Here is a 72,089-nt window from a genome sequence, read left to right on the forward strand (position 1 = left end):
TTTATGTAATGTTTAAACTATTTCTTTTTAACAGCTTTAAGTTGGTATGATGGTGCATGCCTTTAATCCCAGCACTGGGAGAGGCAAAGTTAGACAGATTTCTGTGAGACTGAGCATAGCTTGGTCTACAGAGGAAACCCTGTCTCAAACAAAACACAAAAACATAGAGGAAAAAAAGGCAATACAAACAATTATTGTCTGTGCACCATGGAGAATTATATGTGTCTTCTGGAGGTGAGAACTTAGCTTCAGAAAATGGGGCTGCAGCCATTTGAGAGCTGCCATGTGGATGCTGGGAAATGGACCTGGCTCCTCTGTAAGAACTGTCAGTGCTCTGGACCACTTAATCATTGCTCCAGGCCTTTTTCACTGCTCTTCATTTATTGGAAATAGATAATTTTTTTGTACAGGACATTCTGGTTATGGCTTTTTGTCCACCAGCTCTTCTGTGACTCTCCCTACAGTCTCTTTCATTCCAATCAACACTCTCCTTTTCCCTAAGAAGATGAAGGATCTAGGGGGTTGGAGAGATGGCTTAGTGGTTAAGAGCACTGTTTGTTTTTCCAGAGGTCCTGGGTTCAATTCCCAGCAACCACATGTATAAGGTGATCTGATGTCCTCTTCTCTCATGGAGATGTACATGCAGAGGAGCACTCACATACATAAAATAATTCAATCTTCAAAAAGGGAGGGAGAGAGACCAGGTTTGAGGGTACACACCTTTAATCCCAGCACTCAGGAGGCAGATTCAGGAGATCTCTGTAAGTTGAGGGGAGCATGGTCTACAAAGTGAGTTCCAGGACAGCTAGAGTTACACAGAGAAACCATGTCTTGAAACACCAACACACAAACACACTAACAGGAATAGAAATATAAGAAAATAAAACAAAAACAAATCAGAATAGGAGAATACGAAGAAACCAACAAACACATAATCCAAGGATAAAGCATGAGGAGGTGGTACTCTTCTGTAATCCCAACACTCAGGGGTGCAGAGCCAGGCAGTTCTCTGTGAGTTTGAGGCCAGCCTGAGTCCAGGACAGAAAAAGGTATACAAAAGCAGCCCTGTCATGAAAAACAAAGAAAACAAAAAAGCATGAGTCATATACATGTAGGTGCAGGACACTTACACGCACACACACCATGAATCCCCAAATAACACAAAATTGGCTTTCTCTGCTTCAGTTTTTTTCCCCTTCCTTCATCTCTGATATTTCTTTATAAGGAGGCCACCTGCCATGCTCCTATTTCTTCTTTCTACTCACTCTTCTTCCCCTTTCCACTCCTTACTCAAAAACAAATCTAAATAAAGAAATAAAAAAATAAAACAACAACATCAACAAACCCCCCCCCACAGACTTGGTAAACAAAATAACAAGCAAATGTCCAATAATATAAAAAGTAAAGAAAAATTCTGAGAAAACATTATGAGACCAACAACCTCCAACGATGCCACTGTGTTCATTTTGTGTAGGCATCAATATTTGGTCACTGGGCCTGTTGATCAGAGTGGGGTTTGTATCCTCAGGGAGACTCCATTTGAGGGAACTCAATTCCCATTTGCAATAGCTTATCTCTAGCTTCTGGGTTAGGGATGGGAGCTTCTGTCCACTCCGCTCCACATTGACACCTCATGCAGGTGTCAATGGGTATAGACCCATGCAGGCCCTGTGCATGCTGCCTCAGTCTCTCTGGATTCATATGTGCATTCTTCTTCTGGGTTTAAGAAGGCCTGGTTTCCTTGGTGTCTTCCATTCCATCTGGTTCTCACCGTCTTTCTTCCTCCTCTTCCACAGGGTTCCCTGATCCCTGAAGAGAGGGTTTGACACAGATGTCCAATAATTACAGAGTATGTCAAGATTTCCTCTTTCTATCCTCATCTTTCTCTCTCCATTTGTGTTGTATGTGTGTGTGTGTGTGTGTTTGTGTGCCTGTTCACATGAATGTAATTGTGCTCATTAAATCCAGGAAAAGTCAGCATTCAAGTTGTTGTTGAAATTTCAACTTACCACCATATGTGCTGGACACTGATCTTGGGCATTCTGCAATACCAGGGTGTTCCCCTAACCACTGAACATCTCTCCCTGTCCAGTGATCCTTCCTTTTTGAAATCAAACCCAACTTCCTGAAAAGGTCCTGTGGCATTTCCCTCCCTGATACACCTGTGAAATGTTGTGAGAAAGTGTAGTCCAATCCAGGCTGCTTCAAACTTCGTATTGTAGCCGAAGGTGACACTGAACTTCTGAACCCTTTTCTACTCAAACTCTCATATTCTGGGAATACAGGCATGTTCCAACAAGTATAGATTGTGTCTCGATGTCACCTATGGTTTTGTGAATGCCAAGCAAGGATTGCACTACCTGAGTTCCAGCTATAGAAAGCTCTGTCAAATATTGTTATGACCTGCTTGAACTCTATAACCCCTCAATAGAAAACTACCCTCGTTGATAGCATGACTGTGTCTCCTCTGTTAACACTTGCTGTCACCTTTAGCATATCAGAAGCCATGTTGTCTTTAAATCTCCATTTTGATTGTAAGGTGAAATTAAGACCAAGTTCTCAGGCCCTCCATGCCTGACACCAGAGTACAATTCAGCAGTTCCTACTTGCTGTTTAGAATCAAACAATAGATAACAAATGCATATTCTGCTTGTGTTAAAGATCACAACAGCCTGGTATGTTTCTTACTCTCTGAAAGCTGAAAAACCCTCAAGAGCTATACTAAATCCCAGCCAGTTAGCTAAAAGTGCTTTGTCTACCCTCCTAGATATACTTGGAACAAAACAGATTAGTTTTTGCTGCTCAAAATGATGTAATGCTGTGCACCAATTGCTTCGTTCACCTGATTACCTGGTTCCTTTTCTTTTCTTTCTTTTTTTTTCTCTAATGAAATGGCTGCCTAAGAGAGAGAGAGTGACATCTTGTTCATTATTCAACAAACTTTTATTAATCTGAGTCTAGTGTTGTAATGGCTACTCTGTGTTATTCCTGAATTAATAACATTATTAATGAAAGTAAACTATCCTCCTGCCTCAACGGTGAGTATCTGCCATACAAGAAGATTGGAAAAGTATGAAGCTCAGCTCTTGATTCCCGAATAGACAAATAAGTGTATATTTTCAGGAACAGGTTAATCCTACACCCTAAAGCATCCTACTCTGAACCATGCTGGTTACAAATGTGTAAACACAGCTAGGAGAGTTGGCTCACATAGTAATTCTCCCTGCAGGAAGGCTGAGGCAGGAGGGTCCATATGAATTGGAATTCTAAATTAACCTTACCTACAGAACAATGTTGTCAGAACACAATCTAAATACAAGAACAACAAGAGTAAATGAATAAGCAATCAAACCATAAAATTCAAGGTGAGTGAAATAGTCAGTAAATGGACTCATGATTTTCATCCTGTTCTGTTTTTATTGTGTTTGCATTGACACAGAATGCTTGATTCAATCTAGAGAATGGGAAAACCCAAGGTGGGATTAAGTGTCTGGACTCCAACATGCAAGCAGGTGGCAGCTTGTGGTTTACAGGTGTGGCTGCAATAGGGAGGGGCTGAGCAGGGTGGTATATAAAGGCTTCAGGGGAGGCAGAGGAGACATTCCCTCAGGGACTTGAACACTGTGGTGACAGCCTGGCTCTATTGGGATCCAGAGACCCTGTGTTTATCAGTGCTCAGAAGAGGTAAGTCACTTTGATCCAAAGGGCCCAGGACCCCTGAAATCGAGAGGGTAGGCACAAGATGGGAAAGTCATTTATTTATTGATATGTTTATTTTTTATTTACTTAAGTTTCTAAAGGCTTTTTTCTGGATGTATAGTATTTAAAACTACTTTTTAAATTTGCAATATTTTTATTGGTTATTGGGCAATTTCACATCATTGAACCCTGAGCACACTCACTTCCCAGTTCACACAGGTCAACCTCCCCAAGGCCCACCACCACCAACGAAAAAAAAAATTCAGTTTCTGTGGCCAATACTCTCACTGGAACATGATCAAACTTAAAGTGGCCAACCTCTTAAAGAAACAGGAGTCCTTTCTCACTTGCCCCCCTTCCCCCAACCTTCTGAGGACTACCCTTCTACCCTTCTGCATCCTTATCATAATGTTATCAGTTCCATTTGATGGCTTTCTGTGACAGGATTGTTCATTCCTGTGTCTTCAGATGAACCTACTGAAGACACAGATTGGATTTCAATTCAGGTTTTTGACATAACTTTAAGTAATACAGGGTGGAGTACTAAAGCATAATTTCCAAGATCATCTCAGTTTTTCCCAGACAGGTTCCATGTTTTAGAAAACTTATGGGTAGGTTGTGTGTGTAAATTTCCCATGCTTTGTGTTTGGGGACTTGTGACACAATCTATGTGTGATTGGCACACAAAGATGGTACTCATCTTTCAGAATGCTGGGGACCCCTGCCCACTGGTGATGGGATTGACTGGGGCTTTGTTTAGGGTTGGAAGGAACGCTGGGGAATGTGTAACCCTGGGTGTGCTTGTAGGAGGCTCCTGGTGATATCAGTGAGGGAGTTGGTTGTGAGACCTCCACAGAGGACAATGGATTAAACTGATGTCTCCACCACTGCCAGAGCAGTAACTCTGACCTTGAGTGTTTCTTGTGATGGTGAGGGGATTTTCTAAACTTGATGTTGAGAATGTATTCTCCCCTACATTCCTTCCCAGGATCCTTCTGACTGAAGACCTTCCAGGATGAGTGCTCAGACACCACCCACACTCCTGAAGCTGGCAAGGCAGGCTCTGCTGAGAGATGAGACCTTGGACATGCCAGCTCTGGACAAACTGCCCATGGAGCTCTTGCCAGCACTGTTCAAGGAGGCCTTGACTGGCAGACACACTACAACTGTGAAGGCAATGGTGGCAGCCTGGCCTTTCCCCTGTCTCCCTGTGGGGGCATTGATGAAGACTGCTGACTTGGAAACCTTGCAGGCAGTTCTAGCAGGAGTAGACACGTGGCTGCAAAGAAAGTTTCACTCCAGGTAAGCAATAAGCAAGTACTGTAGAATGGAGCCCATAGATAAGAGGGAAGAGATTGTGGGTTTATGGATATGGCTTCGACATGAGGCTTCTGATAGACCACTAGATAGAGATGCAGGGCCCTTGCAAGCTGTTCTTCGCTTGTCCTAAGGAAGGTTGACTATGATCAGAGTTTGGAGATGCATTCAGACAGTGAAATGATGCTTCCCTGGTCTTCCCACAATCATTAGTACTGGGACTAAGGAGAAATCGAGTCATTTAGAGGAAAGAAAGTTATCAGGACTACCTGTGCAGCTCAGGGAAAGTTAATGCAGGCTGGACACTGGCTGCTGATAATCACAATAAATGTGGAAGATTTAGAGCTGAGTTTAGAGGAGGAAATGCTGAGTCAATGTTCAATCTTGACATGTAGCCTACAGTTCTCATGTCTTCTTACAGGAGGGGAAAACTTCGGGTTCTTGACATGCAGAAGAAGCACCATGAATTCTGGAGCATATGGGCTGATGCAGAGGATGGTGACTGCTCAGCAGAGACCCTGGTTGAGCAGCAAGTAGTGAAGGTCCTTCCCAGATATGCACTGAGGCAGCGCCTGAAGGTGGTAGCTGACCTTTGGCTTATGTATTGTTTGAATGAAAAGCAAGCATGCTTCTTTCAGTGGGCCCACCAGAGAAAGGGCTCCATACAGTTCTGCTGTGTGGAGATGAAGATCTGGGCTCTGCCTGTCTATGTTATCCGAGAGGTCTTGAATGTCTTCCATCCGGAGTACATTGAGGAATTGGAATTGAACATGCTCAGTTGGGATTTGTTAAAGCTGTTACAACTTACTCCCTACCTGGGCCAAATGAGAAATCTTTGCAAACTCTTGCTGGCCTCCATCTTCAAGATTTTGTTCCTGATTGGCAACAGAACAACATACAGAGAAGAGAAATGTGTCAGGAATATCATTTCTCAGTTTTCCCAACTCAACTGTCTCCAGTACCTCTCCATGAATGGCATGTACTTTCTTAGAGACCACCTGAAACAGGTTCTTGGGTAAGTAAGTATGAGGGCTGGGTCAGCTGCCAGAGCAGACATTTCTTCATAATTTTAAGGATTAGTGGTACATGATGCCTGCCTGTCACTGGGTAGAATATTTAGGCCGCTTTAGAATATGAAGGTCATGTATTATTTCCATGTATAATGAATCATGGTGTCAAATGCCCAGTCATGAATCAAAGGCCTGAAGGTCAGATCTAGTATGGATGGGTTGTAATTCTTCTTGGAATCATGCCCACCAATCCAATGGAAAGGAAACAGGAAGGGGAGAATGTAGTCAGGATTCAGTGGACTCACCAACACAGTGTGGAAGTGAGCTCTGTGCTCAGATCTGTGAGAGCAGCCTCAGTCCGTCCCGAATTTCACATGGTTTAAATGCTTTGAGCCCAAGTAGAGCTGAGTGCATGGAACAATGTGGCTAGTGTGGGTTTTAAATGTTATTAAGAGTGACTGTGTAGAGGCATTGATGGAATGTAGAGTGAGCTCACAAAAAGTATCCCTAGAGCCTGCCAGGATTTTCATGGGTTGGAAATTCCTCTCTTTATCTTCTATTATTATTATTATTATCATTATCATTTACAGTTTATTCATTCAGTTTGTATCCTGTTTGCAGTATCCTCTCTCATCTCTCCTGAATCTCACCCTCCATCTTTCTTTCTTACCATCCCCTTCTTCTAGTACCTTGAAAAAGGGACTCCTCCCCTCCTATAAGACCCTAGCCTATCAAGTCTCCTCAGGAATGCGTGGATCCTCTTCCTTTGTGGCCTGGTAAAGCCACCCTGCCAGGGAAAAATGATCAAACCACAGGCAACCAAGTTCATGTCAGTGGCAGCTCCTGCTCTTCTTATTAGTGGACTCACTTGGGACTGATCTGTCTGTGGGCTACATCTGAGCAGGGGGTCTAGGTCTTCTCCATGAATGGTCCTTGGCTAGTGCATCAATCTCTGTAGGCTCCCCTGGGCCAAGAGTTTTGGGTTCTGTTGTTTTCCTCTCGGGGCTCCTGTGCAATCTGAGTCTATCCCACCATCTTGCAAAAGACTCCCTGTTGTCTGCCCAAATAGTGGCTGTGTGTTTCTATATCTGCTTTGATCCCATGGTGAGTGGAGTCTTTCAGAGGACATCTATGGTAGCCTCCCTTCCTCTTTCCTTTCTTCAACTGCTTCCAGTCTCTGTATTTTTGCCCTTCTGGGTGAGATTTAAGCATCCTCACTAGGTTCCTCCTTGTTTAGCTTCTTCAGGTCTATAGATTTTAGTATGTTTATTTGTATTACATAAATAATATCTGTTTATAAGTGAGTATATACCACTTATCTTCTTCTGGGTTACCCCAGTCAGGATGACCTTTTCCAGTCCATCCACTTGCTTGCAAATATTGTAATTTCTCTATCCATTCTTTGGTTGGGGGATATCTAGGTTGTTTGCAAATTGTGTTTATTACAAATAAAGCTGTTATAAACATAAACATAGTTGATCAAAGGCCTTTGTGTGGTGGAGTATCTTTCAGGTGTATGCCCAGGAGTGGTATCACTGGTTCTTGAGGAAGGGCTATTTTCACTTTTCTAAGACAGTGCCAGATTGATTTCCAAAGTGGTTGTACAGGTTTGTGCTCCCACGAGCAATCGAGATGAGGGGAGTTCTCCATTCTCCACATCTCTCCAGCATGTGCTGTTACTTGAGTTTTTGATCTTAGCCATATCTGACAAGTATGAGATGGAATCTCAGAGTCATTTTGATTTGCATTTTCCTGATTACTGAAGATGTGAAGCATTTCCTTAAGTGTTTCTCTGCCATTCAGTATTTCTCTGTTGAGAATTCTCTGTTTAGCTCTGTACCCCATTTTACATTCTTATTTGATTTCTTGGTATTCTTCTTCTTAAGTTCTTTATATATTCTACATATTAGGCCTCTGTCAGATGTACGGTTGGTGAAGATTATTTCCCAGTCTGTTGTCTGCTGTTTGTTCTATTGACAGTGTCCTTTGCCTTACAGAACTTTTCAGTTTCATTAGGTCCTGTTTATTGATTGTTGATCTTATAGCCTGAGCTGTTGGTATTCTGTTCAGGAAATTATCTTTTGTGTCAATTAGTTCAAAGCTCTTCCCCAATTTTTCTTCTAGTAGATTTAGTTTGGTCTGGTATTATGTTGAGATCTTTGATCCACCTGGACTTTACGGATCTATTTGCATTTTTCTATATTTAGTCATCCAGTTGGATCAGTACCATCTGTGGAAGATGCTGTCTTTTTTCCATTGTAGGTTTTTTTTTCTTTGTCAAAAATCAAGCATCTATTGGTGTGTGGTTTTATTTCTGAGTCTTCCATTCAATTCCATTGATCCACCAGTCTGTTTCTATGCCTGTCCTGTGCAGGTTTTATTAATGTTGCTCTATAGTACAGCATGAGATCAGGGATAGAGTTACCTCCAGATGATCTTTTATTGTACAGGATTATTTTAGCTATTCTGGGTTTTTGTTTTGGTGAGACTTATTCTTTCAAGGTCTGAAGAATTGTGTTGGTATTTTGATAGGAATTGCATTGAATCTACTCACAGATGCTATGATAGTATACATGAGTGACCCCAAAAATCTTCCATAATCCTGTAGCTGATAACACCATCAGCAAAGTGGCTGGATACAAAATTAACTAAAAAAGAAAATCAGTAGCCTTGCCATATACAAAAGACAAACAGAAAGAGACAGAAATTAGTGAAGCAACACCCTTCACAACAGCCACAAAAAAAAAGAATATAAAGCGTCTTGGTGTAACTCTAACCAAGCAATTTGAAGACTTATATGAAAAACTTTAAGTCTCTGAAGAAAGAAATTTGAGAAGATATCAAAAAAAAAAAAAAAAAAGGAAAGATCTCTCATACTCATGGTTTGGAATTTCTTGTGAGTGCTTTCTTGGCTAATGGGCTGAACTGGTTTTCTGCTTGAGAGAGAGGCCAGGAGATGAAGTGTTAGCTTGTCTTGAGTGAGCATATTCCAACAGGAAGCATCTTAGAGAATAACCTTGGTATTTGTTCAAACTGACCTTGGGACACTGGGTTCCTTCTACCTCTGTGTAAATGCTACCCCAAAATCCACAACACCATTTTCCAGAATTATCCTCCCCGTCTATATCCCTAGGTGCCTTATAACTCCATTGGAGGCCCTGTCCATCACCTACTGCAGCATTTCACAGTCAGACCTGAATGACTTCTCTGGGTGTCCGAAGCTTTTTCAGCTGAAACTTCTGGACATGAAAGGTGTGCACTTAAAGGCTTTGGATCTTATGCCTCTCCAAGTCCTCCTAGAGAATGTAGCAGACACTTTGCAATCCCTGGACTTGAAGGTTTGTAGGATGAAGGACTCTCATCTTGCTGTGCTCATACCTGCCCTCAGCAAGTGCTCCCAGCTGGCCAAGGTCAGTTTCTATGACAATGACTTCTCCATGCACAACCTGAGGAACCTTTTGCAGCACACAGCCAACATGAGCAAGATGAATGTGGAACAGTACCCTGCCCCGCTGGAGTGCTATGCTGAGTTGGGTTATATCTCCACAGAGAGATTTACCCAACTCTGTGCTGAGCAAGTAGATAGACTCAGGGCCATAAGACAGCCCACGTACATCTCCTTTGCTACAAATATGTGCCCTAGATGTGAAGAGCATTGTGTCTATGGCCAAGGATTCAGACTCTGTCATTGCCAACAGAGGTGACAGTAAATAGGTAAACAGGATTTCTGGATCAGGAGAAATGAAAGGCTTCGGGCCCTTCCCTCATGCTGGTGACTTAGACTTCAGACACTCTTTATATTTTTGGAAACAATAAATGTTTAGTGAGTTGGATTTAGAAGGCTGAATTGACATGGAGAAGAATGCAATTGTGGGAGCAGAGGATCTTGTGGAGTGAGAAAGACCACTTTATATTTATAAGTCGCTTCTGTCAGGACAGGATAACCAGTGGCTTTGTCCTGCAGCTGTAAACCTGGATGCTCTCCATCTGGGGTCTTTTTCAGTTATCATCCTCACTGCCAGGTTCATGGTCAGGGTGGATGAGTGACTCCACAAGCTCAGTGGAAAAACACCACTATTTAATGAGTGAGGCAAAGGTTCAGGTCATCCATAAAACTAAAGTTTTGGTGATAACTTCTTTCATTCCTGTCTTTTGCCTGTGTGTTAGTTACAACCTTTTTGTGTAGCTGTTCATTTACGTGTACAAAAATTTTAATGTAAAGTGAGCAACATAGCACACATCTTATGAATAAAGTTTTAATGAATCACAGACAATTGATATCCAGTACACTCAGGCCACTAGACACTATGGGCCCATGAGAGATGACTGAAGGTCAGGAGAAGACAACACAAGGGAAAATGAACAGGATGTACAATTTTTTTCTTTTAAAAATTGTGTTTCCTGGCATGCAATGTTGTGCACACTTGCCATCCCAGCACTCGGGGAGACAGAGACAGGCAGATATGAGTTTGAAGAAATTCTTGTCTATAAAGTAAGTCCAGGACAGTCACGGCTACCCAGAAAAACTCTGTCTCAGAAAAAAAAATGTTTTTATTTGTATTTACTAGAATAAATACAAATATATGTAGCCTGGCATTGAACTCTTGATCTTTTTGTCTGGGTGAGACTACCACCATAAACCACTCTATCCAGCCTGCATACCACATGTCGTTAGGGCCGTTTTACTTGTGAGTCAAAAACTCACTAAAATAGCCATAGTATATAAAGTTTTCCAATAATATGTAATTCTCTCTGCTGCAGAAAACATCTATTTTCCAAAATAACTGTATTTTACATCTTCAGTTGTCTGTACAAATATATTTAAGGAAAAAATTCCCTGGGCCTAGCAGTTATATGCCGCCTTTTTTGTATAGTAAGATAGCAAAATGATGTATTATTGTTTCATTCTTTATTGGAATATTCATAGAACACATAGAACTTGGGGTTTTTTTGTTTGTTTAACTGTCATTGCTGTTATCTAAATTTATAAAGTATGTAAATTTGAGGACTCCTCACAGATGCTCTCTAGACAGAATAAAAATGCACAAATTGATGATAGTATTGCCAACTTTCCAAACAGTGCTGTAGGTGGATAAATTTCTCCAACCAGGTGTGCCACATAGAGACATCTAGCCCAGTCAAGAGTACAGAGAAAGTCAATGTCTTAAAAAAAGAAACAAAAACAAACAAACAAACAAACAAACACAACCCATCCCATAGACTGAGAGCGATGGTTCACTGCTCAGGAGCACAGGCTGATTTTTCAGAGGACAAAACTTTGCTTTCAGTACTCATATCAGGTGGTTCTTAACTGGGACACAGGCTTCATGTCATAGGCCCCCGTATCCTGGCCTCCTGGCATGTATGTGTCTCTCCCTTCACATGTACAAATCCATACAACACACATACATAGACACTGAATTTGACATAAATATGGGATAAACCTACTAAAATCTGTACACCTAAAGAAACTAATCAAGAGGGAGGACTCTTGCTAAAATGCTCAATGGCAAAGAGAAAGGCAAAGAGAATGGACATCACAAGAAGGAGAAAAGAGGGAACAAGTAAGGAGTTTGATTCAGAGGACCTCTGAAAGGCTCTACCCAGCAAGGTATTAAAGCAGATGCTAAGATTCATAGCCAGAATTTGGGCAGAGTGCAGGGAATCTTATGAAAGAAGGGAGAGATAGAAAGACCTGGAAGGGATAGGAGCTCCACAAAGAAAGCAACAGAACCAAACAATCTGGGCCCAGGAATCTTTTCTGAGACTGATACTCCAACCAAGGACCATGCATGGAGATAACCTAAGACCCCTGCACAGATGTAGCCCATCAGAGTTCAGTATCCAATTGGGTTCCATTGTAATAGGAACAGGGACTGTCTCTGACATGAACTGATTGGCCTGCTCTTTAATTACCTCCCCATGAGGGGGAAGCAGCATTACCAGGCCACAGAAGAAGACAGTGCAGCTACTCCTATGAGACCTAATTGACTAGGATCAGAACAAAGGAAAAGAAGACCTCCCCTAACAGTGGACTTGGGGAGGGGCATGCATGCAGAGAGTGGAGGAAGGGAGGGAACCACAGGGGGGATACAAAGTGAATAAAGTGTAATTAATAAAGAATTTTTAAAAAATGAAAAAAACAGTTTCACAAGGAAATAAAAAAGGAACTAATTAATAAAAGCAGAGATGTTGTTCAGGAGCAGGTTGCTTGCCTCATTCCTATGCTTCCATGACATTAATTCTGGCCCTGTGCAGTGAAGAGAGTATGTGGACTTTTCAGGTGTGTGGGTTGAGCAATAGCCTACTTTGCCTTTGGCTCCAGGGTCTGACTCCTGCACCATGGATGAAGTGAAAGGATATCATTGGCATGTCAATGTAGACAATTTAATTTTTTATGTATTTTATGTATGTGAGTGCTCTATTTGCATGCATGCCTGCTTGACAGAAGAGGGCATCAGACCCCATTACGATGGCTCTGAGCCAGGATGCTCTGGATGTGTATCCACTGCTCTTAAGGCCTGAGTCATTTCTCCAGCCACAAGATCCTCAATGTAGAAATCACATGTGGATAGAGAATCACAAGTATTTAGGTGTCTACCTAACATAAAACCTTACACATGTGGTATCATTTTTAAAGCTTTAGGTTTCAAGTGTCTTGTGTGTATTCTGTTTTCTTTTTATCCTTTCAGATAGTCACTGCATAGATTTGGCAAAGTAATAATCATATCCTGAGTCCCACCCAAACAGGTCTGGATTTATTTCACCTGACAGATTGCTTACCTATCCATTACTTGAGTCTGTGAACCCTATTAAACAGGGTACAAGAATACATGGATGTTATGCACCCCCCCAGTCTGCCTGTAGAGATGACAGAGCAGAAATTAAGTTTTCATCCTAGCTACTTAGTCTGAAAACCTACTTGGAAAATTCAAGAAATTTCCTCTTGATGTGGAGCCAGAGTCCCTCAACACTTTCAGTCTGGTCTTTCTTGACTTCATCTTATTCCTGCTTAGTGATGGAGTAAAAGCTGTAAAACAAGAAAGAAATGAATGAAAATTGAAAAAAAAATGAACATTTACATTTTTAGAATTGTAAAGACTGGAAGGTTTAAAAGCTGCAATGCTTTATATTGTGATGCTCTTTTTTAAAAAAATATTAATATTAGGTCTAAGGGATAAACAAGACAGAAAAGTTATGGTTTAACAGTAAATGTGTTTTTGGACCTGACAGGAGTCAATTTTCTAGGTAGTTTTATTTCAATTTGACACAGCCTACAATCATTTTTTTTTGGGGGGGACTCAATTAAGAATATGCCCTAACTCACTATCCTGTGTGCAAGCCTGTGGTGCATTTTCTTAATTGGTGGTTGATATGGGAGGGCCCAGGCCATTGTGGGTGAGGTGCCCGTGAGCTGGTGGTCCTGGATGTTATCAGAAAGCAGGCAGAGACTGTCTTGAGGAGCAAGCCAGCAATCAACATTCCTTTAAGGCTTTTCTATCAGTATCTGCCTCTAGGTCCCTATCCTTAGCTCCTACCTTGACTTTCTTCAGTGGACTCAAAACTGTGAGGGAAAACAAACCAGCTCCTCTCCAGTTACTCTTGGTCAGGGCCTTTGTCACTTCAGTTGAAATTTGAGTGACATGAAGTTATTATGCTGAGTTGAGGCTTTCTACCAACTGGACTATCTGCAAGCTTAAGCCCAATACACCCAGGGATTTAGCAAGCCTGATTGTTAATTCAAGGTTGGAATCATAGCTGTAGTGTTGTGTTGGCACTCTGTGGGGTGGTAGGAATTTTATTCATGTCTCCCAAGATAAAGTTTACTTAATAAGATTGAACAAAAATCTTGCAGCCAGAGAGGCACAATCCCAGCCTAATATTTGGATCTGAAATAATTTTTCTTCATATTTATTATATCTATCATCTATCTATCTGTCTATGTATCTATCCATGTACCTATCTACCTTTGAATCATATATGTATCTATGTATTGATTACTCTACCTATCTATTCAATCTATCTTTCCATCATTTTTGTATGCATGTATGTATGTATATACGTATGTATGTATGTATATATGCATCTATCTGTCTGTCTGTCTATCTAACTAACTATCTCTACTGGCTTGTTTTATTTGTTAAGTTGACAGAAACTAGAATCCTGAGAGAAGAAGGAGCTCCATTTGAGGAAATTCCTCCATGGGATCCTTCTATAATGTCTTTGAAGAGTTTAAGTTAGCCCGGGTGACGCCATTTTGAAATGGGGAGACATCTTGACCAGGAGCTGAACTCAGGTACCAGGAAATATCACAGCATGTGCACTTGGCAGAAAACAAATTTAACTCTCCTAGCAACAGCCTCCAGGAAATATCACAGTATAAATACTTGATAGAAAATAGAGATAATCTCCCTGGCAATAAACAAGAGAAGCAGCTGGGAAAATTCTCCCCAAAATTCCAGGTGTAGTTTAGAAGAATGGCAATTGTGATTATGGAGAAGGTCACCTCAGCCCTATGGTTTTTACCCAATCCTGTAAGGTCAAGGCATGAACTCCCTCCCTGCCCGATGTTGTCATGCAAACCCCCTGCTGTGGTTTTTCCCTTTAAAAACTCTGCTCTCCCAGGGTTCGGGGTCCCACTTCTCTACTGCTGTATCAGTGAGACTTGGGTCCTGAGTTTGATTGCTCTTGTAATATAGCTCTCTTGCTCTTACATGCCGTCATCTCCTGGTAGTCTCTGAGGGTCTCATGATCCTGGCATAACATTTGGTTCCCTGACGGGAAACTCTCAGGCCTTCTAGGACTCCCGACCTGGAGAGCTTACTCCTGTGGGTGACTGTTTGGTGTTGTCTGTCTGTTGAAATGTTTGCACTGATAAAATTTGGTTTTGACACTTAGAATTATGGTTATGCTTTATAATTTCATTCCTAAAAAGTGTACTTCATTTTGACATTGCAAAACCAGATTTCTTCTGAAAAATGTGTTTATTTCAAAATTCCAAAAACAGGCTTTAAAAAAATATGTTTTACACTATGAAATGTTTTAAAGTTCACCCGGCATTTTAAACAATGACCTTGGGCAGTTTAACAGGGAATTTGGAATAGTTTCTCAATATTTTGGGGAAGGAATAAAGACTTTGGTTTTTATTTTGTGAATTTTACCAAACAAAATCAAGCCATACTGGTTGATCCAATGAAAAAAAATGAAGTTTTTACAGTGTAACATGTCAGGATAATAAAATCCATGGAATAATATAATAATAATAAATATATATAATAAAATTTTTAGGTTGTCCGAAAAGCAAGAGAAAAACCTAGTTAAACCAGAAGAATGGAGCTGGAAAAGCTTAACCTGAAGACATACAGAATGATATAAAAGGTCAAAATATGTATGGGAAACCAGAGGGTGCATGAGCTGTATTTGCTTTGATTTTTTTATATCTTCAAATATGATTTAAAAAAGAGTTGTAAAATATGTTGCTTTACATTTAAAAGGCTGCTGTTTCTTTAATGCAATATGTCTTCTTATGCTCTTTAAAGGGAAATTCAGGGTTACATTCAAATCATTGTTAACTATTATATAAAATATATGCCTGGTTGCCAGTTCCTATATATATAATTTAATGCTGTTTCTTTCTGGCTGAGAAGCTTGATATGCCCAAATTGTCCATTCCTGCTAAGGTTGCCAGCTGTGTTTAGTTCTCCATTTAGTGCTAAACAAAACTTTCGTCTTTTAAGCTTTTTCTGCTTAGTCTCAATGCAATGTGATAGGATGAGCAAGATCTGCTAGACCGTCTATGTATTGTAGGTGATTGAAAGTTTTGCTTTGATTTTAGTTCAGAAAGATATTTAAAGATATGCTAATGACTTCAGTAGGTTATAAGAGTGAGCTTTAGTTAGTCTTTTGTTTTGTTTTTAAGGTTAAACCTGGGATGGACAACTATGAAGTTTGCCTATGTAAATCTACTTGGGATAGACATGGTTTTAAACCATTTATCTAAGGAATATGAAAGAATTAGAGATTATGGCATTCTGTTTTATAGGATGCAATTTAAAATAAATAACTAAACACTTTGAGATTCTAATGAAACTGATTAATCCTCTCTTGGAAAAATTCAAGCACATGGTGCAACCAACTCCTCATTTAATTTCTCATGCTGTGAGGTACTTGACAAACTCCAGTAAAACGATAATTCTTCATAGGACATGCCTTACTTTTCATTGTTTCTAGCACCCAAGTGCTCTTACTTTGACAACTGCAAGAGATCCATACAGCCAAAAATCTGGGTAATTCCATATTCAATAGATCCCACAGGTAAAATTGTGTCCTAAGGAAAGCATTTAGCGACACAAAGCAACACTCAGCCTATGGCAAACTCCTAGGGGCAATGTTGCTCCAGAAATGAACATGAAAATGCTTAAGAATTTTGATATGTATATTTAATTGCCCTTTAGGTACAACTAATCCATGCCATATCCCATAACTATATCTGAAGGTCTTTCCAGGTACCAGATACTTTTCAACAAGAAAATGACAAAAATGGCATCATCATTGCCGCTTTCACTAGCTTCACAAATAAAATCTATTATTCTGTTATTGTTTTAGTTAACAATAAGATGGTGTGTTTAGGGGGGATGACTTTTTGGTAACCCATATTGCTTCCTTTGTAAATGACCCATTCAAATTCTCAGCTCTTTTGTTTCCACAGACTGTGTATACGTTCTTTCCAATGTTTGTATTTCATTTTGTTTTACATCTCCCTTGATTGCTTGCAATGTCCAGAACGATGATAAATAAAACTGATTTTTAATGGCAAAAAAATAACTAAAGATAGATAAAAAATAATTCAGATATGCTGGCGCTCAAGCTTGTCAGAGATCTGATGAATATGGCATTTTAACATATGTAAGCTTACTATGATAGAGTCCCTAAATCCTGGCAGTAGCTCCCACAAAGTTTCTGCGAAGATTTGAGCATAATGACAGATGACTTCGACTCTGGATTATGGTATACTAACCACCAGGCCTGATTGCCTCAACTGCCTACTGCTAGCACCCAGCCTAAACTGTAGACAAAACTGTGGACACCTGGAGAGTCAATGTTTCATGTTGCTAAGGTTGAGGTAAGATCATTCTCTTGTCTCTTTTTCCACAAAAACAGACTCTCATTTTCTGAGGCCGGATGCTGAACCACCTATGTTCATGATGCCATGAAACCACAGGAGCCAGGGACAGCTACCTAGAGTAATGGACTGACTAGTTGTCACTCTCATTTTGATTGGTCCATATTTATCCTTCTCAGGTCTCTTATCACATCAATGGCTAAGCTAAACTAATGGTAGCTTTACAGCTAAAAAGCAGATAATAAAATCCATTGTTAGTTCTATGGTTAGTGTATTAGCTAGTTAGAACTAACAGGTAATAGGTCTTTCATTTGCCTTTCGACAGGCCTCATGTTAATTGTCTATGTTTTATGATAAATAGCTGGATAAAAAGATATAGAATTTATACAAAATTTAAGGATATAAAAATTTAAGTTATGAAATTTTAAAAAATATTATTTAAAGATCTGGAAAAATGGTTCAGAGTTAATAAAAATTAAAGGGTCAAAATAAATACTTTAAGATAATATTTCAAATTTCTCCCAATTCTCTGTTATTGATATGCTTATATTGTTGTAAAATCTCAGAAGTTCATCAATACAATATTGATTAATAAAATTGGGATAGGCTGATGGTACACTGACTGCTTATTATCCAGTAACAAGCTTGAGATTTTTATTTTCTCTTGGGTGTCTTTTGGAAATAGATCTAGAGATGCTTGTCATCATGCTAAGAACATCTGTTCAATGTTCAATGTGTATTTGAATATCTGCCATTTTTTGAGGTAGACTTTGATATAGGATTTAAGAATATTTTAAACCTATTCCTTCTAGTTGCTTTCTTTTTTTCTTTTATTATTATTATTATTAATTACACTTTATTCATTTTATATCCCCCCATAAGACCCTCCCTCCTCTCCTCCCGATTCCACCCTTCCTCCCCTTTCTGCATGCATGCTCCTCCCCAAGTCCGCTGATAGGGGAGGTCTTCCTCTCCTTCCTTCTGATATTAGTCTATCAGATCACATTGGGAATGGTTGCATTGTCTTCTTCTGTGGCCTGGTAAGGTTGCTCCCCCATCAGGGGGAGGTGATCAAAGAGCAGGCCAATCAGTTTATGTCAGAGGCAGCCCCTCTTCCCATCACTATGTAACCCACTTGGACACTAAACTGCCATGGGCTACATGTGTGCAGGGGTTCTAGGTTATCTCCATGAATAGTCCTTGGTTGGAGTGTGAGTCTCTGGGAAGTTCCCTGTGTTCAAATTTTCTTGGTCTGTTGCTCTCCTTGTGGAGTTCCTGTCCTCTCCAGCTCTTGCTATTTCGCACTTCTTACATAAAATTCCATTCACTCTGCCTGCCAGTTGACCTTCAGACTCAGCATCTGCTTTGATAGTCTGCAGGGCAGAGGCTTGCAGAGGCCCTCTGTAGCAGGTCCCTATGTTGTTTCCTGTTTTTCTTCTTCTTCTGATGTCCATCCTCTTTGCCTTTCAGGATGGGGATTGAGCGTTTATTTAGGGTCCTCTCTTTTGCTTAGTTTGTTTAGATGTACGGATTTTAGTGGGTTTATCCTATGTTGTATGTTTATATGAGTGAGTATATACCGTGTGTGTCTTTTTACTTCTAGGACAACTCACTCAGGATGATCCTTTCCAGGTCCCACCATTTACCTGCAAATTTCATGATTTCCTTATTTTTCATTGCTGAGTAATTCTCCATTATATAGATGTACCACATTTCTGCATCCATTCTTCAGTTGAGGGGCATCTGGGCTGTTTCCAGCTTCGGGCTATTACAAATAAAGCTGCTATAAACATGGTTGAGCAAATGTCTTTTTCTGTACTTGAGCCTCTTTTGGATATATGCCTAAGAGGTTTAGGCTGGATCTTGAGGAAGCACTAGTCCTAGTTGTCTGAGAAAGTGCCAGATTGATTTCCAGAGTGGTTGTACAAGTGTACATTCCCACCAGCAGTGGAGAAGGGTTCCCCTTTCTCCACAACCTCTTCAGCATGTGTTGTCACTTGAGGTTTGATCTTGGTCATTCTGATATGTGTAAGGTGAAATCTCAGGGTTGTTTTGATTTGCATTTCCCTAATGGCTAATGAGGTTGAGCATTTCTTTAAATACTTCTCTGCCATTTGATATTCCTCTACAGAGAATTCTCTGTTTAGCTCTGTTCCCCATTTTTTAAGTGGATTACTTGGATTGCTGCTTTTCAGCTTCTTTAGTTCTTTTTATATACTGGATATGAGTCCTCTATCAGATAAAGGGTTGGTGAAGATTCTTTCCCAATCTGTAGGTGGTCCCTTTGTTTTGATGACAGTGTCTTTTGCTTTACAGCAGCTTTTTTAGTTTCATGAGGTCCCATTTATTGATTGTGGATCTCAGAGCCTGTGCTGTTGGTGTTCTGTTTAGGAAGTTCTCTCCTGTACTAATTAGTTCTAGGGTATTCTCCATTTTTTTTTTTCTAGCTGATTTAATGTGTCTGGTTTTATGGTGAGGTCTTTGATCCACTTGGACTTCAGTTTTGTGCAGGGTGATACGTATGGATCTATTTTCATTTTTCTACATGTAGACATCCAGTTAGACCCACACCATTTGTTGAAGATGCTATCTTTTTTCCATTGTATGGTTTTGGCATCTTTGTCAAAAATCAGGTGTCCATAGTTGTGTGGGTTTGTTTCTGGGTCTTCTGTTTGGTTCCCTTGATCCACCATTTTGTTTCTATGCCAGTACCATGCAGATTTTGTAACTTTTGCTCTATAGTACAGCTTGAGATCAGGGATGGAGATACCTCCAGAAGATCTTTTATTGTAGAGGATCGTTTTAGCAATTCTGGGTTTCTTGTTATTCCATAAGAAGTTGAGAATTTTTCTTTCCAGGTCTGTAAAGAATTTTGTTGGCAATTTGATGGGAATTGCATTAAATCTGTAGATTGCTTTTGGTAGGATAGCCATTTTTACTATGTTAATCCTGTGAAGCCATGAGCATGGGAGATCTTTCTATCTTCTCATACCTTCTTCTAATTCTTTCTTCAAAGACTTGAAATTTTTTTCATACAAGTCTTTGACTTGCTTCGTTAGGGTTACACCAAGGTACTTTATGTCATTTGTGGCTATTGTGAAGGGTGTTGTTTTCCTAATTTCTTTCTCAGCCCTTTTGTCTTTTGTATACTGGAGTGCTACTGATTTTTTTTTTTGAGTTAATTTTGTATCCAGGCACATTACTGAAAGTGTTTATCAGCTATAGGAGTTCCCTGGTAGAGTTTTTGGGGTCACTCATGTATACTATCATATCATCTGCGAATAGTGATAATTTGGCTTCTTCTTTTCCAATCTGTATCCTCTTGATCTCCTTCAACTGTCTTATTGCTCTAACAAGAACTTCCAGCCCTATGTAGAACAGATATGGAGAGAGTTGGCAGCCTTGTCTTGTTCCTGATTTTAGTGGAATTGCTTTAAGTTTCTCTCCGTTTAGTTTGATGTTGGCTATAGGCTTGCTGTATATCACATTTACTATGTTTAGATATGTGCCTTGTATCCCTGATCTCTCCAATACTTTAAACATGAATGGATGTTGAAATTTGTCAAATGGTTTTTCAGCATCTAGGGAGATTATCATGTGTTTTTTTTCTTTCAGTTTGTTAATATGGTGGATCACATTGATGGATTTTTGTACATTGAACCACCCCTGCATACCTGGAATTAAGCCTACTTGGTCATAATGGATAATATCTTTGATGTGTTCTTGGATTCGGTTTGCGAGTATTTTGTTAAGTATTTTTGCATCAATATTCATAAGGGAGATTGGCCTGAAATTCTCTTTCTTTGTTGAGTCTTTGTGAGGTTTAGGTACCAAGGTGACTGTGGCTTCATAGAATGAGTTTGGTAATGTTCCTTCTGTTTCTATTTTGTGGAATATTTTGAAGAGAATTGGTGTTAGCTCTTCTTTGAAGGTCTGGTAGAATTCTGTGCTGAAGCCATCTGGTCCTGGGCTTTTTTTGGATGGGAGACTTTTGATGACTGCTTCTATTTCTTTGGGGGATATAAGACTATTTAGTTGATTTAGCTGGTCCTGATTCAGCTTTGGTAAGTCAAATCGATCAAGAAAATTGTACATTTCATTTAGATTTTCAAATTGTGTGGCATATAGACTGGCTCCGGGCTGGCTCCTGGGGCACGTGTGGAACCTGAGGCTTTTCCAGGGGATGTCTGGGTGACCTAAGGTCAGTCCCAATCGTTTCCTGCACCGTGGGGTTATATCTAGACTGAAAATTCCAGTCTCTGATAGTGTGGTGCTCATGGTTCAGTCTGGGACCGTGACCAGAGACACTGGCTTGTGGCTCTGGGCTGGGGCTGGGGCTGGCTGACAGTAGTCAAGCAACTTGCAGAACTGAGTTTTCTTCTGAAGTTTAGCAGGGTGAGTTAAAAGCTGATTGAATCCCCCACTCTGGGGTATCTTCTCACCTGGGAAACACAATCATTGTGTTTTATGGACGTGAGTTCTGATTGTTGGTCACTCTGCTGATCCTGCTGTGCTGCTGGTCAGAATGAGAGTCCTTCCAGCACCGCCATCTAGCACCGCCCACCTCTAGTTGCTTTCTTAAGGGAAGTCCAAGCATCTAGAGTTTAATATAAAAGCCTTTAATGAACTTCTGCATAACTTTCCAGTGTAGAAGAAATGGCATGATGGCTGATTCCCAACAACTATACCCACAGTTAAAGTGTTAAACTTTCAGACCATGGACACATTTAAATTGTTTATAAAGGTTATAAAACAAGCCTCTAAGAAGAATTCTGTTGGATGCAGTTTAAGCTGTTATTCACAAAATGTTGATATATTATTTTTTTAGTCTTTTTATAGATTTCCTTTTGCAAACTAAAAATTCATATGACTTTTAGGAAATCAAAAAGTTGTAATACGTGGTATTACAACAGATATGGTATAGCTCAGATGAGTTATTTTCTTGATTTTGGGATTGCTCACTTTTCCCCTTAGGAAACTTCTGTTTCTAGTCTGAATTTGCCTCAGCAGATTTTCACTTGTTTGAAACTGCAAGGTGAGATCTGAACTTGCTGGAAGCTGACATGATTGCTCACTGACTCCTCAGGTGGATCAACTAACTTAACTCTTCTGAGGACTGCTGCATTGCCCAGCCTTTGGCTGGCATTTCAGCTCTTCTAGCTCATGATTCCAAGAGTCCTTTTGTCACCTTTGACTAAGATTCAGAAGAAGAGACCTTCAGTCCAAAATTCCACCTTTTAGGCTGAAATTCTAAGTTAAAAGGGGTTCTCTGACATTAGCTATTTTCTTCAAGACCTGCTTAGCTGGAGTAGGAACTACTATTGCAAGACTGGATTTATAAAGCCAGACTTATAACAGCTCAAAGGCAATATCTTTTGCTTTTGATCATTTTTTGGACCATGCTTGCTTAAGAAGCTTTTAGGATACATTCGGCAAAGACTAGGGACTATACAGTTGATGTTAATGAGAACCAAGTCCTGGCATTTTAAAGCAGACCATGGGCTGCAAGTGCCCAAGATTGGTTTCTTTATTAACAAGGAAAGGGGGGAATGAAGAGTTTAAGTTAGCCTGGGTGACTCCATGTTGAAATGAGGAGCAATCTTGAGTGGGAGCGGAACTTGAGCACTAGGAAATATCACAGAACGTGCTCTTGGCAACAAACAAAGTTAATTTTCCTAGCAACAGCCTCCAGGAAATATCACAGAATAAATACTTGATAAAAAATAGAGACTCACCCTGGCATCCATCAGTGAAAATCGTTTGGAAAAATTCTCCCCAATGTTCCAGATGTAGTTTAGAGGAATAATTATTGTAAGTTAGATTCCAGCTAGATGGTCATCTCATCCCTCTTACTCTTATGCAATCTGGTAACTCTAAGTCATGAACCGCCCTGCTTACTGTCAATGGAAACCCCTGCTTACAGTTTTTCACATTAAAACCCTGCTCACCCAGTGCTCAGAACCCACCTCTCTACTGCTGGGTCAGTGAGAATTGGGTCCCAAGTTAAATCGCTCTCATAATAAAGTCCTGTTGCTTTTGCATTGAGTCATCTCCTGGTGGTCTTTGAGAGTCTCATGATCCTGGCATAACACTCTCTGTTACTGAACCTCAGTGCTGAGTGTTTATTCTTGGCTAGGTGAAATAATTTCAGTCTATAACCCAGGCTAGACTCAAACTACAGATGATCCAGTTTCTGCCTCTTTTTTATTTAAAGAAAATCATTTGTTTTTATTTTGTATACATTGGTGTTTTGACTGCATGTATGTCTGTGTGAAAGTGTCAGATATCCTGGAACAGGAGTTACAGACAGTTGTGAGCTGCCATGTGGGCACAGTGAATAGAACTCGTGGTCTCTGCAAAAGCATTCAGTGTTCTTAACTGCTGAGCCATCTCTCCAGTCCTTTACCTCCTCTTGTAGTAGGAAGGTTTTCCCTCTCTAGCTTCCATTCTTGGTGGCATCATCCCTAGACAATTTTTACATAGGAGACAATATTTACATACTAGAGGTTGGAGAGGTGGCACAGCACTTAAGAGCACTAGCTGTTCTTCTAGAGGGCCCAGGTTAAGTTTCCAGCACAAACATGACAGCCTAAAAATGTTTGTGATCCAGTTCCAGGGGATCCAACAGTTTCACACAAACATACACATAGGCAAAACACCAATGCATATAAAATACAAAGTAATAAATAACATAAAAATTAAAAAAAAAAACATTTATGTAATGTTTATACTGTTTCTTTTTAACAACTTTAAGCTGGGCATGATGGCATATGCATTTAATCCCAGCAGTGGAGGAGGCAAAGGTGGACAGATCTCTGTGAGTTTGAGCCTAGCCTGGTCTGCAGAGGCTACAAAGAAACCCTGTCTCAAAAAAAAAAGTAAGGAATAATTAAAGTGTAATGCCTGGTTCACAGGACTCCAGAGACCACCAGGAGGTTATTTGATGCAACTGAAAGAGAGCTTTATTATGAGAGTGATTGAACTCTGGACCCAAGTCTCTCTGACCCAGCAGTAGAGAAGTGGGACCTGGAGAGGACAGGAGACCCACAAGGAGAGCAACAGAACCAGAAAATTTGAACACAGGGGTCTTCACAGCGACCCATACTCCAATCAAGTACCAGGCATGGAGATAACCTAGAATCCCTGTGCAGATGTAATCCATGGGAGTTTACTGTCTAAGTGGGTTACATAGTAATGGGAAGAGGGACTGTCTCCAAAACAATCAGATTGGCCTGCTCTTTGATCACCTCCCTCTGAGGGGAGAGCAGTCTTACCAGGCCACAGAATATGACAATGTAGCCACTCCTGATGTGATCTGATAGACTAAGTTCAGAAGGAAGGAAAGGAGGACTTCCCCTATCAGTGGACTTGTTGAGGGGCATGCCTGAAGAAGTGGAGGGAGGATGGGATTTGGAGTGGAGGAGGGAGGGGCTTATGGGGGATGTAAAGTGAATAAAGTGTAACAAGAAGAAAATAATTAATAAAAAAGATAAATAATAAATAAATAAATAAATAAATAAATGACGATCCAATGGAAAAAAAAAATTTTTTTTCCAATGCAGTTTATTCAGGAACATTGAACAATCCTCAGACCCCGGGGAAAGCCAGCCCACAGCTTAAATAGCCTCTGGGTAGCCAACCCAGGCGTGCCACGGGGGCAATGCAGATAGGTCCACATACATGGAAGCAAGCCAGATCCTCAGCCTTAGCCAAATGTGGAATTGTTCGTGACAGAGAGCACTCACCATCGGGAAGGTGGAAGGCAGAAACCAGCTCCATCTTTAAGGCATAGCATTCCGCAGCTCTCTACAGTTCCCGCTTTTTGTTTTAGACGCATCAGGCAAGAGTAGAGGTCTGATCTCTGATATTAGAAATAAATTGGGACTTTGTACAGATGTTCATTTAGGTGTCATCCACCCAAAGAGCATCAGACCCTTCTGATACCTTTTTCTCAGAGGCGGGACCTGGGGCATCAACCCACATGCAATCAGACATGCTCTTCTCTGGGTCCAAAGCGGCTGACCCTGAGTGCAGTGCTTAGCCTCGCATCCTGAGCGTATCATTTTAGCTTTTTATGGTATCCAACCATGCTTGGGGAGAATGTCCTGCATCAATGGCTGTAAAGGTCTGAATGATCATGGCTGCATCACACTGTTGTGAGACTCTAATCTTGCATATATACCACAGGCAAACCAGGGAGACCAACACCAGAAGGCCTGCTAACACTCCCATGCCCGCCCATTCCTTCAGATGATTCATGGCTGCAGCAATCCATGTTGATAATCCTGTGGCTAGTCCTGCGTCCACTCTCGTAGAATTTACTGTGACAATGGCCACTCTCAGCTGCTCCATCGTAGTATCGAATTCTCCAGTCCAATTACCTAAAATATAGCTCGACAATTGTTTAGACAGATTTGCAGCACAGGAAAAATTCTCATGTTGTATGCTAGTGACACAAAATCCAGCATACTTTCATTGACAGCCAGGTTGAGCGATTTGCCATAGGGTATCAATTTGCTCTTGCACGAGGTCAATCCTCTGATTAAACACCATCAAGCTTCATTTTAGTTGAGCATTAATTCCTTTATGTACAACTAAGGCATGAGCTACATTGGCTGGGCATTCTAAAAGCGAACTTGGAACAGTTTCTCAATCCTTTGGGGAGGAAAAAAGACTTTGGTATTTATTTTCTTAATTTTACAAAATGAAACCAAGCCATATTATTTGAGCCAATGATGAAAATTGCAGTTTTTCAATATATTATGTCAAAATGATAAAATAATAAAAAGGGTTCTGATGAAAACTTTTATATGGTCTAAAAATCAAGAAAATATCTGGTTAAATAAAAAAAAAATGGAGCTGGGAAAAGCCTCTACTAAAGGTAAATACACTGTTATAAAGGGTATAAGATATGTTGCTCTTCATTTAAAGGCTGATGTTTCTTCACTATGAAATGTTTTTTCATGCTCTTTAGCCCAGGTTTACATAGGGTTATATTTATGTTATTGTTAATTATTATAAAAATATATACCTGGTTGCCAGTTCCTATATAAATGATTTAATGCTGTTTATTTCTGGCCGATGGGTTTGAAATGGTCATAATTGTCCATCTCTAAGGTTGCCACTTGTGTTTAGTTCTCCGTTTAGTGCCAAATGAAACTTTTGTCCTTAATGCTTTTTTGCTGTTCAGTTTCAATGCAATATGATAGGATGAACAAAATTTTCTGGCCCTCCTATGCATTGTGTTTCATTGAAAGTTTTGCTTTGATTTTAGTTCAGAAAGATATTTGAAGTTATGCTAGCGAATGTTAGTTATAAGAATGGATTTTATCTGGTCTTTTGTTTATATTTTTAAAGTTAAGCCTAGGATGGGTAATTAAAAAGTTGTCCTATGTAGATCTACTTCACATAAATACAGGTTTAAAATATTTATTTAAGGAATATGCCAGAATTAGATTATGACATTCTATTTCATAGGATGTAATTTCAAATAAAAAAAAAATTTAAAAAGAGATGAAAAATAATTCAGATATGCTGGCCCTCAAGCTTGTCAGACATCTGATGGATATGGCATTTTAACATGTGTAAGCTTATTATGACAGACAGTCCCAAAATCCTGGCAGTAGCTCCCCAAGGTCTCCAAGAAGATTTGGGCACAATGCAACTCTGGATTATGGTATGCTAACCACTGGGCAAGACTGCCCCAACTAGTCCACTACTAGGGTGCAGCCTAAACTACTACGGTGCAGCCTAAACTGTGGACAAAACTGGTCACCTGGAGAGTCATGTTTCACGTTGTTAAGGGTGAGGTGAGGTCATTCTCTCGTTTCTTTCTCCAGTCTCTCATCTTTTGTGCCTGGTCACTGGACCATCCTGCTCATGATGCCATGAGACCACAGGAGACAGGGACAGCTGCCTAGAGTGATGGACTGACTAGTTGTCACTGTCATTTGGATTGGTTCATGGATTGGTACATACTTATCCTTCTCAGGTCTCTGATTACATTGATGGCTAAGCTAAGCTAATGATAGGCTTGCAGCTAAAGAGCAGATAGTTAGATCCATTGTTAGTTTATTGGTTAATTCATTAATTAGTTACAATTATTAAGTACTAAGTCTTTTATTTGAAAAAGGCAGGCAAGTTTGCCTTGCCTAAAGGCTTCAAGTTAATTATCTATGTCTTAGGAAGAATGGCTGGATAGAAAGATAATGGAGTTTCTATAGGGTCTGAGGATTTAGGAATTTAGCTTCTGAGAATCTAGAGAATGTTTTTTGGTCTGGAAGAATATTTCAGAGTTTATAAACGTAAGAAAGATTTGAGAGTATAAGTAGATATTTTAAGGTATATGAATATGAATTGTAATGATATAGAAAAGTGATTTGAGGCATATTAAAACTGGGAGATATTTCAGATTTCTCTCCTCTCTCTACTATTGTTGTGCTTATGTTGTTGTAAAATTTCAGAAGTCCAGAGTTTTGACATTGACCAATAGAGTTCTGATAAGTTGATGAAACACTGATTGCTTATTACCCAGTCACAAGCTTGAAATTTTCATTGCCTTTTCTTTGTCTTCTAGAGATAGATTTAGAAATGCATTTCATTATAATAAACACATCTATACAAGGTGTATATCTGACCCAAAAGCCAGAGCTTTTACTATGATATTTTTAATATCTGCCATACCTCAGATAGACTTTGATACAGGATTTTAAAGTATTTTAAATCTATTTCTCTAGTTGCTTTATTAAGGAAAGTCTAAGCATTCAGAGTTTAATACTAAAGCCACTAATGTATTTCTGCCTAACTTTCCAATGTGACATGAAGATGGAAACTAAAAGTAAATGCTGAATGTACAAGAAATGGCATGATGGCTGATTACCAACTGCTGTACCCACAGTTAAAATGTTAGAGTTCCATATCATGGGCACACTTAAATTGTTGCTCACTCCATTGGACGCAGTTTTACCTGTTATTAACAAAATGTTATTAATATATTATTTTTTCTGAGTCTTTTTATGTATTTCCTTTTGCGAACTCAAAATTTATATGAGTTTTATGAAGCCAAAAATTCACGAGACCTGAATCTGACATAGCTCAAACAGACCCCAGATGAGTTTTTCTCTGGTCTTAGGATTCCTCATTTTTCCCACTTACTAGACAAAATTTAATTTTTGTTTCTAGTTTAAATTTGTCTCAGCAGATTTTCACCTGTTTGAAACTGCAAGCTGAGATCTGAACTTGCTGGAAGCTGACATGATTGCTCCCTGCCTCTTCAGGTGAATCAACTAACCAGATGCTTCTGAGGACTTCCCCATTGCCCAGCCTTAGGCTGGCATTTCAGGCTTCCTAGCCCCTGATGCCAACGTTGTATTGTTAACACTGAAGCAGTTTCTGAAGACGAGATCCACATGAATCCCAGCTGGCTTTCTGCTTGAGAATGAGGCCAGGAGAAGAAGTGTCAGTTTGTGCTGACTGAGCAGATTCTGACAGAAGGCACTTTAGAGAATGTCCTTGATATTCGGTCAAACTGACCTTGGGTACTGGGATTCTTCTACCTCTGTGTAAAGTCTCCAACACCATTTTCCAGAACTAACCTCCTGGTCTATCCCTAGGTGCTTGATGACCCCATTGGAGACCCTGTCCATCACTTACTGCTACAATTCACAGTCAGACCTGAATTACTTCTCTGGGTGTCCTAAGCTCATTCAGCTGAAATATCTGGACATGAAAGGTGTGGGCTTAAAGGCTTTGGATCTTATGCATCTCAGAGTCCTCCTAGAGTATGTGGCAGACACCTTAAAGTCCCTGGACTTGAAGTGTGTAAGATGAAAGACTCTCATCTCACTGTGCTCATACCTGCCCTCAGCAAGTGCTCCCTGCTGAACCAAAGTCAGTTTCTATCGCAATGAATTCCCCAAGCCCATTTTGAGGGACCTTTTGCAGCACACAGCCAACTTGAGCTAGATGAATGTGGAAAAGTACCCTGCCCCTCTTGAGTGCTATGATGAGTTTGGTTATGTCTCCACAGAGAGATTTGGCCAACTCTGTCCTGAGGAAATAGAGAGACTTGGGGCCATAAGGCAGCCCAAGTGCATCTCCTTTGCTACACATATGTGCCCTAAATGTGGAGAGCACTGTGTCTATGGCCGAAGATTCAGACTGTGTCATTGCCAGAGGAGGCAGTGGCAATTAGAGAAACATGATTTCTGATTTGAAGAAATGGATGGCTTAGGACAAAATTCTCCTTTTGTGTGCTCAGAGCTTGTGGACTCAGACTCTGCTCAAATTTTTAGAATCCAAATGATTGGACAGCTGGATCTAGGATTCTGAAGGTGACATGAAGAACAATGGGATTGTGGGTCTTGTGGAGTCAGATAGACAGTTTTGCCTTTTAGTGTCCTTCTGTCAGAACAGGACAGCCAGTGGCTTTGTCTTCTAGCTGTTAACCTGGATGTTCTCCCTATGGGGTATTTTTTTGTTATAACTCTCATTGCTAGGGTCTGGAGGGTTTCATGACAAAATGAATGGAAAAATACCTGTGTCTTATGAGTAAGGCAAAAGTCCAGTCCAAATTGGCATCCATAAAATGATGATTTTAGTGACACTTATTCCATTCTTATCCTTTTCCTACCTGTGCAATAGTTACAACTGTCTTGGTGGCTGTTCTGTTAGAGGTACAAAATGTTGAAACTAAAGTGAGCAACATAGACACCGATCCTGTGAATATGAATGAGGTTTTAATGGATCACAGATAGTTAACATCCAGTACTCTTAAGCCTTCCAGTTTTAAAACTTTGCTTTCTTTTTAGATGAAAGCCTCATGTACTCTGAGCTAGCCTTGTAATTTTGATCTTTTTGTCTTAGTGAGACTACCACACGAATTGTGTAAATGTACTACAATTTTACTACAATTTCTGTATCCATTCCTCAATTGAGGGACATCGGGGTTGTTTCCAGATTTTGGCTTTTACAAAGAAGCCTCCTACAAACATGGCTGAGCAACTGACCTTATTGTATAGTTGAGCATATTTTGGATATATGCCTAGGAATGGCATAGCTGGATCTTGAGGAAGCATTATTCCCAATTGTCTGTGAAAGCACCAGATTGTTTTCCAAAGTGTTTGTAGAATTTTCATTTTCAACAGCAATGGAGGAGTGTTCCCCTCTCTCCACATTTCTCCCGCATGTGTTGTCACTTGAGTTTTTGATCTTAACCATTATGATGGGTGTAAGGTAAAAATCTCAGGGTCTTTTTTATTTTCTTTTCCCTGATGACTAAGGATGTTAAGCATTTCCTTAAGTGTTCCTCTGCCATTCGATATTCCTCTATGGAGAATTTTCTGTTTAGCTCTGTACCCCATTTTATATTTGTATTACTTGATTGGTTGCTGTTTAACTTCTTGAGTTCTTTATATATTCTGGATATGAGCCCTCAGTCAAATATAGGGTTGCTGAAATACTTTTCCCAATCTGTAGGCTGACATTTTGTTATGTTGACAGTGTCTTTGGCTTTATAGCAGCTTTTTGAGTTTCATGAGGCCCCATTTATTGATTGTGGATCTTAGAGCCTGTGCTGTTGCTGTTCTGTTCAGAAGTTGTCTCTTGTGCCAATAAGGTCAAGGCGCTTCCCCACTTTTTCTTCTACTGATTTAGTGTGTCTTGTTCTATGTTGAGGTCTTTGATCGACTTGGCCTTGAATTTTGGGTATGGTGATAAGTATGGATCTAGCTGCATTTTCTATATGTAGACATCCAGTTAAACCAGCACCATTTGTTGAAGATGCTGTCATTTTTTCCATTGTATGATTTTGACATCTTTGTCAAAAATCAGGTGTCCACAAGCGTTTGGGTTTGTTACTGGTTCTTCTATTCATTTCCATTGATCTACCAATCTGTTTCTATGCCAGTACCATGCCATTTTTATTACTGTTGCTCTATAGTACAGCTTGAGATCAGGAATGGAGATACCTCTAGAAGATCTATTATTGTATAGGATTGTTTTAGTGATTCTGGGTTTCTTGTTTTTCCATATGAAGTTGAGAATTTTTCTTTCAAGTTCTGTAAAGAACTATGTTGGTAACTTGATAGGAATGTATTAAATCTATATATTGCTTCAGAACATGTATTTTTATTTTTTAATATTAGTAACAGTTTTTAACTTTGTATTTCAGAACAATTTTTTTTTAAAGAAATTATTTATTTTTATTTTGTGTGCATTGCTGTTTGGACTGCATGTTTGTCTGTGTGAGGGTGTTGGATTCTGGAACAGTAGTTACAAACAGTTGTGAGCTGCCCTGTGGGTGCAGTGACTAGAACTTGGGTCCTCTGCAAGAGCATTCAGTGCTCTTAACTGCTACACCACATCTCCAGCCCTCTGCCTCCATTTGTAGTATGAAGCTTCTCCCTGTCTTGTTCCCATTCTTGGTAGCATCATCCTTCACAATTTTTACATAGTAGAGTATAGTTACATACTAGAAGTTGAAGAGATGGCTCAGCACTTCAGAGCACTAGCTGCTCTTCCAGAGGACCCAGGTTCAGTATCCAACACAAAAATCATACCCTAAAAATGTCTATGATTCAGTTCCTGGGTATCCAACACTTTCACACAAACATACACACAGGCAAAACACCAATCCACATAAAATACATGGTAATAAATTACATAAAAATTCCAAAATAGATTTATGTAATGTTTAAACTAGTTCTTTTTTTTAACAACTTTAAGCTGGGCATGATGGCAGGTGCCTTTAATCCCAGCAGTGGAGGAGGCAAAGGTGGACAGATCTCTGAGAGTTTGAGCCTAGCCTGGTTTGCAGAGGCTACACAGACAAAACCTGTCCAAAAAAAAAAAAAAAAAAAAAAAAAAAAAAGAAAACAAAGAAAGAGACAAAGGAAGAAAACCAAGCAAAGCAAAAGTTTTTGTCTGTATACCATGGAGTGTTATATATGTGTCTTCTGGAGGTCAGAAGTTGACTTCAGAAAATGGATTTGCAGATATTTGAGAGCTGCCATGTGGATGCTGGGAAACAGAAATGGCTACTTGTTAAGAGCAGCTCTTGACTGCTCAATCATTGCCTCAGGTATTTTCTTTGCTCTTCATTTATTGACAATAGAATTTTTTTTCATACAATACATTCTGATTATGGTCTCTTATCAACCAGCTCCTCTGTGATCCTACCCACCTTCTCTTCCATCTGAATTCACACTCTCTTCTTTTCCCCAAGAAGACAAACAGTCATCTAAAATATAATAAGAAGGATCCAAGTGGTTGGAGAGATGGCTCAGTGGTTAAGAACACTGTTTTTTCAGTGGTCCTGGGTTCAATTCCCAGCAACCACAGGTATAATGTGATCTGATTTCCTCTTTTATCATGCAGAACTCCATGCAGAGATGTACTCACATACATAAAATAATTAAATCTTAAAAAATGGAGAGAGAGTGAGGGAGCCAGGTGTGGTGATACACACCTTTAATCCCAGCACTCAGGAGGCAGAGTCAGGAGATCTCTGAGTTGAGTCCAGCATGTGCTACAAAGTGAGTTCCAGGAAAGCCAGAGTTACAGAGAGAAACCATGTTTTGAAAGTCCAACAAAAAACATAGAAACAGAAAAAGAATTATAAGAAAATAAAACAAAAACAAACAAATTGGAATAGGAGAAAATAAACAAACCAACAAAGGAAAAAAATTCTAGGATAGAGCTTGAGGAGGTGGGCACAGTGATACTCTTTTGTAATCATAGCCCTCAGGGAGACAGAGACATGCAGATCCCTGTGAGTTTACAGCCAGTCTGATCCAGGGCAGTCAAGGCTACACAGAGAAGCTGTGTCTTCCAAAAAAAAGTATGAGTCACATAGATGCAGATAGAGGACACTTTTGCACATAAACAAATCCCGTGAAAACATAAAACTGGCTTTCTCTGCATCAGTTTCTTTCCACCTCCATCCTCTTTGTTGTTTATCTCTCAGGGGGTGGGGCACCATACCATTCTCCCATTTCTCCTCTCCACTCACTCTTCTTCCCAATTCTTCTCCTTATACAAAAACAATAAATAAATAAATAACAATAAACAACAATAACAGAAAACCACAAAATTGGTAGACATAATATACAAGGAATGTAATATAAAAAGTAAAGGAAAGTCCTGATAAACCATTATGAGACCAAGAAACTCCAAAGATGCCACTGAGTTCAGTTTGTGTTGGCATCAATAGTTTGTCACTGGGCCTGCTGGTCAGAGTGGGGTTTGTATTCTTGGGGAGACTCCATTTGAAGGAACTCAATTCCCATTTGCAATAGGTTATCCCTTGCTTCTAGGTTAGATATGGAAGCTGCTATACACTCCTCTCCACACTGACACCCCATGTGGTACAGACCCTTGAATGTCCTGTGCATGCTGACTCAAACCAACAGAAAAAAAATCAAGGATAGAGCATGAGGAAATGGGCACAGTGACACTCTTTTGTAATCCCAGTACTCAGGGAGACAGACACACTCAAATCAGTGTGAGTTTAAAGCCAGTCTGATCCAGGGCAGCCAAGGCTACAAAGAGGAGCCCTATCTTAAAAATAAAAAAATGCATGAGTCATGTAGATGCAGATGGAGGACCCTTTGGCACATACACGAATCCCATGAAAACAAAACTGGCTTTCTCTGCCTCGGGTTCTTTCCCCTTCACTCATTTTTGTCGTTTATCTCTGCAGGGGGTGGGGGGTGGAGGGACACCACACCATTCTCCTAGTTCTTCTCTCCACTCACTCTTCTTCCCATTTCCTCACCTTATACAAAAACAATAAATAAATAAATAAATAAGAAGAAACAACAATAACAGAAAAACCACAAAATTGGTAGACATAATATACAAGCAAAGTATTATAAAAGTAATATAAAAAGTAAAGAAAAATCCTGATAAAACATTTTGAGACCAAGAACTTCCAAAGATGCCACTGAGTTCATTTTGTGTTGGCATCAATAGTTGGTCACTGGGTCTGTTGTACACAGTGACATTTGCACCCTTGGGGAGATTCCATTTGAGGGAACTCCATTCTCATTTGCAATTGCTTATCCTTAGCTTCTGGGTTAGGGATGGGAGCTTGTGTCCACTCCTCTCCACACTGACACCTCATGTGGTATAGACCCATGCAGGCCCTGTGCATGCTGCCTCAGTCTCTCTGGGTTCATATGTGCAGTCTTCTGCTGGGTTTAAGAAGGCCTGTTTTCCTTGGTGTCCTCCATTCCATCTGGTTCTCACAGTGTTTCTTCCTCCTTTTTCACTGGGTTCCCTGATCCCTGAGGGGAGGATTTGACAGAGAAGTCCCAAATAGGATAGTGTGTTCATGATCCCTCTCTCTTTTCCAGCCTCATCATTCTCTCTCCATTTGTGTGTGTGAGTACTTGTGTACATGTCCACATGAACATAATTGTGCCCATTAAATCCAGGAATGGTCAATAGATTCCTTTGCACTCAAGTTATAGAACATTTCACATCACCGCCATACATGCTGGGCAGTGAACTTCACCATTCTGCAATAGCAGGATGTTCTCCTAGACACTGAGCATCGCTCCATTTCAGGTGATCCTCTTTTTCTGAAATTCTACCGAACTTCCTGAGAAAAACCAGTGAAATCTCCCTCCCTAATACACTTTGTGAAATGTTGTGAGAAAGTAAAGTGCAACCTCAATTTCCAATTATAGCCAATGAATTCATTGAACTTTTGAGCCCTGTATACTTAAACTCTCACATTCTCAGAGGATAGGCATGTTCCAACAAGTCTAGATCAGGTCTAGATGTCACCTATCATTTTGTGAATGCCAAGCAAGGATTTTACTACCTAAATTCCTGGCACATAAAGCCCTGCCAAATATTGTTATGACCTGCTTACACTCTAAAGCCCCTCTGCAGAGACCTACTTTAGTCCTAAGCATGACTGTGGCTCCTCAGTTAACTCTTGCTATCACCTTTAGCATATCAGAAGCCATTTTGTCTTCAAGTCTCCAGTTTGATTGTAAGGTGAAATTAACACCAAGTTTTCAATCCCTCCATGCCTGACACCAGAATACAATTCAGTAGTTTGCACTTGCTGCTTAGGATCAAACAATAGATGGCAAATGCATGTTCTGCTTGTGTTAGAGATCACAACAGCCTGGTATATTCCTTATTTCCACATAGCTAGAAAGCACTCATGACATCCCCTACCCTAATCTTAGCCAATTAGCTTAAAGTGCTTTGTCTAGCCTCCTAGATAAAATGCCATACACTTGGAACATAATTGATTATGTTTAGCTGGTCAAAATGATGTAATCTGAGTGTGGTGTTGGAATGGTCACTGTGTGGCTATTCCTGAAGTAATAACAAGATTAATGGGTGTAAGCCATCCTCATTCCTCAGCCTCTGAGTAGCTACCAAACAGGAAGATTGTCAAAGCATCAAGCTCAGCTCTTGATTCTAGAAAAGACAAATAAGTTTTTATTTTCAGGATTATGTTAACACTCCCCCACTCTGCTGACTCACACTCTGAACCATGTTAGTCATAAATGTATAAACACTTCCAGGGTAGTTGATTCACATAGTAATCCTCCCTACAGGAAGGCTGAAGCAGGAGGATCCCTGTGAATTGGAATTCCAAATTAACCTTACCTACATAGCAAAGTTGTCAGAACACAATTCAAAACCAAGGAGAACAAGAGCAAATAGAAGAGTAAATAAACAAGCAAGCATATCGTAAAATTCAAGGTGAGGGAACTAGTCAGTAAACAGACTCAAAATTTTCTTCCTGTTATGTTTTGGTTGTTTGCATTGACACAGAAATCTTGATTCAATCTAGAGAATGGGAAAATCCAAGGTGGGATTAAATGTCTGGACTCAAATATGCAAGGAGATGGCAGCTTGTGGTTGGGAGGTGGGGCTGTAATAGGGAGGGGCTTAGCAGGGTGGTATATTAAGGCTGCAGGGGAGACAGAGGAGTTCTTCCCTCAGTGAGCTGAGACTGTGCTGACAGCCTGGCTCTGCTGGTACCCAGAGACCGTGTGCTCATCAGTGCTCAGAACAGGTAAGTCACTTTGATCCAAAGGGCCCAGGAGCCCTGAAATAGAGAGGGTAGGCCTAAGATGTGAAAGTCATTTATTTATTCATTTGTTTATTTATTTACTTAAGTTTCTAAAGGATTTTTTTCTGGATGTGAATTTTTTAAAACTACTTTTAAAATTTTTAATATTTTTATTGATTTTTGGGCAATTTCATATCATTGAACCCTGAGCACACTCACATTTCAGTTCACCCAGGTCAACCACCCCAAGTACCAACAACCAAAAAATGCAAAAGAAGAAATTCAGTGTGTGTTGCCAAACTGTTCAGAAAATTGTCTCCTGTACCAATAAGGTCAAGGCTCTTCCCCACTTTTTCTTCTATTGATTTAGTGTGTCTTGTTTTATGTTGAGGTCTTTGATTGACTTGGCCTTGAATTTTGGGTATGGTGATAAGTATGGATCTAGCTGCATTTTCTATATGTAGACATCCAGTTAAACCAGCACCATTTGTTGAAGATGCTGTCATTTTTTCCATTGTATGATTTTGACATCTTTGTCAAAAATCAGGTGTCCACAAGCGTTTGGGTTTGTTTCTGGTTCTTCTATTCATTTCCATTGATCTACCAATCTGTTTCTATGCCAGTACCATGCCATTTTTATTACTGTTGCTCTATAGTACAGCTTGAGATCAGGAATGGAGATACCTCTAGAAGATCTATTATTGTATAGGATTGTTTTAGTGATTCTGGGTTTCTTGTTTTTCCCTATGAAGTTGAGAATTTTTCTTTCAAGTTCTGTAAAGAACTATGTTGGTAACTTGATAGGAATGTATTAAATCTATATATTGCTTCAGAACATGTATTTTTATTTTTATTTTTTAGTATTAGTAACAGTTTTTAACTTTGTATTTCAGAACATAGTTTTTTTTTTAAAGAAGTTATTTATTTTTATTTTGTGTGCATTGCTGTTTTGAGTGCATGTATGTCTGTGTAAGTGTGTTGGATTCTGGAACAGTAGTTACAAACAGTTGTGAGCTGCCCTATGGGTGCAGTGACTAGAACTTGGGTCCTCTGCAAGAGCATTCAGTGCTCTTAACTGCTGCACCACATCTCCAGCCCTCTGCCTCCATTATTAGTATGAAGCTTCTCCCTGTCAAGGTCCCATTCTTGGTGGCATCATCTCCACACAATGTGCCAAGCTAGTCTTTCCTGATTTCCTTCTTAAGATTTACATGATAGAGGATGGAGAGATGGCTCAGCACTTAAGTGCACTAGCTGCTCTTCCAGAGGACACAGGTTCATTTCCCAGCATAAATATGACAGCCCACAACTATCTGTAACTCCAGTTCCAGGGGATTCAACACTTTCACAGAAATATACAGGTAGAGAAAACACCAATGCACATAAAATACAATGTAATAAATTATATAAAAATTCAAAAACAGATCTATGTAATGTTTGAACTATTTCTTTTTAAAAACTTTAACCTTGGCATAATGACATATGCCTTTAATCTCAATATTGGTCGAGGCAAGCTCAGGTAGATCTCTGTGAGATTGAGCATAGCCTGGTCTACAGAGAAAGTGTGTCTCAAAAAAAAATAAAAAACAAGACAAAACAAAACAAAGCTAAACAATCAGTGTGTACCATGGAGTATTATGTGTGTCTTCTCGAGGTCAGAAGATAGCTTCAAAAAATGGGGTTGCAGATATTTGAGAGCTGCTGAATCAGTCATCTCTCCAGCCCTTGCTCTTTTCACTTCGTTTATTGAAAATAAATACTTTTTCATACAGTACATTCTGATTATTGCTTCATTTTTACCAGCTTCTTTGTGATCCTCCCTACATTCTCTTCCATCCCAATCCACACTCTCTTCTCTTCCCTTAGAAGACAAACAGGCACAAAAGAATTATAAGGAGCCAGGGGGATGGAGAGATGGCACAGTTGTTAAGAGCACTGTTTGTTCTTCCAGAGGTCCTGGGTTCAATTCTCAGCATCCATAAGGAGGCTCACATCCATAATGTGATCTGATGCCCTCTTCTATCATGCTGATGTACATGCAGAGGAGCATTTACAAACATAAAATAATTAAATCTTAAAAAGGGGAAAGAGAAAGAGAGGGAGCCAGCTGTTGTGGTAAATGCCTTTAATTCCAGCACTCAGGAGAAAGAGTCAGGAGATCTCTGGGAGTAGAGTCCATCATGGTCTACAAAGTGAGTTCCAGGACATGCAGAGTTATACAGAGAAACCTCGTCTCAAAAAACTAACCCACAAAGAAACAAACAAACAAACAAAAAACAATACCAGAAATAGAATTATAAGAAAATCAAACAAAAACGAACAATTCAGAATAAGAGAAAATAGACAAACCAATACAGAAACTAATCCAAAGATAAAGCATGAGGAGTTGGCCTGGTGGCACTCTTCTGTAACCCCAGAACTCATGGAGACAGAGGCAGGCAGATCTGTGAGTTTGAGGCCAGCCTGAGGCCAGGACAGCTAGGAGCTTTGACTCACATAGTAATTCTCCCAGCAGGAACCCTTAGGCAAGAATTCCTTGTGAATTGGAATTCCAAGTTAACCTTACCTAAAGAACAATGTTGTCAGAACACAATCCAAAAGCAAGGACAACAAGAGCAAATAGAAGAGTAAATAAATAAGCACCAAACCATAAAAATTGAAGGTTAGGGAATTAGTAAGTGGACACATGATTTTTATCCTATTCTGTTTTTATTGTGTTCGCATTGACACTGAATGCTTGAGTCAATCTAGAGAATGGGAAAACCCAAGGTGGGATTAAGTGTTTGGACTCAAATATGCAAGCAGATGGCAGCTTGTGGTTGGAAGGTGGGGCTGTAATAGGGAGGGGTTAGGAAGACTGAAATGCTAGCCTAAGGCTGGACAGTCCTCAGAAACATCTGTGTTGCGACCGCCTCAACCAGCAAGAAAGAAGCAACACTGGACTCTTCTCAATGCAGTTTATTCAGGAACCTTGAACAATCTTCTGACTCTCGGGAAGCCCAGCAGGCCAATTAAATAGCCTATGGCCAGCCAATCCTGACAAGTTTCAAGGCGCCTGCAGATTAGTCCACAACTGTGGAAGTGAGCCCGATGCACATACACAACCAATTAAGGAGTTGATTACTGAGAGCTTTTATCTACCAGAGGCAGAAGGCAGCGCCATCTTTAGGGCCTGGCAGAGCTTGGCTCTCCACACATCTGGTTAGGTGATCCACCTGAAGAGGCAGGGAGCAACCATGTCAACTTTCAGCAAGTTCAGATCTCAGCTTGCAGTCTCAAACAGGTGAAAATCTGCTGAGACAAATTTAAACTAGAAACAGAAATTAATTTTTTTCTAGTAAATGGGAAAAATGAGGAATCCCAAGCCAAGAGAAAAACTCATCTGGGGTCTATTTGAGCTATGTCAGACTCAGGTCTCATGAATTTTTGGCTTCCTGAAAGTCCTATAAATTTTTAGTTTACAAAAGGAAATACATAAAAAGACTCAGAAAAATAATATATTAACAACCTTTTGTGAATAACAGGTAAAACTGCATCCCATGGAGTGAGCAACAATTTAAGTGTGCCCATGATAAGAAACTCTAACATTTTAACTGTGGGTACAGCAGTTGGTAATCAGCCATCATGCCATTTCTTGTACATTCAGCATTTACTTTTAGTTTCCATCTTCATGTCACATTGGAAAGTTAGGCAGAAATACATTAGTGGCTTTAGTATTAAACTCTGAATGCTTAGACTTTCCTTAATAAAGCAACTAGAGAAATAGATTTAAAATACTTTAAAATCCTGTATCAAAGTCTATCTGAGGTATGGCAGATATTAAAAATATCATAGTAAAAGCTCTGGCTTTTGGGTCAGATATACACCTTGTATGGATGTGTTTATCATAATGAAATGCATTTCTAAATCTATCTCTAGAAGACAAAGAAAAGGCAATGAAAATTTCAAGCTTGTGACTGGGGAATAATCAATCAGGGTTTCATCAACTTATCAGAAACCTACTGGTCAATGTCAAAACTCTGGACTTCTGAAATCTTACAACAACATAAGCACAACAATAGCAGAGTGAGGACAGAAATCTGAAATATCTCCTAGTTTCAATATGCCTGAAATTACTTTTCTGTATCATTACAATTCATATTCATATACCTTAAAACATGTACTTATACTCTCAAATCTTTCTTACGTTTATAAACTCTGAAATATTTTTCCAGACCAAACAACATTCTCTAGATGCTCAGAAGCTAAACTCCTAAATCCTCAGACCCTATAGAAACTCCGTTATCTTTCTATCCAGCCATTCTTCATAAGACATAGATAATTGACATGAAGCCTATAGGCAAGGAAAACTTGCCTGCCTTTTTCAAATAGAAGACCTAGTACCTGATAATTTTAACTAATTAATGAATTAACCTAACAATGGATCTAACTATCTGCTCTTTAGCTGCAAGGCTACCATTAGCTTACCTTAGCCATCAATGTAATCAGAGACCTGAGAAGGATAAGTATGTACCAATCCATGTACCAATCCAAATGACAGTGACAACTAGTCAGTCCATTACTCTAAGCAGCTGTCCCTGTCTCCTGTGGTCTCATGGCATCATGAGCAGGATGGTCCAGTGACTAGGCACAGAAGATGAGAGAAAGAAATGTTTCTGTGGAGAAAGAAATGAGACAATGACCTCACCTCACCCTTAGCAACGTGAAACATTGACTCTCCAGGTATCCAGTTTTGGAGACAGTTTAGGCTGCACCCTAGTAGTGGGCCAGTTGGGGCCGTCTTGCCCAGTGGTTAGCATACCATAATCCAGAGTTGCATTGTGCCCAAATCTTCTTGGAGACCTTGGGGAGCTACTGCCAGGATTTTGGGTCTCTTTGTCATAATAAGCTTACACATGTTAAAATGCCATATTGATAAAATCTCTGACAAGCTTGAGGGCCAGCATATGTGAATTATTTTTCATCTCTTTTTAATTTTTTTTTAATTTTAAATTACATCCTATGAAATAGAATATCATAATCTAATTCTGGCATATTCCTTAAATAAATATTTTAAACCCATATTTATGTGAAGTAGATCTACATAGGACAACTTTTTAATTACCCATTCTAGGCTTAACTTTAAAAACATAAACAAAAGACCAGATAAAATCCATTCTTATAACTAACATTTGCTAGCATAACATCAAATCTCTTTCTGAACTAAAATCAAAGCAAAAATTTCAATGAATTACAATACATAGAGGGGCCAGAAGAACTTGCTCGTCCTATCATATTGCATTAAAACTGAACAGCAAAAAAGCATAAAGGACAAAAGTTTCATTTGGCACTAAACGGAGATCTAAACACAACTGGCAACCTTAGAGATGGACAATTATGACCATTTCAAACCCATCGGCCAGAAATAAACAGCATTAAATCATTTATATAGGAACTGGCAACCAGGTATATATTTTTATAATAATTAACAATAACTTAAATATAACCCTATATAAACCAGGCCTAAAGAGCATAAAAAAACCATTTCACATTGAAGAAATGTCAGCCTTTAAATGAAGAGCAACATATCTTATACCTTTTATAATAGTGTATTTACCTTCAGTAGAGGTTTTTCCCAGCTCCGTTTTTTTTTTTTTTTAACCAGACATTATCTTGTTTTTAAACCATATAAAAGTTTTCATCAGAACCCTTTTTATTGTTTTATCATTTTGACATAATATATTGAAAAACTGCAATTTTCTTAATTGGCTCAAATATGGCTTGGTTTCATTTTGTAAAATTAAGAAAATAAATACCAAAGTCTTTTGTCTTCCCCAAAGGATTGAGAAACTGTTCCAAGTTCCCTGTTAGAATGCCCCAGGTCATTGTCTAAAATGCCTGATAAACTTTCAAAGTTTTATTGCCTTAAACATTTTTTTTCCTTTGGATGGTCATTTATTTAATTATTTATTTACTCATTTAATCTTTTTTATTATTAATTTTTTTTAATTTTTTGCACTTTATTCACTTTGTATCCCCCCATAAGCCCCTCCCGATCCCACCCTCTCTCCCCCTTCTTCACACATGCCCCTCCTCAAGTCCACTGATAGGGGAAGTCCTCCTCTCCTTCCTTCTGATCTTAGTCTATCAGATCACATCAGGCTGCATTGTCATCTTCTGTGGCCTGGTAAGACTGCTCTCCCCTCAGGGGGAGGTGATCAAAGAGCAGGCCAATCAGAATTTGTCAGAAACAGTCCCTCTTGCCATTAATATGTAAACCACTTAGACACTAAACTGCCATGTTTTACATCTCTGCGCAGGGGTTCTAGGTTATCTCCATGCCTGGTAATTGGTTGGAGTATGGGTCTCTAGGAAGACCCCTGTGTTCAAATTTTCTGGTTCTGTTGCTCTCCTTGTGGGGCTCCTGTCTTCTCCAGGTCCTACTTCTCTACTGCTGAATCAGAGAGACTTGGGTCCCGAGTTCAATGCACTTGTAATAAAGCTCTCTTTCAACTGCATCAAGTAGCTTCATAGTGGTCTCTGGATGTCCTGTGAACCCAGCATTACACTTTAGTTGTTCCTTACTTTTTTTTGGGACAGAGTTTCTTTGTAGCTCTGCAGACCAGGATTGGCTCATACTCACAGAGATCTGTCCACCTTTGCCTCCCACAGAGCTGGGATTAAAGGCATGTGCCATCATACCCAACTTAAAGTTGTTAAAAAGAAACAGTATAAACATTACATGAATCTTTTTTTTGAATTTTTATGTTATTTATTACTTTGTATTTTATATGAATTCTTGTTTTGCCTATGTGCATGTTTGTGTGAAAGTGTTGGATCCCCTGGAACTGGATGAGAAATATTTTTAGGCTGTCATGTTTGTGCTGGAAACTTAACCTGGGCCCTCTAGAAGAGCAGCTAGTGCTCTTAAGTACTGTGCCATCTCTCCAACATCTAGTATGTAAATATTGTCTCCTATGTAAAAATTGTCTAGGGATGATGCCACCAAGAATGGAAACTAGACAAAGAAAAGCTTCATACTACAAGAGGAGGTAAAGGGCTGGAGAGATGGCTCAGCAGTTAAGAACACTGAATGATCTTTCAGAGAACCGGAGTTTTATTCACTGTGCCCACATAGCAGCTCACAACTGTCTGTAACTCCTGTTCTAGGATATCTGACACTCTCACACAGACATACATGTAGTCAAAACACCAATGTATACAAAATAAAAACAAATAAATTTCTTTAAATAAAAAAGAGGCAGAAACTGGATCATCTGTAGTTTGAGTCTAGCCTGGGTTATAGATTGAAACTATTTCACCTAGCCAAGAATAAACACTCAGCACTACGGTTCAGTAACAGAGAGTGTTATTCCAGGATCATGAGACCCTCAAAGACCACCAGGAGATGACTCAATGCAAAAGCAACAGGACTTTATTATGAGAGCGATTTAACTTGGGACCCAATTCTCACTGACCCAGCAGTAGAGAGGTGGGACTCTGAGCACTGAGTGTGCAGGGTTTTTAAAGGGAAAAACTGTAAGCAGGGGGTTTCCATTGACAGTAAGCAGGGGGGTTCATGACTTAGAGTTACAGGATTGGGTAAGAGTCAGAGGGACGAGATGACCATCTAGCTGGAATCTAACTTACAATAATTATTCTTCTAAACTACATCTGGAACATTGGGCAGAATTTTCCCAACTGATTTTCACTGATGGATGCCAGGGTGAGTCTCTATTTTCTATCAAGTATTTATTCTGTGATATTTCCTGGAGGCTGTTGCTAGAAAAATTAACTTTTTTGTTGCCAAGATCACATTCTGTGATATTTCCTGGTGCCCAAGTACAGCTCCCACTCAAGATTGCTCCTCATTTCAACATGGAGTCACCCAGGCTCACTTCATTCTTCATTCCCCTCTTTCCTTGTTCATAAAGAAACCAATCTTGGGCTCTTGCAGCCCATGGTCAGCTTTAAACTGCCAGGACTTGGTTCTCATTACCATCAACTGTATAGTCCCTAGTCTTTTCCTAATGTATCCTAAGAGCTTCTTAAGCAAGCATGGTCCAGAAAATGACCAAAAGCAAAAGATATTGCCTTTGAGCTGTTATAATTCTGGCTTTATACATCCAGTGTTGCAATAGTAGTTCCTACTCCAGCTAAGCAGGTCTTGAAGAAAATAGCTAATGTCAGAGAGCCCCTTTTAACTTAGAATTTCAGCCTAATAGGTGGAATTTTGGACTGAAGGTCTCTTCTTCTGAATCTTATTCAAAGGTGACAAAAGGACTCTTGGAATCATGAGCTAGAAGAGCTGAAATGCCAGCCAAAGGCTGGGCAATGCAGCAGTCCTCAGAAGAGTCAGGTTAGTTGATATACCTGAGGAGTCAGTGAGCAATCATGTCAGCTTCCAGCAAGTTCAGATCTCACCCTGCAGTTTCAAAGAGGTGAAAAATCTGCTGAGACAAATTCAGACAAGATTCAGAAGTTTCTAAATGGGAAAAGTCTGAAATCCCAAAATCAAGGAAATAATTCATCTGACCTATTCCATATCCGTTGTAATACCAGGTATTACAACTTTTTGATTTCCTAAAAGTCATATGAATTTTTAGTTTGCAAAAGGAAATCTATAAAAAGACTCAGAAAAATAATATATCAACATTTTGTAAATAACAGCTTAAACTGCATCCAACAGAATTCTTCTTAGACATTTGTTTTGTAACCTTTATAAACAATTTAAATGTGTCCATGGTCTAAAAGTTCAACACTTTAACTGTGGCTATAGTTGTTGATAATCAGCCATCATGCCATTTCTTCTACACTGGAAAGTTAGGCAGAAGTGCATTAAAGGCTTTAGTATTAAACTCTGGATGCTTGGACTTTCCTTTACAAAGCAACTAAAAGGAATAGGCTTAAAATATTCCTAAATCTTATATCAAAGTCTACCTCAAGAGAAAATAAAAAGCTCAAGCTTGTGACTGAATAATAAGCAGTCAGTGTTCTATCAGCCTATCCCACTTTTATTAATCAATATTGTAATGCTGAACTTCTGAGATTTTATAACAATATAAGCATATCAATAGCAGCGAAGCGGTAGAAATCTGAAATATTATCATAAAGTATTAATTTTGACCCTTTAATTTTTTATTAACTCTGAAACATTTTTCCAGATCTTTAAATAATAATTTTTAAATTTTCAAAACTTAAAGTTTTATATCCTTAAATTTTATATGAATCATATATCTTCTTATCCAGCTATTTATTATAAAACATAGACAATTTACATGAAGCCTGTAAGAAAGGCAAATAATAAACCTAGTACCCGGTAGTTCTAACTAGCTAATAAAGTAACCAATGAACTAGCAATGGATCTCATTATCTGCTTCGTTAGCTGCAAAGTTATTACTAGATTAGCTTAGCCATCAATGTGATCAGAGACCTTAGAAGGATAAATATGGTCCAATCCATGTACCAATCAAAATGTCAGTGACAACTAATCAGCCCATTACTCTATGAAGTTGTCCCTGGCTCCTCTGTGCTGGGAGCCAATGCTACTTACTGAAGCCAAAGTCAAATAGTGAGCCAGAGCTATTTAGTGGAGACAAAGCTATTTACTGAAGGCAAAGCCAAATAGTGAGCAAAGGTCATTTAGTGGAGACCTAAAGCTATTTAGTGACAAAGTTACCTAGGACCCTAAATCATGGGTGATAGATTTGTGAGGACATCAGTCTGTTCGTTTTAGAGCATCCGTGAGATATCTTAAGAAAACATCCTTATGGTATCTTGCAGGTGCAATATTTAAGCCATGAAAGCACTCTTCCTATCTCCTGCAGCAGTAATTAACCTTCCCCAATTTTCCTGCCTTCTCCCTATATAAGTAGGGTAAAAATTTCTAATAAACCAGGCCTTGATCAGACAAACAGACTTGGCTTCATTCCTTGTGTTTCTTGTTCTCCCCCTCATTACTTCCACGCCCTCTTTAGGAACCCGATGAAGTGCCTCAGGTTGGGACACCTGTGTTCTTATGGCATCATGAGCAAAGGTGGTCCAGCGTCCAGGCTAAGAAAATGAGAGTCTGTTTCTGTAGAGAAAGAGAGGAGAGAATGACATTATCTCACCCTTAGCAAAATGAAACATTGACTCTCCAGGTGGCCCCAGTTTTGTCCACAGTTTAAGCTGAGCCCTAGCAGTAAGTAGTTGAGGCAATCTTGCCTGAATATCATAATCCAGAGTCAAAGTCATCTGTCATTGTGCCCAAATCTTCTAAGAGACATTGGGGTAGCTACTGCCAGAATTTAGGAACTCTCTGTTATAATAAGCTTACACCTCTTAAAATGTCATATTCATCAGATCTCTGACAAGCTTAAGGGCCAGCATATCTGAATTATTTTTTATCTATCTTTAGTTATTTATTTTAAATTGCATCCTATAAAATAGAATGCCATAATCTCTAATTCTGGCACATTTCTTAGATGAATTTTTTAAAACCATATCTATCACAAGTAGATTTACATAGGCAAACTTTATAGTTATCCATCCCAGGTTTAACCTTAAAAACATAAACAAAAGACTAGCTAAAGCTCACTCTTATAACCAACTGCAGTCATTAGCATATCTTTAAATATCTTTCTGAACTAAAATCAAAGCAAAACTTTCAATCAGATACAATACATAGAAGGACTAGCAAATCTTACTCACCCTATCACATTGCATTGAGACTAAACAGCAAAAGAAAAAAAAATGCTTAACAGAAAAAAGTTTTGTTTAGCACTAAATGGAGAAATAAACACAGCTGGCAACCTTAGCAGGGATGGACAATTCTGGCCATCTCAAACCTATCAACCAGAAAGAAACAGCATTAAATTATTTATATAGGAACTGGCAACCAGGTGTATATTTTATATAATAGTTAGCAATGAATGTACCCCTGTAGTTCCCTTTAAAAAACATAAGAAAACATATTGCATTAAAGAAACATCAGCCTTTTGAATGAAGAGCAACATATTTTACAGCTCTTTTTCAAATCATATTTGAAGATATAAAAAAATAAAAAAACTAATACAGTTCATGTGCCCTCTGGTTTTCCATACATATTTTGACCTTTTATATCATTCTGTATGTCTTCAGGTTATGCTTTTACCAGAATCATTCTTCTGGTTTAATGAGACACTTCTCTAGCTTTTCAGACAACCTAAAAATTTTATTATGTATATATATTTATTATTATTACATTATTTTATGGATTTTAATTATCCTCATATGATACACTGTAAAAACTGCAATTTTCTTAATTGGCTCAAACAGTATGGCTTGGTTGCATTTGGTAAAATTAACAAAATAAATACCAAAGTCTTTAGTCCTTCCCCAAAGGATTGAGAAACTATTTCAAATTCCCTGTTAAACTGCACAAGGTCATTGTTTAAAATGCCTGATAAACCTAAAAACATTTCATAGTCTTAAACATATTTTCTTAAAACCTGTTTTTGCAATTTTGAAATAAACATATTTTTAGAAAAAAATCTGTCTTTGCAATATCAAAATGAAGTACCTTTTTAAAGAATAAAATTATTCCATGGTGATCAGACAAGATACATGGGATTATTTCAATCTTCTTGTATCTGTTGAGGCTTGCTTTGTGACCCACTATATGGTCTATTTTGGAGAAGGTTCCATGAGTTGCTGAGAAGAAGGTAAACAAAGAAACAATGTCTCTGACAAAGGTCATGAATCAAATGGATCTAACACACATTTACAGAACTTTACACCCAAACACAAAAGAATTTACCTTCTTCTCATCACCTCATGGAACCTTCTCCAAAATAGACCATATAGTGGGTCACAAAGCAAGCCTCAACAGATACAAGAAGATTGAAATAATCCCTTGTATCTTGTCTGATCACCATGGAATAAAGCTGGATCTCAACAATAACAGAAATAACAAAAAGCCTACACACACATGGAAACTGAACAACTTGTTACTAAATGACAGCTGGGTCAGGGAAGAAATAAAGAAAGAAATTAAAGTCTTTCTAGAAATCAATGAAATTGAAGACACAACATACCCAAACTTGTGGGACACAATGAAAGCAGTGCTAAGAGGAAAGTTCATAGCACTAAGTGCCTTCAAGAAGAAATTCGAGACAGCTCATTCAAGCACCCTAATGGCTCACTTAAAAACCCTAGAAAAAGAAGAAGCAGACACACCAAGAAGGAGTAGACGGCTGGAAATAATCAAACTCAGGGCTGAAATCAATCAATTGGAAACAAATAAAACAATTCAAAGAATCAATGAAACCAAGAGCTGGTTCTTTGAGAAAATCAACAAGATCGACAAACCCTTAGCCAGGCTAACTAAAAGGCAGAGAGACACCACCGGTGTCTACCACCGGGGCACTAGCCATGATTCATACTGGGCAGACTGCTCAGACCCTGAACAATCATTTAGCCAATGTAGCTCATGCCTTAGTTGCACATAAAGGAATTAATGCTCAACTAAAAGGAAGCTTGATGGTGTTCAATCAGAGGATTGACCTCGTGCAGGAGCAAATTGATACCCTATGGCAAATCGCTCAACTTGGCTGAAAATGAAAATATGCTGGACTTTGAGTCACTAGCATATAACATGAGAATTATTCCTGTGCTGCAAATCTGTCTAAACAATTGTCAAGCTATATTTTAGGTAATTGGACTGGAGAATTCGATACTACGATGGAGCAGCTGAGAGTGGCCATTGTCACAGTAAATTCTACCAGAGTGGACGCAGGACTAGCCACAGGATTATCAACATGGATTGCTGCAGCCATGAATCATCTGAAGGAATGGGCGGGCATGGGAGCGTTAGCAGGCCTTCTGGTGTTGGTCTCCTTGGTTTGCCTGTGGTATATATGCAAGATTAGAGTCTCACAACAGTGTGATGCAGCCATGATCATTCAGGCCTTTACAGCCATTGAAGCAGGACATTCTCCCCAAGCATGGTTGGATACCATAAAAAGCTAAAATGATATGCTCAGGATGCGAGGCTAAGCACTGCACTCAGGGTCAGCCGCTTTGGACCCAGAGAAGAGCATGTCTGATTGCATGCGGGTTGATGCCCCAGGTCCCGCCTCTGAGAAAAAGGTATCGGACGGGTCTGATGCTCTTTGGGTGGATGACACCTAAATGAACATTGGTACAAAGTCCCAATTTATTTCTAATATCAGAGATCAGACCTCTACTCTTGCCTGATGCGTCTAAAACAAAAAGCGGGAACTGTAGAGAGCTGCGGAATTCTATGCCTTAAAGATGGAGCTGGTTTCTGCCTTCCACCTTCCCGATGGTGAGTGCTCTCTGTCACGAACAATTCCACATTTGGATAAGGCTGAGGATCTGGCTTGCTTCCGTGTATGTGGACCTATCTGCATTGCCCACGTGGCACGCCAGAGGCTATTTAAGCTGTGGGCTGGCTTTCCCCAGGGTCCTAGGATTGTTCAAGGTTCCTGAATAAACTGCATTGAAAAAAAAAAAGACTAAAATTATTAAGTATAACCATAGTTCTAAAAGTCAAAAACAAATTTTATCAATGCAAACACTTAAATATTTTTAAAATTCATATCAAGGGTATAACTTTGATGTTATAAACTTTGGCTGCCAGCAAGAAAAGTTCTTCTATCCAAACATACAGCGGTGCCATTTAAGTTTTATATAAACAGAGTTTCAAACATTATTATTTTTATAAACCTGGTTTTTAAGAAGTGACAGAAATTATGTAAAATCTTTATATACTTAATAACTAATAATCAGACATCAAGGTCTATAGAACATAGTAAAATTACATATTCAAACAAACAGACAAAACTATAAAACTCATTTTTACTTCTTTTAGCTGTAATTTCTAGGGAGGAACATCTTGCTACCTGTTGAATCCAATTTTTATGACCACAGAGGCTTGCAGCTTTCTCACCTGAGAAGCAGCTCTTGCCCCTTTAAGAGCTGTCTGCTTGCACAGAAGTCTTAAACATTTCTCAAAACTTGTTTTATCCATTTCATCAAAAGAATCAGTCTTAAGGTTGGCTACTATAGGGGCTGGCATCCCATACATAAATCTCAAAGGGAATTAACCCTAGCTGGTAAGGGGAATTCCTAATCCTATAAAGGACAAAGGGGAGGAGCAGCACCCAGTTATTGCAAGTTTCCAAGGTCAATTTAGTTAAGGCTTCTTTTAATATTTCATTTATTTTCTCCATGTGTCCTGAACTTTGGGGCCTATGTGCACATTGCAATCTCCAATTTGCCCCACTCATACTTATGGTCTCTTGGACCCCAGTACCTTAATCTGGGACTTGGGTCCCCTCCTTGGGCATTCTCTAAACCAGTGACCTTCCTCCATACAATAGGCACATTGGTTTTTACCCAGTGGTGGTCTATGTCATCCTCCAGACCTTGTGTCATTGGCTATGTGCTTTCTTACTCCAGGGTCCAGAGCATTGTTTGCCAATAGAACCTTTGCCAGATCCCGGTTTAAGGCCCTTCCTGTCTTTAACTGCTTTTCCTCAGAACTGTCCCTGTTATTATACACTCTCTCAGCTACCTCAACTAAATCTTGCAGCATCATTTGTCCTATTCTCTCCCTTCTATGTAATTTCTTTTTTATGTCTGGAGCAGTCTGATTAATGAAAGCCAAAGCAACCGTGCCTGTATGTTCAGGCTTCTCTGGACCAACATGAGTATACCCGTGGAAGACTTCATTAATCCTTTCAAGAAAGGTGGCTGGACTTTCATCTGTTCACTGTCTGACATCATACACCTTGGCCAAATTAATAGGCCATCTTGCAGCAGCCTTGAGCCCTGCCAACAGAGCCTCATGGTAGACTAGGAGATGTTCCTTACCTGGAGCTATGTTGTAATCCACCTGGGCCTCTGGTAGGGAATGTAATCATCAGTATGGACTTGATCTGTGGTTGAGACTGCTGTAGTGTCTGGGACATTTTGGCGTGCTTCTGAATTAATATGTCTGTGATCCTCTTTGGCAGACAAATCTTTTAAAAGCTGCTGACAATCGTCCCAGGTGGGATGGTAGGTATACAGAACAGTTTCAAAGAAATCAATCAAATCCCAAGAATTGTCAGAGAACTTGACATTCTGAGTTCTCCAGTTATAAAGATCCGATGTGGCAAAAAGCCAGTAATGATGAGATTGATTGATATTAGCACATTGGCAGTCCGGTGGTCCACAAGGGAAGAACTGTAGAATCTGCCTCTTGTTCCCCCGAGGTTGCCCAGCAGCTCCAGGTCCTGGGTGCTCAGTTAAATGGTGGTTCCAACCTGGATAAAGGGACCACAGCCAGCTGAGGAGTAGGAGGAGCTCTTTATGGAGGGGTGGAAAATTATTTCCTTGGGAATCCCATCCTGCAAAACAGAGGAAGGGGGGTAAGTGAGCCAGACCCTCTAGTTTTGGAGAGCCTATGGAAGGAGGATTGTTAATGTGGATCAGAAAGGGCTTGATCCATGGAGGTGGATGAATCACTAGGTCCTTCCAAACTACAATATAGGACATTTGGTCTGGGTGCCCCATGCTTTCTAGACCACTAGGAGACGACTGGATGTAAGAGCAAGAGAGCTATATTACAAGAGCGATCAAACTCAGGACCCAAGTCTCAGTGACACAGCAGTAGAGAAGTGGGACCCCGAACCCTGGGTGAGCAGGGTTTTAAAAGGGAAAAAGCACAGCAGGGGGTTTGCATGACAACTTATGGGGGGAGGGATTCATGCCTTGACCTTATAGGATTGGGTAAAAGCAATAGGGATGAGATGACCTTCATAATCACATAATCTACATAGTCACAATTCTCATTCTTCTAAGCTACATCTGGAATGTTGGAGAGATTTTTTCCAACTGATTCTCATTGATTATTGCCAGGGAGACTGTCTCTATTTTCTATCAATATTTATTCTGTGATATTTCCTGGAGGCTGTTGCTAGGAGAGTTAACTTTGTTTTCTGCCAAGTGCACATTCTGTGATATTTCCTGGTATCTGATTTCAGCTCCTGGTCAAGATGGCTCCTCATTTAAAAATGGAGTCATTTAACTTAAACTCTTCAGGGCCACCCAGCCATGCTCCTATTTCTCTGCTCTTCTCACACTTCTTCTCTCTTCCTCTCCTTATCAAAAAACAATAAATAAATAAATGAATAAGTAACTCAAGAAATAAATAACAGCAATAGAAAACTCACAAAATTGGTAGACAAAACATACAAGCAAAGGTCCTGCTTTAAAGCTAGTATGTTGTTGTTGTTGTTTCTGGCTGATAGGTTTGATATGGCCAGAACTGTCCATCCCAGCTAAGGTTGCCAGCTTTGTTTAGTTCTCTCTTAAGTGCTAAACAAAACTTTTGTCCTTTATACTTTTTTCCTGTTTAGGCTCAACACAATGTGATTGGATGCACAAGATTTGCTAGCCCTTCTATGTATTGTACGCAACTCTGGATTGTAGTACACTAACCACTGGGAAACACTGCCCCAACTGGCACACTGCTAGGGCCCAGACTAAACTGTGGACAAAACTGTGGACACCTAGAGAGTCAATGTTTCATGTTGCTAAGGGCGAGGTGAGGTCATGCACTCATCTCTTTCTCCACAGAAAAAGTCTCTCATTTTCTGTGCCTGGTTGCTGGACTGCCTGTGTTCATGATGCCATGATACCACAGGAGCCAGTGACAGCTGCCTAGGCTGATGGACTGACTCTTTGTCACTGTCATTTTGGTACATGGATCAGGTCTCTGATCACATTGATGGCTAAGCTAAGCTAATGGTAGCCTTGCACTTAAAGAGCAGATAATTAGATCCACTTTTAGTTCAATGTTTAGTTTATTAATTAGTTAAAATTACTAGGTACTAGGTCTTCTATTTAAAAAGGCAAACAGGTTTGCCTTTCCTGTAGACTTCATGTTAATTGCCTATGTTTTATGATAAATGGCTAGATAAAAAGACATAGAATTTACATAAGATTTGAGGCTATAAAATTTTAAGTATGAAAATTTAAAAATTATTTAAAGATCTGGAAAAATGTTGCAGAGTTAATTAAAAAAATTAAAGGGTCTAAATAAATATTTTCAGGTAATATTTCAGATTTATCCCCTTCTCTGCTATTGATATGCTCATATTGTTATAAAATCTCAGAAGTTCAGTGTTATAATACTGAATAATAGAATTGAGATAAGCTGATGAAACACTGACTGCTTATTATCCAGTCACAAGCTTGAGATTTTAACTTTCTCTTGCTTGTCTTCTGGAAATAGATTTAGAGATGTAAATTTGAATATCTGCCATTTTGAGGTAGACTTTGAAATAGGATTTAATAATATTTTAAACCTATTCCTTCTAGTTGCTTTGTTAAGGAAAGTCCAAGCTTCCAGTGTTTAATACTAAAGCCTTTAGTGTACTTCTGCCTAACTTTCCAGTTATAAGAAATGGCATGATGGCTGATTACCGATATCTGTACCCACAGTTAAAGTGTTAGAGTTTCAGACTATGGACACATTTAAATTGTTTATAAAGGTTACAAAACAAACAGCTTAGAAAAAATTGTTACCGTTGGATAAATTTACATGAGTTTCAGGAAATCAAAAAGTAATGAGACCTGAATGTGACATAGCTCAAACGGACCCCAGATGAGTTTTTTCCTTGGTATTGGGATTGCTCACTTTTCCCATTTAGTAGACAAATTTAACCCTCTGTTTCTAGTCTCGAGTTTTTCTCGACAGATTTTCACTGGGTTGATTCTATCTGGGATCAGCTATAGACTACAACCTGAGATCTAGACTTGCTGGAAGCTGACATGATTGCTCACTGCCTCTTCAGGTGACTCAGCTAACCAGACGCTCCTGAAGACTGCCCCACTGCCCAGTCTTAGGGTGGCATTTCAGCCTTTCTAACCCCTGATGCCAATGGTCCTATTGTTATCATTGAAGCAGTTTCAGAATAAGAGACCACCAGCCCCAAATCCCACCTAACAGGCTGAAATTCTAAGTCAAAGGGGCTCCCTGACATTAACTATTATCTTGGGGACCTGCTTAGTTGGAATAGGAACTAGTATTGCAATACTGGATATGCAAAGCCAGAAGTATAACAGCTCTAAGGTATAATGTTTTTGGTCATTTTTGGACCATGCTGCTTAACAACTTGTTAGAATATATTAGGCAAAGACAAGGAACTATACAGTTGATTGTAATGAGAACCCAGTACCACCAGTTTGAAGCTGACCATGGACTGTAAGAGCCCAAGATTGGCCTCTTTAGGAACAAGGAAAAGGACTTGGGTCCCAATTTTATAAAATTTAAGAAATTAAAATTTATTCATGTAACAATTAATACAAGATTTATTTTTGATACCTTGCATTCTGGAGAAGCTGCATGCCACATTATAGATCATTGTTTGGCTGCATTTGCTGTTCTTGGCATGCCACACCAAATTAAACCTGACAATAAAGCAGCTTATACCAATAAGCCCTTTCAAATGTTTTCTAAAAATTTATTTATTAAGCATGTAACAGGTATTCCTTATAATCCTATGGGTCAAGGCATGTTTAAACATGCCCATGCCACCATTAAGATGTATTTACAAAAGACACAAAAGGGGAAATAATGTCTTCCTTGATCATCCAGAGCTCAATTTAAATTTTTTAACCTGGACAAACATGGCAAATCTGCAGCTAAACATTTTTGGCACCCTGAAACCTCCATGGTTAAATGGAGGGACCCCTTGAATAATACATGACATAGACTTAACCCCATTTTGATTTGGCACTAGGATATGTTTGTGGTTCTTTTTGTAGGTTAAAGTTGCTGCTCGATGTCTGCCAGAGAGACTGGTGCAACAAGTGGATTACATCAAGAAACAAGATCATTCCCCAAGTGATGATATTGCTGATCCTGCTGCAGCTGATTAATCCATTGAAGTATGAATTACACTTTTGGGCTTTAGTGCCCAACCCCCCTTTTGTTCTTCTTGTACATGTTAGCACACCTTTGTTTGGCTGATCTGGTACTATTCATCTTTGTAATTGCCAGATGTGTCCACTTAGCTGAATAGCACCAAGCTAGATTTAATGCCATTGAAAGAGCAGCATGCTGTGACTCCCTCACCCCAGGTAGGGGCTGGGCTTGCCCAGCTCAAATGTCAGCTTTAACCTCTCCTTTCCTGTGTTATGGGCCAGTTAGTCAATGACGGGTTCGGGGTGATTTACCAACCTAAGACACAGAAATCCCCCTATAAGTGGAATTCTCCCATAACAGGTAAGATACTTATTGGCAATCACTCTCACCTAAGAAAGGCACGATCCCTTTGTTTTAATTCAAAAGGGAGGAATTGCGGCAGCCTATTTGGAGTTTTTGGTAAATTGGCATGCTCATCTCAACAGTGGAACTCAGTCTCTTGGCTCTGGCTATTTTCCAAAGTCCAGTCTCTCATAGACTGACTGACCTTGGTGGTCCTACAGCAGATTGCTCTGACCCTGAGAAAATCTGTGCAACCATAGTAACCAGACAGCAAGCTCTGTGTAACCTTGAGTGAGCCCTCATATGTTTTGGCTAAGTAAAATTGCCTGCTTGAGAAACTGCTTGTCCTTTTCTGCCTACTTAAGTGTTAAGCTGACATCCATTAAATCAACACTTTGATCAGCATGTAGACTAGGAGTCCTTCTTTGTGTTGCCCTGTCTCTCTCTATCCTCAGCCCTCTCTCAGGTGGCATTCAGGTTGTGTATATTCACAACATTAGGGTTGTGAGCCTCCATGTGGTTGCTGGGAATTGAACCCAGGACCTCTGGGAGAACAAACAGTTCTTTTAACCAATGAGCCATATCTCCAACCCCGTGGCTCCTTCTTATTATTCTTTAGATGCCTGTTTATTTTTTAGGGAAGAGAAGAGCGTGTGGATTGGGATGGAAGAGAAGGTAGGGAGGATCATAGAGGAACTGGTGGACAAAAATCAATAATCAGAACTTGCTGTATGAAAAAACTATCTATTTTCATTAAATGAATAGCAATGAAAAAGGGCTAGAGCAATGACTGAGCAGTCAAGAGCACTGACAGCACATAACAAGGAGCCAGTTCCATTTCCCAGCATCCACATTGAATCTGACAAATAGCTGCAACCCCATTTTCTGAAGCCAACTTTTGAACTACAGAAAACACATAATACTACATGGTACACAGACAATATTTGTTTGTTTTACTTTGTTTTCTTTTCTTTTTTGAGACAGGATTTCCCTTTGTAGACTAGGCAGACCAAGCTATGCTCAAACTCACAGAGATCCATCAATCTTTGCCTCCCCCAATGCTGGGATTAAAGGCATGTGCCATCATACCCAGTTTAAATTTGTTAAAAAGAAATAGTTTAAACATTGCATAAATCTGTTTTTAAACTTGTATATAATTTCTTACCTTGCAGCTGTGTTTTGCTTACATTTTTTTTTGTGTGAACCTGTTGGATGCCCTGGAACTGGATCGCAGACAGTTGTGGGCTGTCATGTTTGTGCTGGGAAATGAATCTGGGTCCTCTTGAACATTAGCTAGTACTTTTAATCCTGAGTCATCTCTCCAGCCTCTATCATGTAAATCTTAAGAAGAAAACCAAGAAGAATCATTGGCCCATTGTCCAGGGATGATGCCAACAAAACTGAGCTACACAAGGGGGAGTATCATACTACAAAAGGAAGCCGAGAGGTTCAGAGATGATTCAGAGGTTAAGAGCACTGAATGCTCTTGCAGAAGGCCTGAGTTAATTCACTGCACCCAGAGGGAAGCTCACAACTGTCTGTAACTCCTGTTCCAGAATCAAACACCTTCACACAGACATACAAGCAGTCAAAATACCAAAGTACACAAAATAAAATGACTTCCTTAAAAAAAAAAACATGATCTAAGTGTTCAATAAATATTTCAATAAAGAAGAAAACAATTCAGAAATAAATCATTTTATTGATATCTTACTATACAGAAAAAGGGCATATAATGGCTGGGACAAGGGAGAGTTTTCTTCTTACATTAATACAGAGACCACAACTGAAGGCACAAAATACAGTAATTTTATAAATACAATATTTTCTGCAGCACAAGGATTTATGTATTATTGGACACCTGTATATACACTATGGTTACTTCAGAGTTTGGGAGTCCACAGGAATATGGCCCTAGAGACATTTGGCATGCAGGATGGATATACTGGTTTATGGTGGTAGTCTAACCCAGACAAGATCAAGAGTCCAAGGCTAGCCCAGAGTACATGGGCATTTCAACGAAAAAGAAAACAAGGTTTTAAGACTGGAAGAAATGACCATTGAAAAGCTTGTTCACTTTTCCCTGTGTTGTCTTCTCCTTCCATTCAGTCACTTCTAATGAGTCCATGGTGCCTTGTGGCCTGAGTGTACTGGATGTTAACTGTCTGTGATCCACGAAAGTCCACTTCATATTCACAGGAGCTGTGTCTATGTTGCTCACTTTAGTTTCAACGTTTTCTATATATAAAAGAATAGCCACTGAGACAGTTGTAAATGTTTTGCAGGAAGGAAAAGGACAAGAATGAGTGTCATCAAAACTGTCATTTTATGGATGCCAATTTGGCATGGACCTTTGTCTCACTCATTAGATATCAGTGCTTTTTCATTCATGGTGTCAAGGAAACGTCCAGAACCTGGCAGGGAGGGTGATAACCAAAAAAGACACCAGAGGGGAACATCAAAGTTTACAACTGCAAGACAAAGCCACTGGCTATCCTGTCCTGACAGAAGCCACACTTAAAGGCAAAATCGTCTTTCTGACACAACAATACTCCTGTTCCCAAAGTCCCATTGTTTTCAAAGCTAACTCTGTTTCCTATATCCTACTCAGCAAACATCATTTGGATACTAAAACTGAGCAGAGCTTGAAGCCACAAGCTCTAAGCATCCAAAATGAGAGATGTGTCCCAAGCCCTCCATTTCTTGAAGTGCAGAAGTTAGGTTTCTCTATTCACCACTGCCTCCTCTGGCAAAGACACAGTCAGAATCCCATGCCATAGACACAGTGCTCTCCAACGGGGCTTTCTCAGACAATTGGAAATACTGCTTCCTCAAGGTACAGCTATATGACTCTTAGGCAAATATCAAAAAAATTGCTCAAGTATACAACAAAAACATTGAGCTTTATTCGTAATAGCCAGAATCTGGAAACAACCCCGAAGCCCCTCAATTGAGGAATGGATATAGTAATTGTGGTACATTTACACAATGGAATACTACCCAGAAATTAAAAACAAGGAAATCAAGAAATTTGCAGGCATATGGTGGGAACTAGAAAAGATCATCCTGAGTGAGCTATCCCAGTAGCATAAAGACACACATGGTATATACCCACTTATAAGTGGATAATAGGCATATAATATAGGATGATCATACTGAAATCTGTACACCTAAAGAAGCTAAGGAAGGAGGACCCTGTGTAAGATGCTCAATCCTTATTCAGAAAGGCAAATGGGATAGACATTGGAAGAAGTTGCAAATAAGGAAGGAGACAGGAACTTACCACAGAGAGCTGCTGAAAGACTCTACCCAGCAGGGTATTGAAGAGATACTGGGACTTATAGCCAAACACTGGACAGAGGTCACAGAATCTTATGAAGGAAGTGAGATATAGAAAGGACTGGAAGGGTCTGGAGCTCACAAGAACAACAGAACCAAAAAATCTGGGCTCAGGGGTCTTTTCTGAGACTAATATTCCAACCAAGGACCGTTCATGGGGATAACCTAAAATCCCTGCACAGCTGTTGCCCGTGGCAGCTCATTCTCCAAATGCGTACACTATTAAGGGAAATAGGGGCTATCTCTGACATAAACTCAGTGGCTGACTCTGTGATCACCTCTCCCTTAGGGCAGTGTACCCCCTTACCAGGCCACAGAGGAAGACTAGGAAAGACAATCCTGAGGAGACCTGATAGGCTAAGGTCAGATGGAAGGGGAGAATGTCCTCCCTTATCAGTGGACTGGAAAAGGAACATGGGAGGAGATGAGGGAAAGAGAGCAGGCAGGATTGGGAGGGATGATGATGGGGGGTACAGCTGGGATACGAACTGAATAAACTGTAATAAATAAAAAACTATATTAAAAAAAAAAACTAAGCAAGAAGGAGGATCCTGGGAACGATGATCAGTCCTCATTTAGAAAGGCAAATGGGACTGACACAGGAAGAGGGAGAAAAAAGGGAACAGGACAGGAGCCTACCACAGAAGGCCTATCACAGAGGGCCTCTAAAAGACACTACCCAGCAGTGTATTAAAGGGATGCTGAGACTCATAGCCAAATTTTGGGCAGAGTGAAGGGAACCTTATGAAAGAAGGGGAAGCTAGAAAGACCTGGAGGGGACTGGTGCTCCACAAGAAGAACAACAGAACCAAAAACTCTGGGCTCAGGGGTCTTTTGTGAGACTCCAACCACAGACCCTTCATGGAGATAATCTTAGAACCCCTGCACATTTTTAGTGCATGGCATTTCAGTTTTCTTTTTTTTTATTTTTTATTTTTTTTATCAGTTACATTTTATTAACTCTGTATCCCAGCCGTGTCCCGATCCCTCATTCCCTCCCAGTCCCTCCCTCCCTCCCTCATCTCCACCGTGCCCCTTTCCAAGTCCACTGATGGGGGGAACTCCTCCCCATTCATCTGATCCTGTTTTATCAGGTATCTTCAGGACTGGCTGCAAAGCCCTCCTCTGTGGCCTAACAGGACTGCTCCTCTCTTCAGGGGGTGGGGAGACCAAAGAGCCAATTCCTGTTAGAACTACTCCCTGTTCCCCTCACTTTGGGAAACCAATTGGTTACTGAGCTACCACAGGCTACATATGAGTGGAGGTTCTAGGTTATATCCATACATGGTCCTTGGTTGAATGTCAGTCTCAGAAAAGACCCTGTGTCCAGATATATTTGGTCCTTGTGGAGCTCCTATCCTTTCCCCATCAGACTAACTCCCCTTCTTTCTTATGATTCCCTGTACTCTGCCAAAGGTTTGGTCATGAGTCTTTGCTTTGAAAACACTGCTAGTTAGAGTCTTTCAGATGCGCTCAGTAGACTCCTGTCATATGTTCAATGCACATCCCATCTGTCTTTCTAAATGAGGATTGATCATCTTACCCCATGTCCACTCAATTGATTATCTTTTTTAGGTGTATAGACTTCATTATGTTTATCATATCTTATAGGTCTATATAAGTGAGTATATCCCATGTTTGTCTTTCTCCTTCTGGGATATTTCACTCAGAATGATCTTTTCTAGATCCCACCATTTGCCTGCAAATCTCATGATTTCCTCCTTTTTGATTGCTGAGTAGTATTCCATTGTGTAAAAATACCACAATTTCTGTACCCATTCCACCGTTGATGGACATCTGGGTTGTTTCCAGGTTCTGGCTCTTACAAATAGAGCTGCTATAAACATGGTTGAGCAAGTGTCCTTTTTGTGTACTTGAACAAACTTTGGGTATATACCTAGCAGTGGTATAGCTGGGTCTGGAGGACCTATTTTTCTTAGAAAGCGCCAGATATCTTTCCAGAGTGGTTGTACCAGTTTACATTCCCACCAGCAGTGGAGGAGGGTTCCCCTTTCTCCACAACCTCTCCAGCATGTGTTATCGCTTGAGTTTTTCATCTTGGCCATTCTGATGGGTGTAAGGTGATATCTCAGGGTCGTTTTGATTTGCATTTCCCTGATGGCTAATGAGGATGAGCATTTCTTTAAGTGTTTTTCTGCCATTTGATATTCCTCTGTCGAGAGTGTACTGGACGTTAATGGTCTGATCCATTAAAGCCCCCTTAATATTCACAGGGGTTGTGTCTATGTTGCTCACTTTAGTGTCAACTTTCAGAGCATATGAAAGAACAACCACACAAGACAGTTGTAACTATTGCACAGGCAGGAAAAGGACAAGAATGGAAGAAGTGTCACCAAAACTGTCATTTTATGGATGCCAATTTGGAAATGACCTTTGTCTCACCCACTAGAGACCACTATTTTTCAATTCATTGTGTCATGGAACCCTCCAGACCCTGGCAGTGAGGGTGATAACCAAAAAGGACCTTAGAGGGGAACATCCAGGTTTACAGCTGCAGGACAAAGCCACTGGCAACAGTGTCCTGACAGATGGACGCTTAAAGGAAAAACTGTCTTTCTAACTCCACAAGACCCCTGTTCCCACAGTCCCATTGTTTTCCATGTCACCTTCAGAATCCTAGATCCAGCTCTCCTATCATTTGGATACTAAAAATTTGAGCAGAGTCTGAAGCCACAAGCTCTGAGTTCCCAGCATGAGAGATGTGTCCCAAGCCTTCCATTGCTTCAAATGCAGAAGTTAGTTTTCTCTATTTACTGCAGCCTCCTCTGGCAAAGACAAGGTCTGAATCTTCGGTTATAGACACAGCACTTTCCACATCGAAGGCACATATGTGTAGCAAAGAAGATGCGCTTGGGCTGCCTTATGGCCCTGAGTCTATCTATTTGCTCTGCACAGAGTTGGGTAAATCTCTCTGTGGAGACATAACCGAAGTCATCATAGCACTCGAGAGGGGCAGGGTACTGTTCCACATTCATCTTGCTCAAGTTGGCTGTGTGCTGCAAAAGGTTCCTCAGGATAGGCATGGAGAAGTCATTGCAATAGAAACTGACCTTGGCCAGCTGGGAGCACTTGCTGAGGGCAGGTATGAGCACAATGAGATGAGAGTCCTTCATCCTACAACACTTCATGTCCAGGGACTGCAAAGTGTCTGCCACATTCTCTAGGAGGACTTGGAGAGGCATAAGGTCCAAAGCCTTTAAGCCCATACCTTTCATGTCCAGATGTTTCAGCTGAAAGAGCTTCAGACACTCAGAGAAGTAATTCAGGTCTGAGTGTGAAATGTTACAGTGTGTGATGGACAGGGTCTCCAATGGGGTCATCAGACACCTAGGGATATAGACCAGGAGGTTAGTTCTGGTAAAATGGTGTTGGAGACTATGGGGTCTTTACACAGAGGTAGAAGAAACCCAGTTATCCGAGGTCAGTTTGACCAAATATCAAGGACGTTCTCTATGGTGCTTCCTGTTGGAATCTGCTCAGTCAAGACAAACCCACACTTCTTCTCCTGGCCTCACTCTTAAGCAGAAAGCCAGTTAAGCCCATAAGCCCAGAAAGCACACATAAAAAGTTCCAAGCGATGAAACACTTGCTGTGTGCTCACTGGACTCTAGATTCCATCAATGCTTTGCACAGTCACTATTGATGTCATTTAACACCCCTCCTCCACTATCCCCATCGTCCCATGCACTCAGCTCTACTTGGGCTCATAACAATTCAGCCATGGGAAATTTGGATCAGATTGAGCTATTCTCACAGATCTAAGCTCAGAGCTTCTGAGTAGGTACCATAGTAGAAGACTGGCAAAGCATGAAGCTCAGCTCTTGATTCCAGACAAATAAGTGCCTATTGTCAGGAAGAGGTTAACACTCTCCCCACCCTGCTGACTCCCACTCTGAACCAGGCTGCTCACAAATGCATAAACACAGTCAGGAGAATAGGCTCACATAGTTATCCTCCTAACAGGGAGGCTGAGGCAGAGGGGTCCCTGTGAATTGGAATTCTAAATCAACCTTACCTACAGAACAATGTTGTCAAAACACAATCCAAAACCAAGGACAACAAGAACACAAAGAAGAATACATGGAGAAAAGAAAGAAAGAAAGAAAGAAAGAAAGAAAGAAAGAAAGAAAGAAAGAAAGAAAAAGATAAAATTCAAGTTTCAAAGTTTCAAGTTTAGGGACTCATGAATTTCATCCTATTCTGTTTTTGCTGTGTTTATATTGACACAGAATGCTTGATTTAATCTAGAAAATGGGAAAATCCCATATTTAGACTCTTAAATTGACAGGAAAATATCACCAATCACAGGTTGAATGCTTTATTAAGTTTACCCCTTGAGTTCCTATATGAAGCACCCACCCATTGTTCCTTAATGCACCTGTCAGACCTGGTAGTAGTCAACAGTGAATTTCATCTTCGGAGCATTCTGTGACCCAGTGGCACTTATCCAGAATGGGTACCACACCATAGCTGGGGAACTTTAAATGTACCAGTGGGGGCAGGGGGAGCTGTTTTTTTTTTTCTTCAAGGGGAAGAAAGAAAATGACTCCTCAAACCCAACCAATTTGGCTGAGGTCTATCTGTCCCATCTCTTCAGGATCCTTTTCTCCAATTTCTTTCCTTTTTTGCAACAGAGCAAGAGAAACCAAAACCTAACCTGAGTTACAAGAAAACAAGACAGTGACAGCTGTAGAGGGAGTGACCAGGAGCAACTGGAATGCTTTTACCTTCCACATGCAATGTCCATGCTTCACAGAAAAACAGTGACAACAAATTCACAAAATACAACAGTTAAAATTACAAAGCCGGATCCAAGATGGCAGCACCGGGAAGACAGTATTTCTGACCAGCAGCACAACAGGATCTGCAGAATGACGAGCAGACAGAACTCTCAGTCCAAAAACACCAGCGACCAGTGTTTCCCGGGTGAGAGGATACCTCACGGTGTAGGATTCAATCAGCTTCAGATCCCCCAGCTAAAGCACAAAAGAGAGGTCCCAGTTCCACCAGGCGCTTGATCGCCAAACCAGAGCCACACACCAGCCTGCTCTGATCACTGTCCCAGACTGTGGGCCTCACAACACAAGAAACAGGGATTTTCAATCGAGAGGAAACCCTACGGTGCAGGAAACGTCGGGACCGACCTTAGGTCACCCAGACAATCCTGGAAAAACTCGAGGTCCAGTTGGCGCCCTGCAGCCAGCCCAGAGCTGGGGACACAGCTCTCTGCCAGCACAGAGTCCTGCCTGGGCACCTGACTCACTGCCCCAGATAGAACTGTAGCCCCTAGGGCCCCAGAAACTGAATTTCTCTGTGGAGTGACCCACAGAGAAGGGAACAGCAGGTCTGACCTCAGATCATTCAGCCGACACCCCTCCCCCCGAAAAGTTCTCTGGAAAAGTTACAGTTTCAGCAGATGCCCAAACACCCAATCATCAGCAAGGCAGAGCTGTGCGCCTGTGCCAGCAGGTTCTACTCGCCATCCCAGAAAGAATTGTGATCCCCAAAGCGCAGTCTGGGTGTCCCTGTCTGGAGGAAACCCCACAGTGGGGGGATCATAAGGTCCAACACTCAGGACACCCCGTTCCTGAAGACTTTCTGGACTCACACTGGCTGTAGGCTCTAGCCTTCTGCTGCAGGCATGAGTGCTGTGCTCACCTGTCATTGATTACTGCTAGGGCACAGGGGCACACAGCTGCAACCTCAGACCTACAAAAGCCTGAGAACCACTAGAGCAGCCCTCAGATACTGGTCCAAGGTGCAACTGGTTATCCCTAGCTACACTGACAAAACTGTGGGACTCCCTGGTTCTTCAAGAGGGCTACACCCAAAAAATACACCTTAAGAACAGCAGCTGCAGCTCACTAAACTCAGAGCAAAAACCCAGCAGCAGGGCAGCCATCTCCAGGAATTCTCCTAATGAGAGGAGAGCCTTCCTGAACACCATAGTTACCACACAGGTCTATATGCCTGAGGTGAATTGTGACAATTCCTGAGAAGCACCACCGTTCAGTTGACCATACCCAAAAAGCTGAGGAGATCTACTTCAGAACCCTACCAAGGGGATTCTCCCACCCCAGGACCCAGCAGGCACCAGAAATTAACAGACAACACCTGAGATAGCCAGATGGGTAGAGGCCAGCGTAAAAATACAACCAGCAAAAGGCAAAGCAATATGGCATCCCCAGAACCCAGTTACCCAGGAGCAAGTAGCCCTGGACACCCTCACATAGGAGAAATTCAGGAAGATGACCCCACATCTATGCTTATGAAAAGGCTAATGGAGGAAGCAAATAAAATACATAAAGAATTAGAGGAAGATATAGTAAAACAGATTGTGGCCATCTGTAAAGAAATACAGGAAGATGCAGCCAAACAGTTTGAAACAGGCTTTCAGAGAGAAAATGATTAACTCACTGAAAGAAATAAAAGAAACAGTGGAATGTTCAAACAAACAGGTGAAGGAATTGAAGGAAAAACAGGAAAATATAGTCACACAGGTGAAGGAAATCAACAAAACGGTTCAAGATCTGAAGACAGACTTGGAAAAATTAAAAAAAAAAAACACAAATGGAGGAAATCATGGAGAGGGAGAACCTAGGAAAGAAAACAGAACTACAGAGGTAAGCATAACCAACAGACTACAAAAGATGGAAGAAAGAATCTCAGTTGTGGAAGATACAATGGAAGAAATTGATGTATCCGTCAAAGAAAATAATAAATCTAAAAAATTCCTGACACAAACCATCCATGAAATCCAAAACAACATAAAAAGACAAAACCTAAGAATAATAGCAATAGAGAAAAAAAAGATTCCCTCCTCCAAGGCCCAGAAAATATTTTCAACAAAATCGTAGAAGAAAATTTCCCCAACTTAAAGGAGAGGCCTATAAAAATACAAGAGCCCTACAGAACACCTAATAAATTAGACCAGAAAAGAAAATGCTCCCACCACATAATAATCAAAACAGTAAGTATACAGGACAAAGAAAAAATACTAAAAGCTGGAAGGGAAAAATGCCAAGTAACATATAATGGCAAACCCATCAGAATCACACCTGACTTTTCAACAGGGACTATGAAAGCAAGAAGGGCCTGGACGGATATCATGCAGACCCTAGGAGAACACAAATGCCAGCCTAGGCTTCTATACTCAGCAAAACTCTCAGTCCTCATAGACGGAAAAAACAAGATATTCAACGACAAAAACAAATTCCAACCATACCTACACACAAATCCAGCACTACAGAAGATAACAGAAGGAAAAATACAAATCAAGAACACTATCAACACTCAGGAAAACAGAGGAAATAAATAACCTCACTACAGCCAAACTAGAAGTAGCCAAACACACAAACACACTACCACAGCCAACATCAGTAATAAAGGATCTAACAGCCACAGATCATTAATCTTTCTCAACATCAACAGACTCAATTCTCCAATAAAAAGACACAGACTAACAGTGGATATGTAAACAAGACCCAACAATCTGTTGCATACAAGAAATACACCTGAGTCACAAAGATAGACATTGCCTGAGAATAAAGGTCTGGAAGACAATTTTTCAAGTACATGGACCCAAGAAGCAAGCAGGATTAGCCATTCTAATATCTAATAAAATAGACTTTCAAAAAATTAATCAAAAGAGGTGGGGAAGGACACTTCCTACTCATCAAGGGAAAATTCCACCAGGAAGACATCACAATCCTGAACATCTATGCCCCAATTACAATGACACCTGTATTTATAAAAGAAGCATTAATAAAAGTGAAAACAGACATAGATCCCCACACATTAATAATGGGAGACTTTAACACCCTACAAAGGACAGGTCAACAAACCACAAATTAAACAAAGAAACAGTGACCCTAACAGAGGTCATGAATCAAATGGACCTAACAGACATCTACAGAAAAAAAGAATTTACCTTCTCCTTGGCAACTCATGGAACCTTCTCCAAAATTGACCATATAGTTGGTCACAAAGCAAGACTCAACAGCTACAAGAAGATTAAAAATAATCCCTTGTATTCTATCTGACCACCATGGACTAGAGCTGGACCTCAACATCAACAGAAATAGCAAAAAGCCTACACACACATGGAAACTGAACAACGTGCTACTCAATGACAGCTGGGTCAGGGGAGAAATAAAGAAAGAAATTAAAGTCTTCCTAGCATTCAATGAAAATGAAGGCACAATGTACCCAAACTTATGGGACACAATGAAAGCAGTGATAAGAGGAAGTTTATAGCTCTAAGTATCTTCAAGAAGAAATTCGAAAAATCTCACTCAAGCAACTTAATGGCTCACCTAAAAGCACTAAAAAAAAGAAGCAGACACACCAAAGAGGAGTAGATAGATGGAAATAATCAAACTCAGGACTGAAATCAATCAATTAGAAACAAATGCAACTATTCAAAGAATCAATGACATCAAGAGCCGGTTCTTTGAGAAAATCAACAAGAAAGACAAACCCTTAGCCAAACTAACTACAAGGCAGAGAGACACTATCCAAATCAACAAAATCAGAAATTAAAAGGGGGACATAACAACAGACACCGAAGAAATCCAAATAATCATTAGGTCTTACTTCAAAAACCTATATGCCACAAAATTTGAAAATTTTAATGAAATGGACAATTTTCTTGATTGATTCCACTTGCCAAAGCTGAATCAAGACCAGGTAAATCAATTAAATAGTCCTATATCCCCTAAAGAAATAGAAGCCGCCATCAAAAGTCTCCCATGCAAAAAAAAAAAAGCCCAGGGCCAGATGGTTTCAGTGCAAAATTCTATCAGACTTTCAAAGAACAACAAAACTAAAAAATCTGGGCTCAGGGGTCTTTTCTGAGACTAATATTCCAACCAAGGACCATTCGTGGGGATAACCTAGAACCCCTGCACAGCTGTTGCCCGTGGCAGCTCATTCTCCAAATGGGTACCCTAGTAAGGGAAGTAGGGGCTGTCTCTGACATAAACTCAGTGGCTGACTCTGTGATCACCTCTCCCTTAGGGCAGTGTACCCCCTTACCAGGCCACAGAGGAAGACTAGGAAAGACAATCCTGAGGAGACCTGATAGGCCAAGGTCAGATGGAAGGGGAGAATGTCCTCCCTTATCAGTGGACTGGAAAAGGAACATGGGAGGAGATGAGGGAAAGAGAGCAGGCAGGATTGGGAGGGATGATGATGGGGGGTACAGCTGGGATACGAACTGCATAAACTGTAATAAATAAAAAACTATATTAAAAAAAAAAAAACTAAGCAAGAAGGAAGACCCTGGGAAAGATGATCAGTCCTCATTTAGAAAGGCAAATGGGACTGACACAGGAAGAGGGAGAAAAAAGGGAACAGGACAGGATCCTACCACAGAGGGCCTTCCACAGAAGGCCTCTAAAAGACACTACCCAGCAGGGTATTAAAGGGATGCTGAGACTCATAGCCAAATTTTGGGCAGAGTGAAGGGAACCTTATGAAAGAAGTGGGAGCTAGAAAGACCTGGAGGGGACTGGTGCTCCACAAGAACAACAGAACTAAAAACTCTGAGCTCAGGGGTCTTTTGTGAAAGTCCAACCACAGAGCCTTCATGGAGATAATCTTAGAACCCCTGCACATTTTTAGTCCATGGCATTTCAGTCTTCAAATGGGCTTCCTAGTAAGGGGAACAAGGGCTGTCTCTGACATAAACTCAGTACCTGACTCTGTGACTACCACCCCCACAGGGCAGGGGGGCAACTGTACTAGACCACAGAGGAAGAAGATGCTGGCAGTCCTGATGAAACCTAATAGCCTAGGGTCAGATGGAAGGGGAGGAGGATGTCCCCTATCAGTGGTCAGGGGGATGGGCAAGAGAGGAGAAGAGGCAGGGAGGGCAGGATTGTGAGAGGACAAGTGGGAGGGCTACAGCTGGGATACAAAGTGAATAAATTGTAATAAATTAAAAAGTAAAATTGAAAAAGGGGAAATATACTTCCTATCATTCTGAGAAACCATCCATTTTTTATTGTTTGACTTTCTTCTATAAATTCTTATGGTTAATTCTTATGGTGATAATTTTGAAAGGCACCCCTGACTCTGAAATAATTACAAACACATCATACAGAAAACACCTCAGAGTTCACTACCCACAATTCTTTTTCAACTATAAGGTTTTAATAAATGTCCGTTGCCAACAACAACAACAACATAAAAAAAAGCTTGTTCTAGGTGTTCAATAAATAATTCAATGGAGAAAAAAACAATTGAGAAATAAATCATTTTATTGATATCTTACTATACAGAAAAAGGACATATAATGGCAAGGACTAGGGAGATTTTTCTTCTTATATATATCAATACAGAGACCACAACGGAAGACATAAAATAAAATTCTTCCATAAATAAAATGTTTTCTGAAGGACAGGGACTTATGTGGCATTGGACACCTTCATATACACTGTGCCTGCTTCACAGAGTTTGGGAGTCCACAGGAATATGGCCCTAGAGACATTTGGAATGCAGGAAGGATATACTGGTATATGGTGGTAGTCTCACCCAGACAAGATCAAGAGTCCAAGGCTAGCCCAGAGTCCATAAGCCTTTCAATGAAAAAGAAAACAAGGTTTTAAGACTGGAAGGAAAATAACCATTGAAAAGCCTGCTCACTTTTCCCTGTGTTGACTTCTCCTTCTTTTCAGTCACCTCTCATGTGTCCATGGTGCCTTGTGGCCTGAGTGTACTGGACGTTAATAGTCTAATCCATTATAGTACCCTTCATATTCACAGGAGCTGTGTCTATGTTGCTCACTTTAGTGTCAACTTTCAGAGCATGTGAAAGAACAACCACAAAAGACAATTGTAACTATTGCACAGGCAGGAAAAGGACAAGAATGGAAGAAGTGTCACCAAAACTGTCATTTTATGGATGCCAATTTGGCATGACCTTTGTCTCACCCAGTGTCACCTAGAGACCAGTGTTTTCCCATTCATTGTGTCATGGAACCCTCCAGACCCTGGCAGTGAGAGTGATAACCAAAAAAGACCCCAGAGGGAGAACATCCAGGTTCACAGCTGCAGGACAAAGCCACTGGCAACAGTGTCCTGACAGATGGACGCTTAAAGGAAAAACTGTCTTTCTGACTCCACAAGACCCCTGTTCCTACAGTCCCTACATTGTTCTCCATGTCACCTTCAGAATCCTAGGTCCAGCTCTCCGATCATTTGGATACTAAAAATTTGAGCAGAGTCTGAAGCCACAAGCTCTGAGTTCCCAGCATGAGAGATGTGTCCCAAGCCTTCCATTGCTTCAAATGCAGAAGTTAGGTTTCTCTATTTACTGCAGCCTCCTCTGGCAAAGACAAGGTCTGAATCTTCGGCCATAGACACAGCGCTCTCCACATCGAGGGCACATATGTGTAGCAAAGAAGATGCGCTTGGGCTGCCTTATGGCCCTGAGTCTATCTATTTGCTCTGCATAGAGTTGGGTAAATCTCTCTGTGGAGACATAACCGAAGTCATCATAGCACTCGAGAGGGGCAGGGTACTTTTCCACATTCATCTTGCTCAAGTTGGCTGTGTGCTGCAAAAGGTTCCTCAGGATAGGCATGGAGAAGTCATTGCAATAGAAACTGACCTTGGCCAGCTGGGAGCACTTGCTGAGGGCAGGTATGAGCACAATGAGATGAGAGTCCTTCATCCTACAACACTTCATGTCCAGGGACTGCAAAGTGTCTGCCACATTCTCTAGGAGGACTTGGAGAGGCATAAGGTCCAAAGCCTTTAAGCCCATACCTTTCATGTCCAGATGTTTCAGCTGAAAGAGCTTCGGACACTCAGAGAAGTAATTCAGGTCTGAGTGTGAAATGTTACAGTGTGTGATGGACAGGGTCTCCAATGGGGTCATCAGGCACCTAGGGATAGACCAGTAGGTTAATTTCTGGAAAATGGTGTTGGAGAGTATGGTGTGGCATTTACATACAGGTAGAAGAAGCCCAGTTTCCCAAGGATTCAAAGGGCATCATTTTAGATGCTTCCTGCAGAAATCTCCTCTCTTAAGACAAACTCACACTTCTTCTCTTGGCCTCAATCTCAAGCAGAAGCCAGTTCAGCTCAAGAGCTCAGGAAGCACACATAAGGAGTTCCAAAACAAGCAAGTCCTGGCAGGCTCTAGGGACACTTCCTGTGTGCTCACTGCACTCTGGATCCCATCAATGCCTCTGCACAGTCACACTTGTAGTAATTTAACATCTTCACTATCCCCATTGTCCCAGGCACTCAGCTCCACTTAAGCTCAAAACCTGTCACCCATGGAAAATTTGGGAGAGACTGAGGCTGTTCTCACAGACCAGATTTCAGAGCTCCCCTCAACACTGTGCTTGTGAGTCCACCGATTCCTCACTGCACTCTCCCCTTCCTGTTCCCTTTCCATTGGATTGGGTAGGCATCATTCCAAGAAGAATTACATCCAATCCTTAACAAATCTGACCTTCGGTTTTATGATTCATTTTAGTGCATTTGACACTATGATTCATTATACATGGAATCAAGACATGCATTCTGTATTCAAGGGGTGCTAAATGCTTGTACTCACTGACTGGCAGGCATCGTGAACTACTAACCCTTAAAACTAAAGAGAAAGGTCTGCTCTGGTAGCTAACCCAGCTCTCCATCCTTGCTTACCTGAGGACCCTTTTGATGCGGTTTCTGAGAAAGTAGACCCTCCTGAAGGAGAGGTGCTGGAGACAGTTGAATCTGGAGAACTGAGAAATGAACTTGTTGATACACTTGTCTTCCATGTCTGTTGTCCTGTTGCCAATCTTGAAGATGTTCTTAGAGACGGGTGCCAGTAAGAGTTTGTGAAGATTTCTCATCTGGCCCAGGCAGGGAGCAAACCGTGCCAGCAAAAATATATTCCACTCTGTGTTCAGTTCAAATTCCTGGATGTGCTCTGGATGAAAAACCTTCAGGACCTCTTTGATAACATGGACAGGCTGAATCCAGATGGTCATTTTCATACACCAGAACTGGATGGAGCCCTTTCTCTGCTGGGCCCACTGCAAGAAGCATGTTTGTTCTTCATCTACATGTGGCCTGAGGCAAAGGTCAGCTACCACCTTCAGGTGCCGCCTCAGTGCATATTTGGGAAGGACCTTCTCTACTTGCTGCTCATCTTGGTTCTCTACTGAGCAGTCACCATCCTCTACACCAGCCCATATGCTCCAAAATTCATGGTACTTCTTCCTCAGGTCAAGAACTTGAAGCTTTCCCCTCCTGTGGGTAAAACATGTCAAGTGTCAGCTACATGGCAAGACCCCACACTGACTCAACATTTCCTCC

The 72,089-nt window shown here is 40.3% G+C and overlaps 2 protein-coding genes across 2 annotated transcripts in view; one reads left to right on the forward strand and one right to left on the reverse strand.

Annotated features, from left to right (window-relative positions):
• The first annotated feature begins 4,714 nt into the window (after positions 1–4,714).
• On the forward strand, positions 4,715–55,084 carry LOC132652903 (PRAME family member 12-like). Its single transcript, XM_060378847.1, has 5 exons — positions 4,715–5,001; positions 5,438–6,031; positions 9,160–9,726; positions 28,761–28,968; positions 54,971–55,084. Exons 1-5 carry the CDS (start codon positions 4,715–4,717, stop codon positions 55,082–55,084), a joined length of 1,770 nt encoding a protein of 589 aa, XP_060234830.1.
• Positions 55,085–61,522: 6,438 nt separating this feature from the next.
• Positions 61,523–72,089, reverse strand: part of LOC132652904 (PRAME family member 12-like) — an 11,242-nt gene continuing 675 nt past the window's right edge. The window contains exons 2-3 of the mRNA XM_060378848.1: positions 71,433–72,020; positions 61,523–62,099 (exon numbers count right to left, since the gene is read on the reverse strand). Of these exons, the coding sequence (XP_060234831.1) occupies positions 61,523–62,099; positions 71,433–72,020 (1,165 nt within the window). The remainder of the gene's footprint in view (positions 62,100–71,432; positions 72,021–72,089) is intronic.

Source organism: Meriones unguiculatus, chromosome 3 (genome assembly GCF_030254825.1).
Source record: "Meriones unguiculatus strain TT.TT164.6M chromosome 3, Bangor_MerUng_6.1, whole genome shotgun sequence".
Classification (NCBI taxonomy): domain Eukaryota; kingdom Metazoa; phylum Chordata; class Mammalia; order Rodentia; family Muridae; genus Meriones; species Meriones unguiculatus.

Coding starts and splice junctions, on each gene's coding strand:
- LOC132652903 (XM_060378847.1), top strand. CDS start 4,715: ATGAGTGCTCAGACACCACCCACACTCCTGAAGCTGGCAAGGCAGGCT. Junction 5,002..5,437: donor CAAAGAAAGTTTCACTCCAG/GTAAGCAATAAG, acceptor GTCTTCTTACAG/GAGGGGAAAACTTCGGGTTC. Junction 9,727..28,760: donor CTCTGTCATTGCCAACAGAG/GTGACAGTAAAT, acceptor GTCTATCCCTAG/GTGCTTGATGACCCCATTGG.